This window comes from Nicotiana tabacum, chromosome 13 (assembly GCF_000715075.1).
Source record: "Nicotiana tabacum cultivar K326 chromosome 13, ASM71507v2, whole genome shotgun sequence".
In the NCBI taxonomy this organism is placed as follows: domain Eukaryota; kingdom Viridiplantae; phylum Streptophyta; class Magnoliopsida; order Solanales; family Solanaceae; genus Nicotiana; species Nicotiana tabacum.
In genome coordinates, this window is record NC_134092.1 from 126,273,284 (window position 1) to 126,324,509 (window position 51,226).

Here is a 51,226-nt window from a genome sequence, read left to right on the forward strand (position 1 = left end):
TTTTTCTCACCTCGAGATGGTGTCGACTTCATATCACAAATATCAGTATGAATTAAGTCTAAAGGATTTGAATTCCTTTCAATAGACTTATAAGGATGTTTTACAAACTTAGACTCAACACATATTTGACATTTTGATTTATTACACTTGAATTTGGGCAATACTTCTAAATTAATTAACTTCCGCAAGGTTTTGTAATTGACATGTCCTAAACGAATATGTCATAAATCATTTGACTCCGATAAATAAGAAGAAGCTGAAATTTTATTCATACTGTCAACAACCATTATATTTAGTTTGAAGAGGCCCTATGTGAGGTAGCCCCTTTCAACATACATTTCATTCTTGCTTACAACAACTTTATCAGAAACAAATATACATTTGAATCCATTCTTAACAAGTAAAGAAGTAGAAACTAAATTCTTCCTAATAGTAGGAACATGAAGAATGTTGTTGAGCGTTAACACCTTGCCGGAAGTCATCTTCAGGAATATCTTCCCATAACCTTCAATCTTGGATGTTGCAGTATTTCCCATGGAAAGCTCTTCTTCGAGACCAGCAGTGGAGTAAGTCGCAGATGCTTCCTTGACAGCACAAACATGTGGAGTGGCTCTAGAGTCAATCCACCACTCCTTCGGATTTCCAACTAGGTTGCATTCTGAAAGCATTGCACACAGATCATCAATGTCATCATTCTTCTCCACTATGTTGGCATGTCCCTACTTCTTGTACTTTTTCGGAAAATGACAATCAGGGGCTTTGTGATCGTTTTTTTCACAATTGTAGCAGCTGTCCTTGAATTTCTTTTTGTTCTGCTCCTTTGTCTGTCCAAAAGACCTCTTTCTCTTCTTACTTTTTGGAGCAGTCTCCTCAACGATATTAGCTCCCATGATCGTTGAATTTCCACGAGACTTCTTCTCGACTGTTTTGTTGTCTTCCTCAATCTTGAGACGAATCACAAGATCTTCCAACTTCATTTCTTTGCGCTTGTGATTAAGATAGTTCTTGAAATCTCTCCACGAAGGAGGCAATTTTTCAATCATTGCAGCCACTTGAAATGCTTCATTCATGACCATACCTTCAGCAATAAGGTCATGAAAAATAAGTTGAAACTCCTGAACTTGGGTTCCAACAGTTTTGCTGTCTATCATTTTACAGTCTAGAAACTTGGCAACCACGAACTTTTTCAAGCATGCATCTTCAGTCTTGTACTTCTTCTCAAGTGCGTTCCATAATTCTTTCGAAGTATTCATCGCACTGTACACATTGTACAAGTCATCCTCTAAAGCGCTTAATATATAGCCTTTGCAAAGAAAATCTGCCTGCTTCCACGCCTAAACAATCATGAATTTTTCATTGTCCGACATGTCCGCAGCAGGCATTGGAGGTTCTTCACTAGTGAATTTCTGCATACCAAGTGTGGTAAGCTAGAAGAACACCCTTTGCTACCATCCTTTGAAGTTGGCTCCGGAAAATTTCTCCGATTTCTCTGCCGGTAGAACAGCAGTCCGGCTTGACGAAGCTATTGTCGTTGCCGCAACAGTCGCAGAAGAATTCCCGTAATCAATTGCCATTTCTCACTGTAAACAACAGAAGATTTCAATTAATGGCAAAATCAGAACAATAAACAATACTATTATTAACAACAAACAATATGTATAATAAATAAAACCGAAGTTTTTTTATACTGTTTCACAGAAAACGATGAAGTTTTTATGTTCTTCAAATCGTTTTTTGAATTTCAATACTCTAATGAAGTTTTTATATCTTTAAATCAGGATAGTAAAATTCAGAAGGAGTAGAAAACCACACAGTTTTTAATCTCCACAAACAAAATACATAATATAATAAAATAATTTCCTTAAGATTGTTATAAATCTGTATTGCTGTAATAAACAATTAAGCCATTAAACTTTCTGAAATATATAAACAAAACAGAAAGTTAGTAATACTTGTTTAACGAAATAAATTCTGGAAAAATAGTATAGGAATAAATCGAGCCCACTGAATACACAGTGTGTCCTTAAGGAAATTATTCCCCTCAAGTACCCGAGGTGCTGGAATATATCCTCCCAGGATAGAATGATTTAACTCACCAGAGTGTTGGTACCAAAAACGCTGGTGAACAACGAGTCACTCGAAGGTTGTAAAACACACTGAAATTTTTATGCAGAAGAAGAAGAAGAAGATCAGAAAATTTTGTAAGAAAAGATTGTGGGATTCAAAGTATATTTATAGAGTTGCTGGCATTGTTTCTGAAAAGGTTTGCAAACTTTCAGAAAAAGCCATGGCTGTTGGAACAGGTTGTTTGAAATATTGCGGAAAAATAGATTTAAAATAATCCGGGAAAAGAAAACGGTCCTGATTGAAAACGGGTTATTCCGGATTGAATTTTTCGTTAATTATTTAATTAATTAATTAAATAATTGGAAGGAATTTTGTCCAAAAAGATTAATCAATCAATCGATCTTTGACCAAATCCAAATCCAAATCCAAAGCTGAGCCGAGCGAGCGACGATGACGACGGCGCGAGGCTTGCCTTCTTCTTAGCTCTTTAAGGGCGCGAGGCTTGCCTTCTTCTTAACTCTTTAAGAGCTAGAAGAAGAGAAATTATATATATATACCCATCAAAAGCCTTTTCTTCCTCCAATATGGGACAATGTCCCTTTGCCAAGGAGGGAAACTCAAATATTTTATTTTTTCCTCCATTTCTCATTCACCCTCTTTAAGCTACACAAGCTTAAAATCCAAGAAATGGCGTGGTATAGCCACTTTTTTTAGTATTTTTAATGTTGAACAAAATAACTAATACTTTATAAAAATTTATACAAAAAATTATTTTTATCCTTTCTTCATGAGTGATGTGTAAATATTAAGGACATGGTGTCCTTAATTTCACGAGTGTTGTGTAAATATTAAGGACAAACCATGTCTTAATATTTTACACATCACTCATGAAGTTGAGAACACCATGTCCTTGATATTTTACACATCACTCATGAAGTTAAGGATACCATGTCCTTAATATTTACACAATACTCATAAAGTTAAGGACACTATATCCTTAACATTTATAATGCACACATGAAGTTAAGCACACCATGTCCTTAACATTTATACTGCACATATGAAGTTAAGGACATGATGTCCTAAAATTTAACAACAGAAGGTGCAAATACAAGTTAAGGACATTATGTCCTTAACATTTACATTGCACACATGAAGTTAAGGACACTATGTCCTTAACATTTACGCTGCACATATGAAGTTAATGACATGATGTCCTAAAAGTTAACAATAGAAGTTGCCAATACAAGTTAAGGATATTATGTCATTAACATTTACATTGCACACATGAAGTTAAGGACACCACGTTCTTAACATTTACACTGCACATATGAAGTTAAAGACATGATGTCCTAAAGTTTAAATAGCAGAAGGTGCAAACACATGACACTTTGCCCTTAATATTTATATTACACCCATGAAGTTAAAGACACTATGTCCTTAATATTTATACATCACCCATGGACACCACGTCCTTAACATTTACACTGCACATATGAAGTTAATGACATAATGTCCTAAAACTTAACAGCAGAAGGTGCAAATACATGACACTTTGTCCTTAATATTTACACAACACTCATGAAGTTAAGGACACTATGTCTTTAATATTTACACAGCATCCATGTCTAGCACAGAGGTATTTTTGTCCGAACGGGTAAAAATTTATTAAGCACTGGCTAAAGAGTAAATACATTTAAAACAGTGACTAAAAAGTAAAGACATCTCTAATTATTTGTGCACTTCCCCAAGCCCAATCCATTTCAAGTTAATCCAACACATTCCCAGAACGGTCCATTACATTTAGCCAAGGTTAAAAAGCACGACCCAGTCTCTTTTAGTGGCTATGCACTCTATTCTCGGGAATATACTTGCTCCCTACTCCAGTGCACTATAAATTGATTTGCGCGAAGACTGGACTCTCTCCGAATTCTCTATATAAATTTCTATTACTGAAAGACGTGTTCGATTTGATATACTAAACTACTCCTATTTGCTGAAAAATCATTCACACGTGACTGCGGATTTTGTTTATTTCTTCTAGAACGTTCGAACACGAATTTGTCGATCACCAGTCTCAGGTCAGAGCTAATTCAATTGCTTCATTTTATATTTTCGGTTGATTTATATTTTAATTTCAGCTTTCATTTTTCACAGTTTGTTATCATTTTGGAATGCATACATTGAGCAATTTATTGTATTTACGTAGCTTGAAGCAATGCAAAATGAATTTGATTTTTATGAGGTTTTTGTTTGCTTGTTTGAGCGTATATTTGTGGATGATGAGCTAATAGATACGTTAGGTTTGATTTTGTGGAAAACTGTGTAACGAGCTGGTTGTAGAAACTGAATTTTGAGGATAATGAGGAAGGACTATGATAATGGAATTTGTAGATTGGGACAGAGGCGGATCAGTATATGAACTTAGTATATGAACTTTAAGGTTTCACCTTCCGGATGCTGCCATAAATCTACCCCAACTCATTTGATTTACTGGTTCAAATTTAATTATTTGTACTTATGTAGTGAATAATATACGGAGTTTGAGCCAAATCTCCTGGGTTCAGACGAACCTGTAACTAACAAACACCTGTTATCTGTCTCTGGATTGGGATGTGTACTATAGACATCGTGAAGTTATTTAGACCTGTGGAAGAAGGAAGAGTGTCAATATGCATACATTTATGCATGATGGACAAGTGGCTACGTCAGGTGTGATTTTGTGGAAAATTGTGTAATGAGGTAGTTGTAGATACTTTATTTTGGGGATAATGAGGAAGGATGGTAATGGAAATGTTTTGCTAGTACTATTTTTTGTAGATTGGATGAGTATTATAAGCATTGGGAAGGTCTTTGGAGCTGCGGAAGAAGAACGAGTGGATACCCAAGGGGGTGGCCTAGTGGTCAGTGAAGTGTGAGAAGAACCATGAGGTCTCAGGGTCAAATCTCGGTGGAGACAAAAAATACTGTAGGTAATTTCTTCTCATCTACCCAATCTTGGTAAGCAGAGTTACATAGTACTTGTGGGTGTGGGACTCATAAGAGGTAGCGGGAATATGGTGGAATAGTTGAGGGGTAACGCAAGCTGGCCCGAACACCTATGTCATCAAAAAAGAAAAAAAAAGGGAAGGAAGATTGTGGATATGTGATTCAACGAGCAGTAGGGGATTAGGCATTTTAGTTTGCTGCTTGGATTGACTTTCTTTTTGTGGGAGGCAAAGAGTTTATTGCAACAGAATGCACTCATTGTCATTTATCCACATAAAAAATGAATGTAATTGTTCTTTATCATTTGAAGTTAGAGCATTCATGTGTCTGCTCCAGTTTTATTGTTTTGCATTCAGTTATGTAAAGATTTTACAACTGAAAGTTGAAATTGGGAAGAGAAAGTGAAGTTTTGGGGTGAATTGAATGGCCGCATGACTTTGCAATACAGATACATGACAGTTACTAATAACTGTAGCAAATTGGTGTATATTGACACTGACTCCGCATTCAATTCCATTAACTATGAAACCTTTTTTTTGGCTGGAAACAACTTCTTGCAGAAATGCAGGGTAAGGCTGCATACAATAGACCCTTGTGGTCCGGTCCTTCCCCGGACCCACGTATAGCGGGAGCTTAGTGCACTGGGCTGCCCTTTGAGGAGGTGGTTGTAATGAGGAAAGAAGATAATAAAATTGAACTAATTCACTTGCTTTTTAATTAGTTGTTCCAAAAAAAAATCTGTTAAGTAAAATGTTAATATAATCCCATATGTTTAGTGAATTATGGTTTTTTTAGTACAATAATCTGTTCTATTAAACAGGCTGGCTTTAGGCGAGGAATTTCTGAAATATGTTACATTAGCTGTATGCAAAGAAGAACTTTTTGCTAATGGCTTCAAGAGCAATATTGAGAAGGAAGAGGAACCTCTTTGATTCTACTGTGAGACCTCATACTTTCATTAGAGGTTTTTTGAGCTATGAGAACTGTGGTTCATCTAAGGCTTCTAATTCTTGGGACTGGTGCTCTACAGTAACTCATCAACCTCAAAATGCAGATAACAAAAAGGAAAGAAATTCAAATCCATTAACCGAAAATGAGTTACTAAAAGTATGGGGAAAACGTGTCCTATCCAACTCATCTGAAATTCCAGCCTTGGGTCTGAGAGTAGGAAGATATGGGCCTCTTTCTCCGTTGGGGACCAGGTGGATAACAGACCAACAACGATATTCGACAGCTGCAGCAGGTCAACCTGATTTCGGTAAAGGAAATGATAAGGATGAAGAACCAACTGTTAGACAGAAGAAAGAAGCTTCACCAGAAGAATGTGATGAAGCAGTTGAAGATTTAACTATGGCCAAAGCCAAAGCAAAAGCAAAACAGCTGCAAGATTCACAGATTGGTATTCAACCTATACTTAGGAAAATTTGGGCTATGCTATTAGGGATTGGTCCTGCTTTGAGAGCTGTTGCTTCAATGAGCAGGTTGAAAATGTATTTTATTCCTATATAACAGATAGATAATGTTCTATACCTATGTATTAAGTCACTTTTTCCACTTATTCCAGGGAAGATTGGGCAAAAAAGATGCGACATTGGAAGGATGAATTTAAGTCAACAATGCAACACTATTGGTTGGGCACCAAACTGCTTTGGGCTGATGTTAGGATATGTTCAAGGCTCTTGTTGAAGACAGCCAATGGGAAGAGTCTTTCCCGGAGGGAAAGGCAACAACTAACACGGACAACAGCTGATATTTTTAGGCTGGTTCCTGTTGCAGTGTTTATTATTGTTCCATTTATGGAGTTCTTGTTGCCAGTATTCCTGGCAGTGTTTCCCAACATGCTGCCATCAACCTTCCAAGATAAGATGAAAGAAGAGGCAAGATTTGTGCCAATTGTTCCAGCGGCTAGTTTCTTTTGTGCTAAAACTTGATTGCTGCTCATTCTCTTTCTCTATCTCTGACGCCAAATTTTGTGACAAATTCCACGTGTTTGCAAAATTATAAGCAAAATAAAATTTCAATCAAGATAGTAAACTATGAAATAATTTTTTCTTTGAAACAGGAAACTAATGATTTGCTTTCTTTCCTATTCCCTTCAGAGAAAAATACCCTCTGTTATGGCCTGACTTTCCCTTTGATTAGTCATCTGAGGACATGATTAGCGTTTCCTTTTAATGATAAGCTCCTTTAGTCACTTAATTTGAAGGATATCTTGGGGGCAATGATACGCTTAAAAAAAAAAAACTTTTACCCAGCTACCCCTTGCTTCCCCCTTTTAAGTAGTGTAGATGCTCCATGATGTCTGAGCTCTTGGTCTCTGTGGCAGCTTAAGGATTGAAAGGCATGGAATACTTTACTTCATGAGTTAGCATGTGCTGTTTGTCAAGATTGCTATCCTTGGCAAATTCAATTATAAGAGTTAATAAGCTTTTTATAATCCAAATCTCCTGGAGGTAAGTTAGTTCTCAAGGTAATATGAGTCCTTGGATATAGTAGTGGAAGAAAAAGCTTTGTGGTAAAACCGTGAGGAGAAAGCATTATATCCTGTTTGGCTCTTCAACATATCAGTGGATTGGGGTAGGGGGCAAAGCTTTTCATTTGGTTATTCTAGCACTTTAATATGGATCCTTCCGTGCTTGATATAGTCAAATCCGCTGCAGGTTGTATTATACATTAGACTGTCATATATGCTCTTTGTTATACCTTTAGGGTCTGATCTCTTTTTCTCCAAGGAAGTGCTTGGAAAAGACTAAATTCTGTTTCAATTATGATATTATCTTTCGACTGTTGTAGAGATTGTCTTGACTTCACAAGTCAATTAATTTAAGTTACTGCCCTTCCCCCTCCCCCCCCCCCAAAAAAAAAAAAAAAGAAAAAGAAAAAAAGAAGAACATTCAGTTCTATTCACAAGATTTTATAACCTTATGCAAATATCCTAAGTTTATCCTCCTAGTGGAAGCACCAGCAATACACATTGGTGGGCCTGGTAATTGTTGCCCTGTTGTATTATTCGCCTCGCAAGGAAGAATATGAGCATTTCCTTGAAAGCTGAGGAACATCCACTACGATGCCATGATTGCAACTTCTATTTAGTTAGCTTCTGTTTGATAGGCTTGCATATACTTATGTCTGCTCATGGAAGTGTGTAACAGGGACGACCCAGTTAATAGGTGGTTGGACAATATTTGGTTGAAGTTGAAAAAAAAATGTGCCACGTTGAAGTTAAAAAATGAGTATTGGAAGTTGTTTAGTGTCTACTAACAATTGGTGTCTCTGGTTGGTCAGATGTGATTTTGTAGGCTTTTTATTTCCATTAAACTCTGAGTATGCACATCCTTATAGTGTTTCAATTGCTCAAATTCAGGAGGCTCTGAAAAGGAAGCTGAATGCTAGGATTGAATATGCGAAGTTTCTACAAGAAACAGTTAAAGAGATGGCAAAGGAAGTTAAAAACTCACGAAGCGGAGAACTAAAGAATACAGCAGAGGATCTTGATGAATTTATGAATAAGGTAAATATTTATTTGTCACTTCTTTTTTGGGTTTCCTTTCATTTGTATTTTCTTCATTTGCCAAATCTTGAATTATTAAGCCAAAGCTTTTATTTGCTCTTCCCCCCTCCTTTCTCTATCTAACTACTGTAGATGTTTATATGACAATTGATTAGGTCAGAAGGGGTGCTAGTGTATCTAATGAAGAAATTTTAGGATTTGCCAAGCTGTTTAATGATGAGCTCACTTTGGATAATATCAGCAGGTTTCTGCCTAATTACACTTTCTTGGTCTAATTCTGACTAAATGAAAATTTCTTGCATATATTGCTGATGGTTAAAATATTGAAGTGCAATTGATATTCGTCAAATGCAGACCGAGGTTGGTGAATATGTGCAAATATATGGGTATCAACCCCTTTGGAACTGATGCATATTTGCGATTCATGCTTCGAAAGAGGCTTCAAAAGTAAGTCTCGTTATTTTTCATTTTGAGTTAACTTGTGTCTAATAGTTTATATATCCTTTTCTCTCCAATTATGCTCTTTTTTCCTTCTTCAACAAATATTTAGTCCGCTGATCTCTATTATCCTTTTTAATTTTGAATAAGTCGACCCTAAATAGTTCATCTATGTTTTCTTCCTAAAATTGTTCTTTAGAATTAACTGGTTTTCACTATTATGGTTCTTCATTTTGAGTTGACTTGTGTCTAATAGTTTATATATCCTTTTCTATCCAAATTATGTTTTTTTTCCTTCCACAAATATTTAATCAGTTGAGCTCTATTTTCCTTCCAAATTTTGAATAACTCGAGCCTAAATGGTTAATTTCTCTTTTCCTCCTTCGGTTGTGCCTTTTTTCTCTTTAAAATAAACTGGTCTTCATTATTATGATTGGTTTGTTTAAGAACTGATTTTCATTCCTATGGTCATATCACATAAGGTAGCTTTTGATATGTTTAAAAGTTCTGTTCAGAGATTATAGCCCCTATCATTTCCAGCTACAACAACCTCGTGCCAAACTAGATAATCAGGTGGTCCTGTTTGTTTGACTTTTTCTTGGGGAATTGCTGGGTTGGTTGGTAACAGGGAATCAGTAAAAAAGGTATAACGACTGACAGAAGTCTAGAAAATGGAGGCCATAGTGAGAACAGTCGGGACAAATCTATTGAGAGCATGCAAGACCTGTGATGTGCAGGCAATTTGTATCCTCTCACAATAAAAGCCTATCTTTCTGTTTCTTTGTTCGTGGTAGATTTCCTCTAGATCTTGGTGGTTACATCTTCATTTTGGAGATGAGTGAATGCTTTTGTGATGCATGTGTTGTAGAAGCAAATTTTTTCCTTCATTTAGCAAAACTTTGCTGCTTTTGGCAGGATCAAGAATGATGACAAGATGATTAAAGCAGAGGGCGTAGAGTCCCTTTCGGAGGATGAGCTCCGTCAAGCCTGTCGAGAACGAGGTTTACTTGGATTACTTTCAGTAGAAGAAATGCGGCAGCAGGTATGCTTTGATCGTTTGTTAGTCTTGTTTAAATTGTTGACTCGAGCAAATTAACTATTTTTGTCTCAAAATTTGTTGTCTTTACGCCTTATCTTGTTCTCAATGGTTTACACTTTATTTCTGCATCTTTTGGTTCTATATTTTTGTTAGTCTGGTGTATCCTGCAGAAACTTCTGGATATAGTCATAGTAGTTAGATTTTGTAGTCAATATAGTCATTTGAAACAACTTAATGGGAAACCCGATATGCTCTCTATCGCTTTTGGAGTCCTCTTTGGCTTTGGAAATTTTCAGTTGAAAAGTATTTATCCAGAGAATTGTGCGTTATTTTGAGTGGTCTATACGACTCTATCCCTAATTTTCTTTTTGATATAGGTAAATACTTTATTGAAATGTTGGGCAAGTAAAACCTCATTACAAGATGTATACAAAAAGTAAAGAAACCTATGTCAAAACCTGGTTCTCAACAAAGATCCTCTTGTCATCAATACTGACTAGAGTACGACATGTGCTCCAGAACTTCACAGAAAAACAAAATGTTTCACCCAATTCTTCTTCTGCTCTTGAGCTTCCACCTAGTAGGCACTAGACACAATAGCATGTCTTTAGCTGTCCTAGCATCATTCACTGAATTCCAAATATGTTCCACTCTGAACTCCATATCCTCTGTGCAGTTTGACAGTGACACAACGAATGGTTGACCTCCTCCTCCACTGTCTGATACGCATGAAACACCAACTGATACATATTATCTTTCTTTTAGTCTAGTTCTCTGCTGTAAGAATGGATCCCATGCAGCTATCAAAGCAAAGGGCACTTTTCTTGGTCCTTTTGACCATATTGTCCAGTGGGGGAAATCTTTCTTCTCTCTTAAGACTCCATCTTTGTGCCCTTCCCAAATCCACTTGTTTCTTTCTCTATTTGAAGACGATACTTTTGCTTATATAGTAGTCCAAGCAATTCAGCTCCTTCATCTCCCAATCTTGTAGATCGTTCTGATATTCATGCCCTATAGGATCCCGTCTCCCTGCTCTTTGTGTATCTAGCCAATTGCTGCTATTTGCTGGCTGGATATGCAGTACTTAGTATTCCGCTGAATCTTTTACCAGCCTTAGTTTTGCAGCTAGCTTTGGTTACAATGTTCTCCTTCCTTCCAGCTGCCTGTAATAGCGACTGGATTTTGCATCAATAGGTTCACATAATTTATATTATGGGATCTAAGTTTTTTTAGAAATGTTAACCAGGTTGGTATTTCTGCTACAGTTCTTTTTTATTGTGAAAATATGTCCCTTGTGCCTAACTCAAGACCATATAAGGAGACACAACCTATTCCCTCAACCAATGCGGGATGTTAAAGTGGGTTAAAGTCCCGCACTGGTTGAGGGAATGTGTCATGGCCTCCTTATATGGTCTTGGGCGATCCTCACATCTTGAGCTAGCTTTTGGGATTGTGTTAAGCCCAAGGTCCATTTTCTTATTATGGTATAGAGCCAGGCTCATCCCAATTCTTTGTTTATATGATGTTGGACCCCATATTATATTGTTCACGCTCCAGTTGTTGGGTCTGGACGTGTGGGGGCGTAAGAGTGGGTTAGAGTCCCAAATTGGTTGAGGGAAGTTTAGGGCAATTCTCCCCTCGTGAGCTAGCTTTTGGGATTGAGTTAGACTCAAAGATTTACTTTGATAAAGTCAGTGTTGTAAATAACGCTCGCCTCAACGCTAATAGCGTGAGGCGATGCTATGCGAGCCTCCAGCGCTATTTGCCTCTGTTGCGTGGCGATTTCAAAAAGGCGAGCGCCTCTGCCTGTGTAGCGAGAGGCGTCCTGTAGCGTCGTTTTTTGAAAAAAAAGAAAAGAAAAAGGCGGCAGACCAGCGATTAAAAGAAAAAATTTAGGGCTTCATCGATTTCTTCTTCTTTCTCCTTCAAGTCCCAGTCACATCAGCGATTCTTTTTTCTTCTTCAAGCTTCTTTATCAGGTATGCTTCTCTTCATCTCTTTTCTTCTTTCTTCTCCTTCTTCTTCTTCTTCTTCGAGTTTCTGCCCTTTTATTTCTTTCTTCTTCTTTCTTCTTTCTCCTCTCTTTCTTTATTCCTTTTTCTTCTTCTTCTCTTCTTTTTCTTTCTTTCTTTCTTTCATTCTTCCTTCCTTCCTTCCTTCCTTTTTTTTTTTTTTTTTTGGCTCTGTTTTTCAATTCCTTCACAGGCAGAGGCAGCGAGCTTTTTCAAACCTGAGTTTTTAATTGATATATTTATTAATATATTATTGCTATATATATATATATATATGCAAATTTAATATTTTATTTTTTTTTATATAAATTGTCGCTTCACATCAAAAAGGCGAGCGCTTCACTTCTCGCCTCTCGCCTCAGTGAAGCGGGCCCTTATCGCTATTTGTCGTCTCACGCTATTCAAAACACTGGATAAAGTAATAATTTTTATTGATGTTTGGGCAAAAAAGAACCTTTATACTAGAAATATACCAAAAAGTAGAAGACCTACAAAAATGTATGGTTTTCTACTAACATCACTCAATCTTTTTTTTTTGATTAAGTAAGTAATCATCATTAATAAAAGGCATCCAGAAGATGCAGAATACAAGGCAGCCAAAAAATTAGCTCCAGAACTATGTCTATGTTAGAATTAAGGAGGTAACAGAATCTAAAAAATTATCAACATTGTTTACGGGAGAATGAAAATGCCAGCGAAACAATCTAACTAAGCATCTGGCGTTAAGAGTGTAAGGTGGAGTTGAGATCCCATCAAAGCATCTGCTATTCCTTTCAGTCCAAACACTGCAAAAGATTACGGCTGGGATCATCCTCCAGATCCTTTTGATGGTTTTATCAACTCTCCAAAAATGCCAACTAATAAATGCTTCCTTAATGTTCTGAGGCATAGCCCAATGTAAACCTAATAGAAAGGAAGAAGTTCCAGAGATCAGCTGTGAGAGGGCAGTGTAGAAATAGGTGGCGGACATCCTCTTAACTTTGGTGGCACAAATAACATCTGTTCACTAAGGTTATACCTGTTTTGTTGAGGTTGTCTTGTGTTAAGCATGCTCTATTAAGTGCTATCCAAGAAAAGCATTAGACTTTCAGAGGTAGTCTAATCTTCCACACATGCTTCCATGGTCAATCCTCCAAGATGCCATTTTGAGAGCACAGAGGATAGTAACCAGCTTTGACTGTGTACCTCCCTTCTTTAGAGGTTCCCTACATGATTCTGTGAGGTAGATGTGGACTAAAGTTCTAGTCTTCCAAGGCTGCAAGGAGAGTGAGTAGGTAATTGATTTCCCAATCTTGAAGATCCCTTATGAATGTGGGGTTCCAGCTGTTGTTTTCTCTGTATTGGGCAATAAAAGCATCCTTGTTACATGCAAGTTGATATAACCCTGGGTAGGATTCCTGTAGGGTTGTGCTGCCAATCCATTTGTCTTTCCAGAATTTGATATGTTGACCATTGCCAACTCTGAAGGATGTGTTCTGGAAAAATTCGTTCTTGTGACTGCTGATGTGTTTCCAAACTCCAACCCCATGTGGCCTTGATCACCAAATTTAGCATCTATAATTGTCTTCCAATAACCTGCCTCTTGTTGCCCATACCTCCAAAGCCATTTCATTAACATGCTTTTGCTGGTATTCTTCAAATTCTTGATACCCAAAAACCCGCTTGGATTTTTGGCTGAGTGACTTTGGACCATTTCACCAGTGAGAACTTTTGAGTTGTGCTGTTTCCATCCCATAGAAATCTTCTTCTCAATTTATCCATCTGCTTCAGAATTGAGCTTGACATGGGGTATAATGGTATACAGTACGTTGGAATACTATCAAGAACACTGTTGATCAGTGTGAGTCTGCCGCCCAATGAAAGATATTGCATTTGCCATGTTGCTAACCTCTTTTCCATTTTCTCAATGATGCCACCCAAAATACCTACTGACTTAAATTTAGCTCCTAGGGGCAGCCCTAGATAGGTGGTAGGTAGAGAGCCTATTTTGCAACATAGTAAGTCTGCCAACTCCTCTAGATTAGGGACTTCATTGACAGGATAAATGATGTTCTTCAGCATGTTAATGTGCAAACCAGAAAGAGACTCAAAAATCAGTAGAGTGAGGTTTAGATATGACACTTGAGAACTCTCAGCCCTACAGAATATTAGGGTGTCATCAGCATACAACAAATGGGTAATAGTGACTGCATTGTCAGGGTTCCTTCCTACTTGGAATCCTTGTATCCATTGCACTACTTTGGCTTTCTCCAGCATTTGAGTGAGTCCTTCCATTGCTAGTATAAAGAGGAAACTCCCCTGCCTTAGGCCTTTTTCGAGGGAGAAGAAACCTACAGGACTTCTGTTAACCAGCACCGAGTATTTAACTGTGGATATGTTGTAAAAAATCCATCTTAGCCACCTGTCTCCAAATCCCATCTCCTTCAGAATGTTGATGAGGAATGACCAATTTAATTGGTCAAAAGCCTTTTCAATATCCAACTTGCACAATATCCCAGCTTCTCCACTTTTGAGTTTTCAATCCAAAACTTCATTGGTGTTACTCTATCTTTCAAGAAAGCACTTTGTTGACCTGAAACAAGTTTGCCAATCATCTTTAGTCTTTCAGCCATAATTTTAGCAGTTATCTTGTACAATCTGCCTATTAGACTAATAGGTCTGAAATCCCTTTACTCTATTGCTCCTTTCTTCTTAGGTATAAGTGTAATGAATGTGGCATTGCAAGATTTTACCATATGACTGTGCTGATGATAGTAAATAAGAGTATTCAAAATATCTGCCTTGATGACATCCCAACACTTTTGAAAGAAAGCCATAGTATACCCGTCAGGACCTGATGCTTTATCAGGGGCACATGCTTTCAGAGCTGCCAGAACCTCTAATTCATCAAATGGTGCTTCTAAACCTTCACTCTCCTTAGTGGTTAAAGAAGACAACCCTCCAAAGTTAGTTGTACGTCTCCAAGGTTCCAACACATGGTATAGTTTCTGATAATAATCCAAAATTTCTTCATTGATGCGTATCTTGTCTTCAATTATGGCTTCACCCACTTTGAGTTTGTCAATATGATTGTTTCTTCTCTTAGAGTTTGCCATTCTTTGAAAATGCTTGGTGCTCTTGTTTCCCTCCTTCAGTCATAAACACCTAGATTTTTGTCTCCATGATGTTTCCTTTGCAATTGCAATCTATTGGAGTTCTAGTCGCAGGTTGAAAGCTTTTAATTTCCCTCTGTTCTGCTATTTGCTCCAGCATTCCCAGTTCTTCAAGAGCTCTGTCTCTTTTAGTTTCGATCTTGCCATAAATCTCCCTGTTCCATTTTGTAATGTCCTGCTTGAGGCTCCTTAATTTCTGAGATAGTATGAAGTCAGGAGAGCCTCTAATTGTGTAGGACTGCCACCAACCTTTTACTAAGTCCAAGAAACCTTCAGTTTGAAGCCACATATTCTCAAATTTGAAATAAGATGGTGAGTTTTCCAGTCTCCACTACCCAGCATGATTGGTTTATGGTCAAAAATAACTCTAGGCATTACAGTCTGCTTTACAACTTTGAAGGTGTCACTCCATTCAGTAGAAATCAGGAATCTGTCAATTCTTGAAGCCTGAAGGTGATCCTCCCCTCTTGACCAAGTGTATTCTGCTCCTTGTAATGATATATCAATCAGGCTTAAGTCTAGAATTGTGTCAGAGAAGCCCTTCATTGCTTTGGACCTCCTTGTGCAGTTAAGTCTTTCACTTTCAAACCTACATATGTTGAAATCGCCACCAATTACCCATTGATCAGACCAAAGCCCTCTGATTGATGCTAGTTCATACCACATTTTAGTTCTTTCTGGGTTTGTGTGAGGTCCATAGACTCCTGTGAACACCCAGTTGAAGCCTTTTGCTAAGCTCTCGAATCTGCAAGATAATGTGAATGTTCCAGATTGGGAATCAACATAGTGTCAGAATCTCCTGTCCCACATAATCAGAATCCCCCCTTTGGTGTCACATGCAGGAAGATCAATCCATGACACTCATCTGCTTCCCTATATTTCCCATATCAATGAAGTGCTCCAGTTTTCAATTTTAGTCTCCTGTAAACAGAGAATGTCCAGCCCCCACTTGTTAATGAGAGATTTTAGCGTACTTCTCTTATTCCTTTTGTTTAAACCCTGTACATTCCAACTTAAATTTTTTTATCTTCATCTAGAGTGAGTTTTTTGAGACCTGCCCCTAACCTTCTTGCCACTACCCTCCTGTAAACCCCACTCCAATTTTTTGAGTTGTTCCCCTTTTGGACTTTCCTTTCCTAGACTCCATCTCAGTTTGTGCATGTTGCTGCAATTGAGTTCTTCTTCTCTCTTCCATTCTTAAAATAATGCATATAATTTCATGTTCAAAGCCTGCAGCATTAACCCCAAAAGCTTTACAAGCTTTTAACATTGCCATCTTTGTCCACCTTGATGCCTCATATACCGTTGGTGTGTCCACCACTTGCATGCAAAGATCTCCTCTCTCATGCCAAGTCAAAGGGAGAAAGTCATTGAGTGACTGCGAAGAGAATTCTGATTCTGGCTCACTAACCTTTGGTGAATTTGCAGATAATAATTGTGGCAGTAGAGGAGGAGGATTAAAATGAATCAAAGGCTCAGCTTCATCATCGGCATCGAATTGAGTGTGTGAAGTTTCCCCTGTGGTGTTGGTTGCCATGAGTTTGGAGGCTTGAATTTCGAGAGAGAGGGGATCGTAGTCGGAAGATGCCTGTGAAGGAGACGGCTTAAAAATGCATGGGTCATTAATTGGCCCGACTGCTCTCCAAAGCAGATTTGATTTGGGCCTTTTGTGGTTTACCCTGTGCTTTGGGCCTGTTGAATAATAGCCAGAATTGATGCGTATATTTAAATTCCCTTTGTTTGACCTACCTTTAGTAGTAGCTTTGACGGGTCAGTTTCCCCCATTTAGAATGACCTGGTTTTTTGAAATAAAATTTCTCTCCTTCGCGTGATCCCCTATTGATAGACGGATGGATGCGAACTCATAGAGAGGCACATTGTTCGAGGTTTCCACCAACTGCTTCGCTGCTGTATTTGGTACGAGGTTATGACCAATGGGTCTTGGAGGTGCCCGGTCCTCCTGCAGAATCTGGATATCAAAGCCTAAGTCCCCCACTTTGAGGTTCAAGTTCGCCGGAATATTCCCATCTGAGTTCTTGATGCAAATTCTGGCCCAGAAGAAGTGAGCTATGTTTTTGGTGTCTTCATTTGCATCGATGTAACCTCCACACTAGTCACATACAAATTTGAAGTCTCCGGTGACCAAGCGTGCAGAGGTATCCCAAAAGCTTTAATCCATCGATTCTCCGACTTGCGGCTCGTACCTTCTGTGCCGATGATCGGCGACCACCGCATTAGCGACAGATGTCTGCCTTTCCAAAACCAGTCCCCAGCTTTGATTCTTATCGCCTCTTGTCTAGAAGGGGATTCAAATAAGAAGCGATTGTGATCTATTGGGGTAACTCTGATCCCTGCTGTGATTTTCCATCTTGTAGTGAACCATTTTTGAATGGTTTCTGTATTAGGACTGTGATGGAAGGGGTCATTGAAAACCCCAACTAAGCTCCTAGAAAGTGGGTGTGTATAAGCCATTGTCACTGTGTTAGAGCTTGAACTCAATGGGGCATCCGGCCAACTTCCTATTCTTGCTGCTTCGTGATATGATCTTAACATTGGAGCTGGAGGTCTGATTGGGAATATTTTTTTTGTTTTCTCCCGGAAGCGCAGAATCTTCTCTGCTATTGCGTCCCAACCCTTGTTGTAATCAATCTTTGGAATGATCACCGCCTTCTTTCACCCCCCTTGCCATACCTCAATTCTTACAAATCTGCCATGAATGTTGTAGTTTTGATAGACCCTGTAAATATATTGTTGTTGTGTTCTCCCCCATCTTCTGTGTAGATCACCCGCTCCATTTGCTAGTAAACCGCCTGCCTCTCTCAGTGAAAGAGAACCACCGAGAAAGATCATCCCCAATATTAATGACTTCGAAATATTTGTCCCCTGAAATAAAGAAAGCTTTTGCCCCCATAATAGAAATAATTCCGTCGGAGAAAAGTATTCACCGGAGAAAAAATCAGAGTGAATAATGAGAGGGCACATTTCCCAAGTCAGAGAGAAAAAAAGTCATTTTAACATTTTCAGGTAATCAATGTTTCGTAAAGGACTAACATCACTCAATCTTCTATACATAAAGGAACGTCATGGGCGCACCAAAAGAAAGAGGAATAAGAGAATACTCCTCAATTGTACAAAATTCGTCTCTACACCCTCCAAAGCTCTCTTATTTCTCTCTCAGACGACTGCCGTAAATGTTAGTGGAGCAACTTTCCACGCCCCGTGTCTTCTCTTTCTTCTACCATAATTCCAGCTGAACATTAACTCTTTGCACAATGCCTGGCATCACCCAAAGTATTCCAAACCATCTCAGGAGCAGCCTCGAAGCTACTGGACAGTGTAAGAAAATGTGTTAAGTACATCAAAAATATGGGACACCTGATGGTGTTCGTTATATGCAAGGATCAGTTGCCTTCGAATGGAGTATATGACGGAACAAATAATCTGAGCCGAGAAGAATAATATGTGGGCTTGCTTCTGTTTCACTCTTTTGTATTTTCTAGAAGGAATATTTACAGCAGTCTAAATATCATTAACATGCAACTAGATGTGAAGTAGTTGAAAAAAATGAAAACAATGGCAAAGACTGGCTGGTATTTATTGTAATGTGTTTACACATCAGTTGAAGCACAACGCACTGCACTTACTACTTCTCATTCTCCGGTGCAACAAACTCAAATCCTGCTTGTGTATTTCAATATATTGGCTTCAGTATGAAAGTGCAAAAGACTTATCTTTGATTCTTGGATGCTAATATCTTTGCAGTTGCGAGATTGGCTGGACTTATCGCTCAACCATTCAGTACCATCTTCTTTGTTAATCCTTTCTAGGTAATTCCATTCCCTGTTTTCAGGATCTTGTGATTTAGACTATCAACTGAGCATGTTACCATGTTATTTTATTCTCGTCAGAGCCTTCACAGTATCAGGCAAAGTAAAACCAGAGGAAGCTGTTCAAGCTACACTTTCATCACTGCCAGATGAAGTGGTGGACACTGTTCAAGTTACATCAATGCCATCTGAAGATTCTCTTGCTGAAAGGAAGAGAAAGCTTGAGTTCTTAGAAATGGAAGAAGAGCTCATCAAGGTAAAATCTTGTTTTTGAATTTTACGGGACATGAAACCTCATTATAAATTTAAACTATTGGGAAGAATTCATATTGTTCAAGTTTAGAATACTGTTGTTTCCAGAATTTATTAGCAAGATTTGAAAGACAAATTTTCAGTTTTTATTACTTTACTCCAAACTGAGTGTCCTTGGTTAGTGAGTTAGAGAAAATGTACATTTTTCTGATAAGACAGTTCTATAGTGCTACACGCCACAAAAAAATTACATAGGATTTTCCTAATAAATATTCTCAGTTTAACCTTTTCATTTCCGTTTTGTTAAGAGAGAAGCTAAGCAGTTGGCTCAATGTTTGACATCACTGTTATTTACAATTATGTTATTGGAAACTTAAGATAGACTTGCGACCGAGAGGATAATACAAAATCCTCTTTTTCACTTGCCTTATACACTTGCTAATCCTCCTTGGCCCAATTCATGTCCAATTCTTTCTTCAAGCATATTTTTTGCTTTTTTGGGTGCAAAATTTTAAATGTACATATTACAGTGTCAGCTTTCAAATGTTATAATTATGTGATGTTGATTGAAGATAACTGTTGACCATTTTAAAACTTACCTCTGATTTCGTAGCGTTTGTAGTATAAGTATCTTTGTGGAATGAAAGAACTATGTACATTTGAGGAATAGCCTCTCATTCCTAGTCTCTTTATGGCACACCCATGGAGTTACAGTGCGTATAGAAGATTGCATGGCGTTCATAGAGAATCATATTATGCTGTAATTCTCTACCTTTCAGTATACTGCTTGTATACGTGTGATTTTCCCGTTATTAATGAAATTATTTACCTTATCAAAAATTACTGTGTAGACTACTAATTCTAAAGTCATTTCTTTTAGGAAGAGGAAGAGGAAGAAGAAGAAGAGCAGGCTAAGATGAAAGAAAAGCAGAAGGATGTAGCTTTGGAAGAGATGACTCTTGCAACAGCTAAAGAAGCAGAAGAACTAAAGAAAACCAAAACTTTGGATCAACAAGAGCAGCTTTGTGAGCTTAGTCGTGCATTGGCTGTTTTAGCATCGGCTTCGGTAAGTATTAGTATGGAGTTTTTCTTTGGTAAATTGGATCTTTGCTAATCATGTCCTGCTTTGTTGCTTATTCTTTCAGTCTGTAAGCCTGGAGCGTCATGAGTTTTTGAGACTTGTCAAGAAAGAGGTAATATATCATTGCTTGAGCTATTACCGTTTTGAAATATTGTAACATGCCTGATAAGGAATTTAAGCAAAAGCGAACTGTCTTTCTAGATTTCATGCTAGTTCTAGTTAATTCAGTTCTTTGTTTTCTGTTTGTTGTTTTGTTTAAAGAAACTAAACTGGAGAACCTGCTTTTTGAAGTCAGATTATTTTGTTTATCATTATTTAAATAATATGAATGACCTTCCATTACTTCTCTTTCCGGTTTGAAGGGGTTGCATTGTCTATTAGTTCAAGATTGCTAAAAATTGAACTTTGTATCAATTTCCTTTTGAGAACTTGCATTGTCTATTAGTTCAAGATTGCTAAAAATTGAACTTTGTATCAATTTCCTTTTGAGAACTTTAATCGCAATTAGCTTATTTGTGGCTGTGGTTGTAATGGGAGTCGTATGAGTTTCTCCTGATTTCCAATAGCTTAGTGATTCTGATGAAATTTCTGGAATGTTCATCAATGTGACTTGAATTGTCCCTCGGATATCTGATACCACCATAGTTTGTTATCTATGCTTGTTTCAATAGCTCGTACCTGTTATATGTTTTCCATTAACGATCTTAAGATTATACTGGGCATTTTCTAAAGAGCTCTGGTAATAACACCTTTTAGTCATCGGCATTATGTGAGGCTTAATTAGTAGTACCTTTTAAAGTATTATGCAGCGATATCTGGAGATGGTGCACTCTAAAATTATTGCGTTTTGTTATTTTGATCTTCCAGCATCAGCCATGTTATTTTATGTCTTTATTGGTTTTCCTTCTTTCAATTACTCATTGCACCTTGTTTATGGGTAGCTATCTTTTCTAGGCTTCTAACTGGGGCATGTTCAATCATCAATGTGATAGATTACAAACCTTAAAAGAGCACACTAGGCAGGTTTTGGACAGTAGAATCTAATTGGATATGTGCTCGGGTACCCAACCTGCTTGCTTTGCTGTTCTTTTAGGTCTACTGCAGTATTTAATAAAATTTCTATTATATAAAGACAAATGTGGTACTACCGTAAGGAGGAAGGAGGATGGAGGATGGTTGGGAAACTTTAGAACTTTCAGATGTGACACTTATTCCTTGACTGCTTTCAGTCACCTTGTCCTCTTGCAATCATATTCCTAGTTGTTTTTGTGACTATAAATTCTTTTGACAGCATAGTGCATATGTATGCTAATACAATGGAAACACTACAAATTCAACGTTGAAGCTATTTTTGTTTTGATAATTGCAGATAGAGTTGTACAATAGCATGGTGGATAAAGGGGGCCCTGAAGGTGAAGAAGAAGCCCGAAAGGCATATAAAGCTGCTAGGGAGGAAGACACTGACCACAATAAAGAACGGACTGTGGACGATAAAGTTTCATCAGCACTTATTAACAGGGTAAAGCTGATTATCCTAGGAATATTTAGCTAGGGCTTTAAAATTGCACCAATTCTTGATTTCTTTTTTGCATTGTAGTTGCAAGATTATTCATGAAAACTCACATACCTCCTGTAATTACCACTCAACAGGTTGATGTAATGCTCCAAAAACTTGAAAAGGAAATTGATGATGTAGATGCCAAGATTGGTAATCGTTGGCGGTTACTGGATAGGTATGTATATAGAAGCTAGTTATATGGACTACAAATTGCGCTAGAGGTACTATCTAGAAATTTAAAAAGAGGCAGCAGTTCTACTTTATCAAAAAAAGAAGAGAAAAAAGAGAAGGAAAAAAAGAAGAGAGAGAGTTCTACCTTATCAAAAAAGAAAAGAGGCAGTTCTAAACAATCTGAACAGTTTCTATTTTTCACCGAGTTTAATGAACTACTACTGCCACTGCTCAACGTAAAAGAGATAATTACAAGTTTGAAAGTGAATATTGAGGTTTTATATCCCAATATATACATGTTCTGTCAGCTTGTTCATTTGAAGTAATTTCAGCATTATCACCTGTGAGCTATCAATTTACTGTTTTCATGTACATGTTTTGTATCATGAGGAAAGCTTAGGGTTGGAGGAGTTCTCATTAGCCACTGATAGTGGTTCTGGTAGATAATGTAGTGTATGGAGTGTCTTTCGTTTCAGAAAATCCTAGCATCGGATGCAAATGTCAGATGAGTTAATTTGGTGTATGTCAATGCACCTGTGCGTCCTGTATCTTTGGTTAATGTAGAAATTGGTATCCTTCTCCTTTGTGATCGGGCTAAAACTAAAATCTTTGTATTTCGTAATAGGATTACTTGTTTCTCTAGCTGAACTATCAACCATATAAAAAAGAAAAAGTTTCCTCCATGGAGAAATCTTGTTTATTGTTTCTCCTATATTACTTTCTGCTGCTTTTAGTTTCTACTTGGAAGTTAATTGGCGAATGAAGGTAACTCTTTTGCGTCCTGTGGCAGGGATTATGATGGGAAAGTCACTCCAGAGGAGGTGGCATCTGCTGCTGCATACCTCAAGGATACATTGGCTAAGGAGGGCATTCAGGAGCTCATAGCCAACCTTTCCAAGGACAGAGGTTAGACATGAATAGTTCTTTGATAATTTTTGTTTCCATCTGTCATTAACGTTTTTTTTTTCCAACTTTACAACTGTACCTCCCAATGTCTGATGTATTTTTGTGGACCTAGGGGGAATAAAAAAGATAACCTAGCGTAAGAAATTCAGTAAAATTTGGATTGACATTTTGACGTTGGTGATTGCTTGCTGCTTGATGAAACAAAAGAGATATCTTGTTGCTGTACTTATCAAAGAAAAAAATAGTAATAATAATAATAAGGAAAAAAACAAAAGAGATAACTTGTTGCAGTGAGTGTAGTTTAATAGGGTTTCCAGAGTATTTTTTTTAGATGCAACTATATTTGAGATTGAGAATGCATTTAAGGACGATGATAAAATGGCAGGCAACTATTATAGGTTACAGTGGAAAAGTAAGAATGATGTTTATACTTTATAATCTGACGTCAAATTATTGTCCCCCTTTTGTCCAAGAAGGATGGTATGGCTTGCTCAGTTTGTCAAACTAGTTAATTTTTGGGTTGGCTGTGGCATTGGTCATTCATACTGCGGAAGGGAAAATTTTGTGTAAAAACTATACAGAAGTGCATAATCATGTAGTTCAAAATCAAATTTTATTTAGAGGACAAGTTTTTTGACTCTTCAAAATAGTAACTGCATCCCATAAAATGGGATAGAAGGAGTATTAACTAGTGTCGATTTATCCCCCACCCAAAAAAAAAAAACCAATGTTGTCACATTATAGAGCCCATCAATAGCAGTTAGTAAATTTAACTCTAGATTCTCTTCTCTATTCATCAGTAGTTAGTAATGGTTAACTGGGATCTCTGACTATTATAAAACCTCTATGATAATGATTTGCGGTGGAACAATCCATATTGTGTAACCTGCCCAATGTTCGAGCTTGGATGGGTTGGGTTATTTATAAAATAGTTGATGGATCATACTGGGTTGAACCCAAAAAGGACCATGGAAATTTTGGGTAATCGATTCAAACAATGTAACCTGACGGGTTAAAATCCAAGTCATACCCGGCGTAATTTTTTGGATTATGTACATAATTTTATTAATGTAGGAGAAACTCCGTATACAAGCTGTATGCCAAAGTTATATAACTTTACCCTTTTACTTCTTTCTCTTTTGCTTCCTTTCTCCAAAACTAAGTTGAATTTGCTTCTCTTTTTGGCTCCCGCCAAAGGCAAATCCTCTACAGGATTGGCAACTCAAAAACGAAATATTTTTCTCTGGTCCTATGATCCACTGAAGAGTCACTTGTAAAAGGCTGGTGTGCTTATTCTTTTGTTATTAAAAAAATATTTCTCGCAGATAAGTTATATACAATACTTTTCATTAGTAATCTGCTTTTACTGTTATATAGTGCTTGTTTTTTCTTCAAGTCTACATATTTTTTTTAGCAAACACTAAACAGTCCAATCTTTCAGCTTTTCTCTTAATCCCTCCCATATTAATTTGATATGGAAAGAGTCGATGGTAGAATCTTTTATTATGAAAAATCAAATATTCGCAAGTATTTTCATCACAAAGAGATTGATGTAACACTAGTAATTTATAGTCTATTTCTTTTTATATGCTTCAACTTGTTGTCTATACATGTTTGGAAATATATGTTTAAAAAACTGAACGTTTGAAAATTTATTTCAACAAGATAAACATTATTATTGTACAGATCACAAATAAAACGGGCACATCAATTGGAAATAGATTGGAGAATGATTCACTCAATCAGTTAACTAAATCATTTCAAACATTTCACAAAATCATTGCTAGCTTTCACATTCTCTTTTCAAAAAGAAAAACAAAAAAGGAGGGGAAGTTGGGTCATGTTGAGAAAGTTCTGCTTCAACCCATTATTAAGCCATCTTGACTCAACCCATATAAACCCAAATAACCGTTGGCTTGGTAGGTTTATGACCCGTTTTGACCAACGCAAGTTTAAGTCAACCCGCACATTTGATTCCTCCAATCAAAGATATTGAACAATAAATGGTCATGAATTAAAGCCGCAAGAGAAGGAGGTTCCAGGAGTCGGGATGTTCTATCAATTTTAAAGGTAGAAGTTGACTTTAAATAGCAGTTCAATTGAAGGAAGGGTATTCTCCACTTAGTCTCAAACTTTAAGTTTAGTTTCTTGGCTTGGATGGAGTAACACGATTTTTTTTTGTTCTGTGACTTCCAATTATACATGACCAAGCTTCAACTATATCTGGAGATTTAAAGTTAATTTGACTTGCCTATTATAGTGGTAATAGTAGAACAAATTTAAGTGATTGATTGTTGAATGAGATCTGGTAAGCATCACGCCAAGGCTTGGTTTGAATTTTATAGTGAAATGTTTAAAAATGTTGCTGTGTTATTTTAGAAATGTCAAATGTTTCAGAATAGAAGATGTTGCACATAAATTGGGACAGAGAGCGCTATATTATTTGTCTATGATCGATATCCTTAATAATCATAAATTGGGACAGAGAGCGCTATATTATTTGTCTATGATCGATATCCTTAATAATATCATTTTTTCCCTCTTTTGTATTAACTATTAGTTGGTATATATTGTAACAGAAGGGAAAATCCTCGTCCAAGATCTGGTGAAGTTAGCCAGTGAAATAGAAGATGCTGAAGAGGAAACAACCGAAGAGGAAAAGGCTCAAAAGTAAGACCAATACAACAGTAATTTTGATCCATTTTAGTGCTATTCATTTAGTCTCCAACCTTTCACTTTATACTAATGTGGGTGCTTGTAGTTGAATTTGGGTGATTGATAATGCAGTTCAGATCCAATTCACAAAAACTAAAATGTGTATGGATATGACTGTGTCAACACTCCCCCCCCCCCCTCTTACACCCCCCCCCCCCCCCAAAAGCTGTTATAGCTTTTGTGTGTCTACGGTGGAAAATATAGCGGTATGATTTATTAGCGGAGTACTTTGAAAATTGGGGGAAATCGTCTTAGCTAAACCTATAGAATTCAAGTTTTTTTTCTTTTTCATTTTCCTTGCAATTTATAATGCATTAAGGGGACAAAGACCAGAAACTCTTCGCTGAATGTGGCTCATAACCGGTACCGGTGCAGTGAGGTATTCCAGTTGAGATTCCCGAACTTTGATGATTATCTCGTCGTATCTAAACCAGTGAGACATCAAAGTTTGACGCATACATTCTTTTCTAGCCGGAGATAGAGGAAAATAGAAAGATATGGACTTTCAATCAAGATTTTCCTTGCAAGCCGATTCCCCAGCTCTTGAATAAGTGATGCAAATCTCTATTAAAATTGATACGAAAAGTCATTTTTACCCTTTCTTCATGAGTGGTGCGTAAATATTAAGGACATGGTGTCCTTAATTTCATAATTGTTGTGTAAATATTAATGACAAACTATGTCTTTAATATTTACACATCACTCATGAAGGTAAGGACATCATGTCCTTAATATTTACACATCACTCATGAAGTTAAGGACACCATGTCCTTAATATTTACACAATACTCATAAAGTTAAGGACACTATTTCCTTAATATTTACAATGTACACATGAAGTTAAGGACACCATGTCTTTAACATTAATACTGCACATATGAAGTTAAGGACATGATGTCCTAAAGTTTAACAATAGAAGGTGCAAATACAAGTTAAGGATATTATGTCCTTAACATTTACATTGCACACATGAAGTTAAGGACACCATGTCCTTAACATTTACACTGCACATATGAAGTTAAGGACATGATGTCCTAAAGTTTAACAATAGAAATTGCAAATACAAGTTAAGGACACTATGTCCTTAACGTTTACATTGCATACATGAAGTTAAGGACACCATGTTCTTAACATTTACACTGCACATATGAAGTTAAGGATACCATGTTCTTAACATTTACACTGCACATATGAAGTTAAGGACATGATGTCCTAAAGTTTAACAGCAGAAGTTGCAAATACATGACACTTTGTCCTTAATATTTACACAACACTCATGAAATTAAGGACACCATGTCCTTAATATTTACACAGCAACCATGTCTAGCACATGGGTATTTTTGTTCGGACGGGTAAAAATATATTTAGTACTGGCTAGAGAGTAAATATATTTAAAATAGTGGCTAAAAAATAAAGACAATCTCTAATTAGTGTCTATCTGTGCACTTCCCCAAGCCTGTGACGTTATTGATCTTTATGACAAAATCTGGCTCAGATCTTGCTGGACATTTCAGTTATAACAAGTCGCTGGCTCAGATCTTTATGACAAAATCTGGTTTTGATTTTTTTGATGAGATAAGGAGATTTGTTTGTACATTAGTTAACCAACTTGTTTTCCTCGTAAAAAATATTTTTTCTTTCAATTGAAATGTCTTATCTTTTTAATCCATACCACAAACGTAAAATTTACTCTCCTCTAAGTGAAAAACTTTACGAATAGTTATTATACTACAAGTACGTGTATTATAGAATCCAAACGTATACACATAATATAAATTTTTGTGTTGAATCAAGCTACGATCATTTTGGGATAGGCAGCACAATACTTTACCCTACCCTCATAAGGTTTCTTATATTTTGCAACTCTTCTCTTAATATCTCCAATCAATTCAACTCAAGACAATTTGATGCTCCAAACTGTATTTAATAATTCCGCCATTGTTCGTATGGCCCTCAGCTTTTGTAAAAATTGGAAGGTTTCCACTTTAGTCCATAAATTAGAGGGAGGTTATCAATATATTTTTATCAGATAAGTCTTGGTCACAGAGCTGTTCGATATCTATATTGTTTGTAGGTTGAAAAAAGTCAAGGCGTCTGCAAATTAACATGCAATAATTTCAAGTATGAGTACATATAAGTAACTGTATATTCAGTACAACTAATGAACCTTATCTCTAATAATGAGCTAGTTCAATCAATTTTGGACAGGTCAAAACAAGTCAAATCAACAAATGGATCGTGATCCAACTTGGCCATTTTGCTTAGCTCAAGGTGAGTCACAATCAAATTTGGACGGGTCAAAACAATTCAAATCAACAAATGGATAACGACCCAACTTGTTCATTTTGTTTAGCTCAACCTGGGTCAAATTAGTGTTTTAAAAGGCGTTTTCGGGGCGAGCCCTAGGGCGAGGCGCACCAAAAATGCCCCGAGGCGATGGTGTGGGGCGAAAGTTTTAAGAGGCGTACGCCCGGACGTTTGAGGTGTGTTTTTTAGTGAGACGTAAGCCCCAGAGACTTTTTCAAATTAAAACAAAATTTGTTGAATAAGTCCTTCATATAATACCCAAATTTTCAAAAGTCAGCTTGGTAATTACTCAAAAGTTTTAAAAAGGAACTGAAATGTATTAAATTTAAAAGTCAAGACATTTTTTATTGATTGAATTCCTAATTCATGGTCTTTCCCAATTATTTATCTTGTAAGCTAGTTTGCTAATATCTCTCAAAAGCAACGAATATTTAATTTTTTTTACAAATTAAATACAAAGAGAACTCTATTATCCTTTATAGTAGCAGGTTCAAAGTTCAAATTGTAGGTTAGTCATCCTTTTTGTTCCTCCATGTAGAAAATTTTATTCTTTTCGACTCAAGTTATTTATGCTTGTAAGTAGCGTATAATAGATTGTTTTAACTAATTTTTGTGGGGATGGAGCACATCTATCTCTCTCTCTCTCTCTCTCTCTCTCTCTCTATATATATATATATATATATATATATATATATATATATATATATATATATATATATATATATATATTATCAAACACGAGGGGACTACGGGAAAAGGAAAGGAGGTGCATGGATTAAGCGAAATTGAGACAAACAAAAAAATAAAAAGGGTTTAAAATGTAATTACAGCATTAGCTTCCGCCATCTTTGTTTCAATAAATCAAAAACCTTACCGCTGCTATGGCCACAACAGCACAAAGAAACCTCTCAATTTTCTACACTAGAAGACACTTCACCGTCGTCGGAGCCAAAGTCGCCGGAACGAGGTCTCCGGCAGCATCGAAGATTGGAAACTTACTCGTCGTCGCTTCAATTACAAAAGCTTTGACAGCACCAGGAGGAACACGTAACCTAGAAAAATACAACGATTCAATTCCCCTATCAGAAACCCTAGTCCTCCAAATCCTCCGCCGCAACAATTTAGATGCCGCCACTAAACTCGACTTCTTCAAATGGTGCTCTCTCAGGCCCAATTTCAAACACTCCACCGAAACTTACTCTCAAATGTTCAGATCCATTTGCTATTATTATTTTCACAATCACCGGGAAGATATTTTCGTTCTACTCAACTCCATGAAGCATGATGGAGTGTCGCTTAATTCGGCCACATTTAAGTTGTTGCTCGACTCGTTTACTCGAGCTGGTAATTTCAATTCTGCGCTTGAGCTTTTGGAATTCATGGAGAGTAATCTGAAAAATTCTAATAATAATTGTTTAAGTCCTGATGTGTATAATTCTGTACTTATTGCACTTGTAAAAAAAAATCAAGTTAATTTAGCTTTGTCAATTTTCCTTAAATTGTTGGAAACTTATGATGGGAATGGTAATAGCATTGGGATTAGCGATGCTGTTGCATGTAATGTGTTTCTTGTTGGTCTTAAGAGGGCTAATATGAGGGATGAATTTAAACAAGTTTTTGATAAGCTTAGAGGAAAGAAGAATATTTTTCCGTTGGATAGATGGGGATATAATATATGCATTCACGCATTCGGGTGTTGGGGGGATTTGTCTAGTTGCTTGAGTCTTTTTAAAGAAATGAAGGAAAGGGGAAGTTGGTTTAGTCCCGACTTGTGCACTTATAATAGCTTGATTCATGTGCTTTGCTTGCTCGGGAAGGTTAAGGATGCTCTTGTTGTGTGGGAGGAATTGAAGGGATCTTCGGGTTTGGAACCTGATGTTTATACTTATCGAATTGTTATACAAGGTTGCTCTAAGGCTTACCTGATAAATGATGCGATAAAAGTGTTCAGTGAGATGCAGTATAACGGTATACGTCCGGATACTATTGTTTATAACTCCCTCTTAGATGGATTGCTCAAGGCGAGAAAATTGACAGATGCGTGCAATTTGTTTCAGAAAATGATTGAAGATGATGGTGTTCGAGCCAGTTGTTGGACCTATAATATTCTTATTGATGGCTTGTTTAAGAATGGGAGGGCTTTGGCTGCTTATACCCTATTCTGTGATTTGAAGAAGAAAAGTAATAATTTTGTGGATGGGGTTACTTATAGCATTGTCATTTTGCATCTTTGTCAGGAAGGTAGGCTTGATGAAGCACTGAAGTTGGTGGAAGAGATGGAAGCTAGAGGGTTTACTGTTGATTTGGTTACCATTACTTCTCTTTTGATTGCAATTTACCGGGAGGGGCATTGGGACTATACAGAGAGGCTTGTGAAACACGTTAGGGAGAACAATTTAGTTCCAATTATTCTCAGGTGGAAAGACAGTATGGAAGCTACAATGAAAGCTCCACAGAGCAGAGAAAAGGATTTTACACCCATTTTTCCATCAAATGGGAACTTTGGTGATATTCTAAGCCTAGAAGATTTAACAGTCCCTGCGACTGATACTGCCCTTGGGGCAGAGGATGAGAGGGATCCGTGGTCATCATCACCATATATGGACATGCTGGCTAGTAAAGCGAGCTCCCAAAGTCATGCTACAAGAACATTCTCTCTTACCAGAGCAAAACGAGTAGACACTAAAGGTGCAGATTCTTTTGATATTGGCATGGTGAATACCTTCTTATCAATATTTTTGGCCAAAGGAAAATTGAGCATGGCCTGTAAGTTATTTGAAATTTTCACCGGCATGGGTGCTGACCCTGTTAGTTATACTTACAACTCTATGATGGGTTCATTTGTCAAGAAGGGATATTTCGACCAGGCCTTGGGTGTTTTACAGGAAATGGGCGAGAAGGTTTGCCCTGCTGATGTAGCAACTTACAATGTGATAATCCAGGGGTTGGGAAAGATGGGAAGGGCTGATCTTGCTGGTGCAGTGCTCGACAAGCTGATGAAACAGGGGGGTTACCTTGACATTGTAATGTATAACACCTTGATAAATGCGCTCGGGAAGGCTGGAAGAATTGAGGAAGTAAACAAGCTTTTCCGGCAGATGAAAGATAGTGGAATCAATCCAGATGTTGTCACTTACAATACACTAATTGAAGTTCATGCCAAGGCAGGTCAGCTTAAGCAAGCTTACAAGTTTTTAAGGATGATGTTGGAAGCAGGGTGTGCCCCCAATCACGTCACTGACACAACTTTGGACTTTCTGGAGAAGGAGATTGAAAAACTGAGATACCAGAAGGCGTCCATTAAACGCCCCAATGTTGATAACTCGTTATGAGAAGAACTTTCAGGTTTAGAGGAGTGAGTTCAGGTATGATGTTCTTCCATAAACTAGTGAATTCAGCATTTGCATAGCATGCAACATTGTTTAAACAGTTGTTCTTCTGGTCTAAAGTGGGAAATTGTTTTTTTTAAAGTAATGGTGGGCAATTCATATGGCTGGTATTCAGAATAGAGTTGGTTGTTTTTCATGAATGCAAAAGCAGGTAAATTTTCTACAAACAGCAATCCAGGAACTACTTTGATTTTCTTTTAATGCATAGTCTGAAGATTTGAAGTTTGAATCGCTGTTTGGCAATGATCTTGTTTTATGTTTTATCTATGGCTTCCCTAAGCAAACATGTTTCTGATACATCTGGCCTTTTCCGAAGAAATTGAGTATTTGTATGCTCATTGGTAACGCATTCTGACTTTTTAACACTTGAGTTTATATTTTGAAGTTGAATTCGAATTATGTTGGTGGTCAGATTTGATTACCTTATTTGGCATAGGGCTGAAGTTTATATCTACTTAGAGGATAGATAATTCATTTGGTTAAATAATTCGTTATAACCAGTGTTCTGATTTTTTGAGAATGCAATGTGATTGGTTAGAGCTCAAAATCTGGATTTGGCTAGGGCTTTTCCGATCCACTTAGTCTATCCTACCCGTCATGCAGAGTTCAGATCAACTGAGAAATTTATGAAGACCGGAAGCTATAGCATACAGAACTATAAGAACTATAATCACAAGATTAGGAAAATAAAAATGAAAAATCAGTTTCCATACAAATACCCTTTATTGATAGATTCTTAAAAATCACATCTTCTATTATTGTTCTCTTTTAGTGACCTTGAAGGGCGCCAAATACAGCACTAGAGTTTTCAAGAGAGATGATTCTCGTTTTGCTTGGTTTGTTACATGACTTGCATAACTTGTTAACTCGGACAATATATGCCTGACATTGTCCTCATTCTGCATTTCCAAATTATGCTCTTACGTTCTCCAGGCTCCATGTCTTAAGTTTTTCATTTGAACAAATTCTTATATTTTAGGAGGCTCGGGAAGAAGTTGAATTCATAGAAATTGAATTGAGTGCCTAGAATTCATAGCAAAAGTGAGTGCAAAGGGTTGTCAAAACTCATAAATTATAGAAACAAAGAAGCAGAAGAAAACCATCTGACAGGAACTTGATGATGGCACAGAACTGAGCTCTCACAATGGCTATTTCTCATCTTAGTGGATTGCTTTGAAATGCTCCTCCTGGCCAATGAGCTGCTGACTGGCGAAATTGGAGATGTCAGGGGGAGAATAAGTTTGAAGATAAGAGAAAGCTAGAAGTTAATAGAACATATCACTGAAGCATGCATCTATTGGCAGCAAAGACATGTGGATTAACACCTCATATATTGTATTCTCCGATTCGTCTTCCTGAGCCGAAGGTCTATGGGAAACAGCCTTTCTACCCTCGGGGTAAGGGTAAGGTCTGCATACACACTATTCTCCCCAAATCCCACTAGTGTGATTTCACTTGGTTGTTGTTATTGTATATTTTATTTTCATACGAAGAATAAGAAGGTCAATACACCCCTCAATGAAGTGGGATGAAAATCATTGGAGACCAGGGTTCAATTCCCACCAAAGTCGCAAAAACCCTAAGTGTTCACTTCCTATTTGCCTGAGCCTCTTGGTGAACAGAGTTATATGGGATCTATGCTAGTGGGACTTTTGGAGATAACACTCTCTTACACTTCAGAAGTGTGTACGGCTCTTGTCGTAGAGATACGGAACTCAATGAAGAGGTGAATTGGAAGAAGGTTGAAGCAACCCAACGCAGACGCGCATCAGAATGCGAGGAAGTACAAAATATGGAGATATTAGCTAACTGAACACTGCCTGATATTAACTAGGTTGAATATCTTAATTTGATACACCATACAAAACATATGTATTTGAGTTGCTTTCTATTCTTTACCTAACTTTGGATTATATTTGTTCATTCTTTTCGAACATTTCCTTTTTGTATTTCTAGTTCTTGAACATTTCCTTTAGTACTCAAAATTTCATCAACATTCAACAGGCTCTCGAATTTGTTAATATTATTACTATTAATGTTTAATGTATATATTTTCCAAAAATATTTTCCCCTCATCAACCAAAAATCCAAATTCCAGAAAAATATTTATCTATTTTAAGGAAAAATGTTTTTCACAGAAAATGAGTTCCCTGATACCAATCACACTCTTAAACTAGACTGCTTTGACATTTTTGTTTGGAGCCTGGAGGTTTTAATGAAAAACACTCCGTCAATTTCACTGATTCTAGAAGGTTTTTAATGCGTTTCGCTTAATTATTTTCCGGGGAATTCTTAATTGGCTATTTCCGTAAGGTAGGGCTGTGCATAATTCGGTAAATTTACTGTACCGAAACCGAAAATTTTGGTATTTGGTATTCGTATGGTATTTGATAAGTTTTTTAAAAAAATGGTATTAGGCATGGTATTTGGTATTTTAAAATGAAATACCGAAATATCGATACAGTACCGAAATATATATTATATACTCAATACACATATTATTAATTATAACATAAATATAAAAAATCTAAAATTTTACTTTCCTTTATTCTCTAAGTTTATCAATTAACTCTAATCAAGTAACAAGAAATTTCTAATGATCAAATTTATTCCTTTATGTATATTTTTTTCTCTGGGTTGATATTTGCAGATTTTGGACAAAATTTTTGTCAACAAACGATTTTTATTTTTGTACTTTTGAGTACTTTAATTAAGAATATTACAGTCTATGACTTTATGCACTAGGTAGTATTCAAATCGAATAAATCGAAGTTACCGAAAGAAGAAAAATCGAACTATACTGAATTTAATTAGGTACAATATTGGTATAATATTTTAAGAAACGGAATACTAAAAATACCGAACCGAAATATCTAAATACCGTATCGTACCGACCAACGAATACCCTGACATAACGAGATTGTTCCGCCTAAAAACAGTATAGAATCAAAAAGTCAAAGTTACAAAAGAATCATAGTACTCTTCTTAAAATTCTCTACCAATTAAACCTCTTTGATTATTATTTTTTTTGTGTGTGAAATTAAAGTGAATTGGCAATGGTGGAAGAACTAGGCCAGTCCTGCGGATTGAAAGATTATTCCAAATCCTACTAAAAAGTTATTATTCTCTCTTTCCTACTTTATGTGATACGATACTATCTAATTTTGGATGTAAATTAGGACAAAGAATCTTCAATTTTTTAAAAATAATATTTATATTTATAAAAAGTACATAAGCTACTATAAATCATAATAATTTAAAAAATTTAAAAGACATGATAAAATCGCAGTCAAACAAAAATGAAAAATTTTCAGAAATCACTATGTTTTAGTGATTATTAGCTTGCCATAGCTACTATTTACTAAATTACTTCCTATAGCTATGTTTTAACTTGTTATAGAGTGTATTCGATATATTTAAGCTAATGTATTCATGAATACAATAGGAAAAGTCGGCGAAAAAAAGGGAATTATAGCTAACGTATAGACTGTATTCATATGTATTCGCGAGTTGTATTCGTGAATACAAAACGAAATTTGCGAAAAAAAAAGGGATTCAGCTGTTTAAAAATGGTAAGTGAATCAATTAACGCGATAGACTCCTAATATAACTCAACAAACTCACTTATGATACACAAAATTTGTATTTTCAGTTATTGAAAAGATTATCAACCGAAAAACACTCCAAAAACAGAGCAATCTTCAGAGATTCAATCCATCTTTCTTTTTTTAGTGGTATCTTTACTAATAGATTTATATATTAAAATTATATAATTACATTGAATACAGTTAAATACATAAAAATACATTGCATACACGAAGTATAGCAGGTCATCTAAAGTGCAAAAACATATGAATACATATTCAAGATACATTTGAATACATATAAACATCTGAATACATAAATTATATTAATTAAAAAAATATATGAATACATTCTACAATACATTGAATACATACTGTTAAATATATACTGCTGGACAAACAGTAAAACAAAGTGGAGCTTTGAAATTATATAATTACATTGAATACAGTTAAATACAGTGAATATATTAAAAAAGTAGAAAAAAACTAAAGACAGTGAATACAATAAAATACATGGAATACAGCGAGATACATTGAAATACAATGAAAAAAAGGATAACAGACTCTTCAAATTCCTCAGCCCCAAACTCCGTCCCCAGTCCACCGATATCCAGGCCGCCACCATGTGGGGCGTCGCCGCTGGTACCGGCGCCCTCTAAGTCGTCCAGGTAGTGAATCTCTCATTTTTGCTTTGAAAATTTTGAGATCTGCACTTGTATTTCTCCATATCTTTGTTTCTCCTTTATCCTTTTTTTTTTTCAGATCTTTGTTTCTACTTACCATAACTCTTTGGAGCAAAAAAAGTTGAATGCAGCACAACAAGGAAGGGGGGAAGCGGTCGCCGGCACAGCCCCTGCTAGGGTTTCTAAAGCAGGGGAGAAAAAAATCGGGGGAAAAAGAGAAGAAAGAGGAAAGAGAAAGGAAGAGAGAAGTTTACTTCATATACGGTAATTTTGTGAGAGAAAAAAAATATGAGAGAAAAATAATACACAGCGTATTTAATGGCTTAAAGGTAGAAAGTGACCATAAATAGATATTTTGCTATAAAAATTAAAAGATAGCTATAGGAGATAATTTTTTTAAAGGGTATTTATTTATAATAAATAAGGTATCAACCTTTGCTATAGGAGGTAAAATTTCCAACAAAAATTCATTTGACTCTATGCATCACATAAAGTGAGACTGAGAAATTATTATATTGATATAAAACGGATTAATATGACTAACAACAGGACCTCAACATATGGTTCAATTGACAGTTTCAGGCTTTAAAAGTCTTCCATTTTTCTTCTTTACTTGTCCTTGGGCACGCGCATTGCACGCCTATTCCATATAATTAGTAAAAAATTATATCGTCTTGTACATGAATAGTAAAACGCTTTGAATCATAATTGTATTTATAAGAAAAAGATTGCGCTTAGAAATCATTTATAATAATAATCTAAATATTTAAGCTAAGAAAAACAAAAGGAGAAGATAAAATATTAGCTCAAAAAAATTATTTGACTTTTTAAGAATTGTAAATGTTAGCTCAAAAAAATTACTATAAGCTGAAGTTAAAGAGCTTAACTTTGTAAAGTGAAGAATTTAGATACATGGACCTTACTAAATTCTTTGATAATTCCCAAGTCAAGTTTAATGTTACAAAACTAACTTTTGTTATTAATATTGAAGGTATTATTAAAATAACTTTTAAGGGCATAAAAGTCCAATAATAGTATAGGGTTATTTTAGTCTTTCACATTCAACTTTTGATCTTCATGCTTATAATATAGTATGATATGATATGATATGATGATTAATATTCAGGACAAGATAATAGTATTTAATATTGCAATATTAGAACCTTATTATTTGCATGTTAATTTACAAGTTACCATAATTAAGCTGGTCAAAAAATTTAGCTAGCGTTTGGCCATAGATTCCTAAATTTATTCTGAAAAATCTAATTTGGGTGAAGTTTGGTTTGAGGATGAAAATATGTTTGGACATCTGTTTTGGGTGAATTTTGATTTGGAAAAACATGAAACATGACTTATACCCATAAGTTTTAAAAACTATCACAAATATCCAACAGTACCATTATCAATAACATTCATTATATTATCGCAAACCATAGTCATGAACATAAATAAATTTGATACAAAATTATCGTTTTTATAATGAACTACATAATACACTATCAGATGACCGTGAAGACGAAACAACATCATTATAAAATAATAAATGGTGGGCTTTTTTATAAAATATAAAAGTTTGGGACAATTTTTAAAAAATATAATAGTGATATTTTGGTCCAAAACCAGCTATGATTTGGGATTTGGTCAAAATGTAGATAAAATCTATGGCCAAACATATATTTACCAAATAAAAACTAAATTTATTTTGACAAAATGTATGGCAAAGGTCTTTTAGAAAATCAAGCTGGGTGCAGGATCGCCGGCCAACCCCAATGGCAGGATCTGTGAAAGGATATACAATTCAAACGCAAAGCCTCTTCAAAAGTCACTGTTCTATTTACGATGTTTTTCATTATTTCAGCGTCAACTTTAAATAGAAAATTTGAAATTGAGAAATTAATTTTCGGAGTATTTCAAATGAAATACATGATTTTCCACCACAAGAAATTTATATCCAAATGCAATCAATATACTTAAAAATACTCTTTTCCAATTTAATTTCAAAAGAAAATGCAATTTTTTTAATTTTATCAACAATTTGCTTGTCTCATTCCCATTATCCCTGTTTCTACCACTGTAGGTTTACATTTTTAATCCCAACCTCGAATATAGAATTCAAAAGAATCAAGTTATCGCATTCTCTAGATAATTCAAATTGAAGCAATACTCTTATCTATTCTCTTTAAACGACTGTACATGAGCAAACGCTGCAAACCTAAAGAGAAACTTTGTCATTACCATTAATGTATATTTAGGTTCGTTTTGGTTTGGAGACAAGTTAGGCTGAAATTAGTTATACTAGTATTATTTCTTATTAACTGTTTAGTATGTTATTAATTCTAGGATTGTTTTATCCTATGATAATTTATCCTAGAATTATTACTCTAGATCGTGGCAAGTATAAGTTATTTTAATATTATTTTTAAAATTAGAATAACTTATCGCATGATTAGTAACCAAACACAGAATAAAACGATACTAAATTTTTATCCCGATGATTATTTTTGCTTATCTATCATACCAAACAGCCTCTTAGTGTTTATTATGGATAGGGATTAAATAGAATTAGACATAATAAAATAGGAATTTAAATATTTAGTACTTATTTTTTCAATTTCAAACCAAATATTATCCAAAAGAAGATAGAATGCTAAGGCAACGCCATGCAATGTTTTCGCAGGGAAAAACAACGCAATGACTTGGCCAACACGTTAGCCAAGTGGGGCCTACTCCTCAACCCCTCGATTTTTTTGGTGGGCCCACTCTTATTCTTCTTCTGACTACTCTTCACCAACGCCGCCGTTTCTCCACCGTTACTCGCCGGAATCACCGGCGGCGGAACACAACGGCGGCTCTGTCTTTTCTTGATTGCACTTAACTCCATTTCGGGATTGAACTTTACAGGCCCGAACATGAACATTCTTCTCCGAGATTTTTCTGACATGGAGGTTAGTGCAGTAATATTCACCTTCTGCACATTTTGTGAACTGTAAAACCGGGCCGAGTTGGCCCGTTTCTGGTTCATCGCCGTCGTAACGGGCCGATGAAATGAATTGGAACGAAATAATGGAGACAAATAAGTCTCATTCAATTGCTCTTCTAATTGCCTTTTGTCATTATTTTCATGGCTAATTTTTTTACCGCAGAAAATGATATCTGAAAATGTATAATTTTCAGAATCAGATTCAGTGAAAAATTCAAAAAAAATCTTGAGGAGAAGAGGAATTTTTGGGGCTCTCGTTTCCATCCTTCATTTGTAGGTCAGATAAAGAAATTGTTTCTAAATCTTCTTCTACTCTTCGTTTTTCAGCTTTGATATCCATAATCAAGAAGCTTTCAAGTTAAATACGATGTAAAAACAATTTTTGGTACAATAGAACGTAAAATATATATATATATATATATATATATACTTATATACTGTACTATGTTGTGAAGATGTGAAGATTTATGGGAAAATATATGTACAATCACAAAAGTGATGTCCTTTCATTTTTCTTATTGTTATTTTTATTTTTATGTTTATTTTATCCTTCCCTTGTTGATGTTACTTAATTAGATGGAACGGCTTCTAGATAGATAGGACTAGAATTGAAGAAATTAAGGGGTTGATTACATGGAGAATTAGAATTTTCATTGATATCAAAATATAAAAAATTAAACCCAAAAAAAAGTAAAAGGAAGTCAATATTTAGTATAAATACATAAAAAGGAATTTTTATCTAACTACTTAGTATAATTTTTCGGTAAACGGCTCTGCCACTAATCACATGCTAGTTATACAAAAATTATGAAATATTTTATACTTTATCCCGCATAAAATAATACATATATTCTAATTTCTAGCTTAACTTATTATGCTTAAAAAAAAAATTATACGACCAACCAAACACACTAGTATAAGTTAAGCAATAATTATTTATGATACTTATACGAGATTTTATGTTAGAAATTATTTTTTCAATATCACCAATCCAAGGAGGTTGGAAAATTGTAAAGAAAATAAGGTTACTAGAAGAAGACCGGAGGAGGTCAAATAGTAATGTGAAAGAAGGTGGGAATTGGGAGAGGAAGGTAAGAAGTGCTAAAACGTTATCTAGAAAAAGATATGATAGTATTAATTTCTAACGTCTAGAAGATAATGTGATATTATCTCGGAACAAGCCAAAGACATTGATCCATTTAATGTGTGGAAATGACATCAATTAACTAATTTACAATATATTTAAAGATTAGTCAATTCGCTCAAAGTTTAGAATATGACGTACTGAAATTTAAACGTCAAAGTTCAAACTTCAGGATATCGTGTTCGTTCGAAAATTATATCCAAAATTTAAATCTTATGTCTTGAATTTTAAATTAGTACTTAGTTCAGAAAAGGATACTTAGTCCTGAGTTTTAAATTAGCAGCTCAAAAATTTAGGACACTAAGTCCTGAATACCAAATTAGCAGCTCAAAAATTCACTATATAAAAATTTAAAATACTTAGTCTCGAAGTTTGAGTGAATAGTCTAATTTTTAAATACATTTTAAATTACATATATATTTTAAAAGGCTTAAAAGTGTCTAATGGTATACTTCGTCCATATAAAGTTGATGAAGCAGTTTTAATGGCAAGGTTAATTACGACTGTCTGAATTAACATATCTTGATTAATAAAAGTGTTAAACGGAGAGATATGACAAGGCCGTGGTTAACATGGAAAAAAATGAAACAAAATGATAAATAGTGGAATTCTCCAGATTATTAACAAAGGAGACAACTGCACAAAAATGGTAGAATTACAAACTACTCTCTTCGGCCCCAAAGATTAGTCAGTCTGACAAACTAAATTTGTTTTAGAAATTATTTTGATGTTTAAGCAAAACATCAAAATACAAGAGCGTCCGGAAAGCTAGAAATAACTTATTTTATTATTTTATGCGGGACAAATGAAATAAGAGTACAAATATTATCAATATATGGATTAAATTAACTAAAATGACAATAACGCCCCCATCATCTTCAAAACCAATTTATTTAGGGGTCGTTTGGTAGGATGCATTAGCTTTGTGTATTAGTAATACTTTGTTTGGTACACTTTTTGAACCTATGCATTAGTTATGCAAGCATTAGTTATACACCCTATTTGGTATTATCCTATGCATAACTAATGCATAAGAAACCATGGTATTAACAATGCAATAGGTTTTAATGCATGCATTAACTTAGTTAAAGACTAAAATGTACTTCGAAATTTATACTTGATTAAAATATGCTATTATATAATGCAAGTTTGAAATAATCCAAGAAAGTGAGAAATAAAATTATATCCCTAGTAAATAAATAAAGACTTAGCATATTTTCTATTTTATAAATAAATATTAAGTTCTATACTACAATATAGGTAGACAAATCAAATAATTTGTTTAAACCCTTTTCATATACAAACATTCCTCAACATATGTTTCTTTAAAAAAGATGTTGTGTGGACTGGTTATGAGAGTATTTTTGTAAACAAACAATTCTTTTAGAAATTGTGCAGTATTTTAGTACATCAAACCAAACAATGGATAAGAAATATGTCAGCATAACTAATACCAACATAACTAATACCAACATAACTAATGCAAGCATAACTAATATCAGCATTACTAATGCACCCTATTCAGCATTATTCTTATACACTCTACCAAACGACCCCTTAATACAACAAACCAAACATCCAACCACAAATAAGCCCTCCATTACTAATTTATGCATTACATTCCTTTCATTGCTTAATTTATCGTTGCATTACTTGTTTTGACATTATGCAATCTATGCATAACTAATCCGTGCCTAGTTTGCATGTGAACCAAACGGCCCCTAACTTCACATTAGTTTATTTGCACTTAAAGTGGATATTGGGGGAATTAGAAGTCGAAACAAGCATGAAGAGTATTGAAAGCATATGTTTGAGTTGCAGGAAAAGGTCCCAGGAGATTAAAGAGAAAAAAGTTAGATATCAAATTGCAATCAGTAACACTAGAAACAGCCCAAAGCTGCTGATACCATTTGCAAGCCAGTGAAAGCGTCAACTCTATTTGTTGCGTTTCTTAGCCTGCTTGCCCTGGCCCTTCTTAGGTGGTCCCTTTCCACGACGTTTCAGCATTTCAAGCTTGCTCAGTCGCTCTTGCTCTTGCCGTGCCATCACAAGAGGATCATCTTTCATTATATCGTGCGGGTACCATTGTGACACCTTTTCACCAATGAGCTTCTTGCGTAAAACCTTGTGAGATGATCTCTGCCCAGTTGGATTAAGCACATGACCAAATATCCTGGCCCTTGCCTCAGCCACCCCTTCAATGGCTGTAGCAGCTAGCACATTCTTCAGTCTGCCAAAGTTCATTTCTTGGTTCTGAAAGCAGTTCCAGACCCGGATTCACTGCACAAAGAAGAAGCAGTCTCAACAATGGTTCAGTGAGAATTCTAATGCAATTGCAAATACATCAGACTCCGTGTTCTTAGAAGCACAGCAAAGAGACAAGATCCCTAACGTTTGAAGTGAAAATCGAGAAATGAAGCACATAATAAACTGAAAATTAAGGAACCACGAAACATATACTATGAATTTAGCACTATAATAATCAAAATGCAACTAAAATAACTAATCTCATTATCTAATACTATATAATAAAGCCGAATTTTAATCTACTCAAAATAGAGACTCAATGAACCAACTAAACCTCCTTTGGATCGCTTAGCACATCGTTGCAAATAAAATAACTAATCTAATACTATATAATAAAGCCGAATTTCAATCAACTCCTCAAAATAGAGACTCAATGAACCAACTAATCCTCGTTTGGATCGCTAAGCACATCGTTGTTTGAAGTTCACACTTCTTTGAAGCACATGGCTTCATCCAAGAAGCACTACCCCCCGCTTCACATCGATATCTTTAAAGCAATGAAGAGATGACTTTTAATAACACTGATCAGGATCAACAAAAACCGGACTCCACCACCTGGAAAGGTCATTCAAATGGCCTCTTGTCGGTGAAATCTTGCTACAACACACTGTCACCTCAGAATAACAGTGGAGCTTGGCCACGGAAGAACATATGGCATAAAAATGCACCTCTGAAAACCTCGTGTTTCTCTTGGTTAGTGGGGCAAGGGAGGCCTGCCTCATCCAAAACAACCTTCAGCTAAGAGGCTTTCAGATTTGTAGCAGATGTCCTCTCAGTGAAAATCATTATAAAAAGAGATGCATATCACATATTTCTTCATTGCAAGATCACATATCACTCTGTAAAATTTATTTTTTGCTTTACTTGGCATCTTCTGGACAATGACAAACTCCATCAGAGAGCTCTTCACATGCTGGAACATGGACAGACTCAACAAATAAGTGTTACACAATTTGGAATACAGCTCCCCATGTTATTCGGTGGACTGTTTGGACAGAAACGAATAGCAGAATCTTTGAAGGCAACAAGAGAAACATTCTTAACCTTAAGTCTAGAACTTTTCCATAACCTGTTTTTCGGATCAAAATGTTCTTATGTACAGGACGTAGATGCCTTGTTAGAAGTAATCTAGGATCTGCACAACTTTGAACTATATGTTATTGCGCTATCTTAGTGTTGTTTACTCTCTAATAAAATTTCTTATTACTTGAAAAAAAAAATGAGTACATTACTTTAACAACTTTCATAAGAACTTCTACCTCATCCTTAAAACCCCTGATCACCAAAGGTGAGTTTTCTCTCCCTCTTTTTCTTTGGTACAGCTTTATAAAATGCTTAGCATCCATTGAAATGGATCAACAATAATAATTTCCACGAGGCCTTCTAGCTTCTTTTTCAAACTCAAGGGTGATGATATTGTCAACCCTAACAAGTATGAACACCGTTGTCACCTTTGCCGCAGAATTTTTCCTACCAATGCGCCTCCGCTACTGCATGTTTCAATTCATCTTTGAATCCATTTTCTCTACGTTCGCCCAGGGAAGAAAAGAGTTTAACGAACCAATTAGCTAGTACAGTTTTCCAGCTAACAATGATATCACAACATGATCATACTATTACTTTAGGCAGAGTTTGAGAATAACTTAAAATGACAGCAATTGCAATGAAACGTTGGTATTCTCGATGAGATGGTCTAAAAATAAGTATGCTACATGAAGCGCAATTGAAACTGAGTGTGGCCTAGTAATATGAAGGTACATCTTTTTCTTGGTCACATGAGATGTCATAATCACGGGCGGATTTTGTCCTTGCCAAAAACAATCATGGGTGGACTTTGTTTCGGACAATATTGATACTATGATATGTGTAGATTAAAAAGATGTGTATGTATAAACCATACTTATTCTGAACAGCCAAAATTTAAGAGTCGCCTCAGGTTACAACAACAACATACCCAGTGTAATCCCACCTAGTGGGGTCTGAGGAGGGTAGTGTGTACGCAGACCTTACCCCTATCCGTCTCAGGTTATAATTAATAAACCATAGGATTTTCCCCACCCTGTAAATTATAAGCGTAGGATTGAAAGATGGTGTTCTTAATCCCAAACAGAAGGGGGAAAAAAAGATTGAAAAAGGACGATGAAGAAAAAACATGGCTGCCGCCCCTATGTTTAAATTATGAAGGGCTCACTGTTATGCTAGTAGCAAATTAGAAGAGGGCGACCAGAATACGAGGTTCTTACCCTCATGTTTAGAGTGCGACGGACTCAAACAACATTTCAGGCTCGTTGCAGCGATAAGTTTCATAACTTATACAAATTCTATGTTCTTCGAAAAAAAATGTTAAATACAAACAATTGCAGATGTCAATAAGCAGTCCCAAGGGAAATATGAAAAATGAACTGAAACCAAAACAGCTGAAAAATTAAGACTTTAGAGTCTAAATATTAGCTAACAATTTATTTTAATGCAGAGAACTATAATGATAGAAAAATCTGAACATTCAGAACAAACACACACACACACACACACACACACACACACACACACACAAAAAAAAAAAAAACAGATAGAAAACAAACGGAAAAAAATTGGTACTGTCCGACCTAAATCATTTGCAGAAACAAATAATTAACATGCTGGCAGCAATACAGGTTGAAAAATGACTATTTTCTGATACCGTCCAAATTCAATTTTGCGTGAGGAAAAATGGAAATGGCAGGAAAAAGTAATTACACGGCTTCAAAACTAATAAATTGCCAGTAGGTAGAATCAAATGCACCATAAACTCAAATCCATAAGCACGCAGGCATACAACGCCATAACACCACCGGCAACCCCCCCCCCCCCCACACACACACACACAGAGGTGGAAAGGAACTGACCGGAGAAGCCGCCGACGGTGTTGGATGACGGAAGAGCGGCGACTGGGGTGAGCCTTGAGGGTTTCGTTCCAGCGGGTAGCGATGGGTTTGACGTTTGAGGGTTTATTGATCTGGAGTTTTTTCCCCAATTCTCTTTATTACTGCGTAATTTGTGTCAAAAATTCATAAACACTGAAGAAATTTTGTAGCAACTATGGGCCTTAACTTTTTAAAAAATAATTATTTATTTGAAGTTTATTTTCTTAATCTTTTTTAAATGAAAATTATTAATAATTTTCTTATAATGAATTTTTTAATTTATAATATAGCTTAGGTAAGATTTTATCGGTTTTAATTTTGAAAATTTTCTTTCCGCAACATAAGTTATTAACATTATTCTATAAGCAATATGGGCATTTGAAAAATAATTAAATCTTTTTATTTGATTGAATATATCAGTTAAACTGTTATCTTCTAATTGTACTATTTTAACACTTTTAATTCAGAGAATAAATTTAAATCAACAATATCAAACTGATTATTATACTTTAAGGAACATTCAAGATTAAGACAATATTTTTTTCAAATTTCCATCATCTAGCGATCTCTGTTTTTTTACTCTAAATAGAAAATCAAAAATAATTTCATATGCTTCGAATTCTTTAAATATATTTTGAAGTTGTAAAATAACCTCCTCTACTATGTATAAAAAAGTAATCAACTCTAAAATACTCTTCAAGAGATTGTGAGATTTCGTTATCAACATTCTCATTAAATTATTTTTTCTATATATCACACGTTTCTTATAAAATTAGGCTTCGATATTCATTTTAAATACAATTTTCTTGGCAGAAATCATAGCAATTGCAAACTCTTATTTTCTATATATGCTAAAGAAAGAAAAAGAAATCAAACATTTTTACTTCACTTTGACTTTTTAAAAACTTATATGTAGCCTATCACATGTTACAAATATGGAGCCTAAATCAATTGCTTTACTTGCTTTAAGGAAGGGGCGTCGCCCGTTAGGTGATTGCAAATAGCTAGTAAGCTTGAAGTGTCCTAAAACTTTACAAAATATTATAAACAAAAAAGATTTTTTTATAAAGAAAAGGACGAACAACGAATATAAAATGAAGAGAAAGTTAGGAAATTTGTTTTGAGAGAAGTATTTTGTGAATAAACAAATATTATTAAGGATAAACTAATAAAAACCTTGGTCAAACTAAAAGTGCTTATAGGTTGAAAATTATAAGTTAGAGGTGACCAACTTACGATTTATGACTAATTTTAGCTTATAAGTACATTAGATGTTTACCAAACGCGTAGATAAGCAAAAAATGTACCTATAAGCCAGTTTGATCAGTTTTTAAGTTTAGCCAAACACTATCTAAGTTGTAGTATTATAAAAATGTAATTCATTAATAGTATTCCTGAAACGTAGCCGCATTTCTATTAATTATACATCATTTGGAACAAAAACATAAATGATGTAATAAATGTTCAATTATCATTTAGAAAATGCACTAATTAATCTTCATACTCACTCAATTTCAACTCTGTGACGTTGTTTCTTTAATAGTCTGATTAAAAAAGAATTTGTATAGATGCATAAATATTGTGGTATATTTTTAAGGCACAAATTTTAAAAGTTTTATAACCCTGCGTATATGATATGTTAAAGTCATAAGTTTCAAAAGTGTATATTTTTTCTTAAACTTTGTATCAATTCAAAATATATCACGTAAATAAAACGAAATGAGTATGCTTTAGGCTGTTTGCAAAATTCACAAAATACGTAATATAAATGGTCAATAATCATCTTTCTACTTTTGACAAACAAAGGTACCTCAAACAGTAACAGAGCTAGAAAACTTGCATATAGCGTTTAAAATTTAACATATATTCATAAAAAGTAATTTTCGACTTATATAAATAGTATAATTTTCTATATACTCAGTATAATTTTTTGAACAAGGATGTTCAACTGAACACTCTTCATTTTATATAGTGATGACACTAACCTCAAAATATAAATTTTTTTAAAAAATCATTCATATATTTACCCATGTTATAAATAGTATTTTATTTATGATGAATGTCTATATTTTAAAGAGATTTTAGGGTTTTTTACTTAGTGGCTAAATCATTTTTTCCCTATAAATAGAGGGTTTTATCACATTGTAATCCATCCCAAATCAATAAGAATTCTCTCTATCTACTTTTCTCTCTAATGCTCTTCTTCATCTTCTTTTATTGTTTTATAACACGTTATCAGCACGAGACTCTAACCAATTAAGTAAAAGCTTTGGGATTGAGCATAATGATTGTCAATTGTTCCATGAACTTCCTTCGTGATTAAATTCTGGATTTAAAGTAAGTATTTTACTTTATTTTTCTCTTTTGAATTTTTGAAATTCTATAATTTGATTTTAAATACAAGCAAAGGTAATAAATTTTGATTATAACTCTAATAGAGTTTGTAAGATATTATAACCACCAAAAGTGGTAAAAATTTTATGTCTTGCCATGATCAAATTCATGTATGATTGTGTGCTTAAGAAGTGGAAACTCGTCCCATTGAATTTGCTTCATTCTCATTCCCTTAAGAGAATGTGATAGCAGTATGTGATAAGTGTGAAAGAAGACAAAATTATTACCATGAATATATCAATGGATGTGGATGTGGCAATAGACGAAATTATAATCGTCATCATTGTGGTAATGAGAACAATAAGTATTCTCAAAATAATCCTTCACTATGTGAAAGTAACATTTGTCATCGATTTGTCATGAGATTTTGTAAAGCACGTATAAATGATTATAGTACATTCATGATGTGAATGTGACAACATGTGATTTATGAATACATATTCATTCTTGGGAAAAATATGAGTGTGCTAGTGGTATATACCACACTCGCCTCTAAAAGAAGGTTTGATAAGAAATAAGAAAATAATGTCATTATTATGGCATAAATGGTCATTGATCACGTACTTATTGTACGCCAAAATATTTTTGCAATGTGATTATTACAAGACAACGGTAATGCAAGAAACAAATCTTGCATATAATTTTGACCATAACCACAATGGTATAACTTTCTCTTTAAAAGAGATATTCACCATATGGATGTTGATAAATATGTGGTAGTACAAAATTAATTGAGAGTTCTAAAAGAGCCAATTATTACTATTTTGGAGGAACAAAATTGATTATCAATAAGACATTATGTTGTAGTAAGTCTCAAAGAAACTTATTGAGTTTCTAAAATATTCGCAAAAGCGATTGGTTATATTGAGATTATAAATAAAGGAAAATTTTAATATCTTATATTACTACAACTTGTAGCGGGTGATATGTATGTAAAAAGCTACTCGCTTTATTCTTCAATTTGTACTATACAAACAAAAGAATGCCACAATAAAGTAGAAGTTTGTTGATATAAAAACTCATATCATAATAAACTTGGAGTTTATTCATAATTGCGCGTGTCATGATGTAAACCTGAAGTTTCCTAATACAGACAATTTTATCAAGCATGGCCTATTGAACAATCTTGATTTAGATGCACAAAATAAATGAGAATTAACATGGATAAGTGTTGAAGAAGATTCTTTATGAATTCTCTTACGTTGCTTGTTCTCACGATTATTATACCAACTAAAATTGGGATTGAATCCCTTGAACTATGAAATTTATCAAAGGTGAATATGGGTCCATTCACCTGTAATGTAAACCTTATAAAGATGCATCTATGAGTTGGTTACATGTGCGATTATTATTAAACCGCAACCTGGTGTTTGTGAGGTAACTTGCTCAATAATTTAATATAGAGCATAATTTTCATATTTTCTATTCAAGACAGTCCATCTTGATAAGTCGGTTTACATCACAGTTGGTTTAGTAAAATGATTTATTGAGTGTCTTCACCTAATAGTTAAACTATTGCTTATGAGAACAAAGTTATCTATATTAGTTTGATATATATTATACACGAAAGTATATTACATTCTCCCCTCACAAGTGGTTCAGGGTCAGGAACCAAATAATTTCATCTTATTATTATTGACGTGCGGTGTATATTTTGATTAACACCATAATGCACAAAGATGAGTTCCCAAAGTTAAGGAAGCAAGTTAGTTTTTCTAACATGAGTGGGGGACAGGATAAACAGTTAAGAAAATGTCACGTAGAATGAATTATCATTTCTATATCTAGATCCTCGAATAAGATAATATGAACTTGAAGTTCATAAAAGATAATTTATCTGCAATATATTGGCAAGACGCATTTGCTGACCCAAAGAAAGTAACTAAATTCTCACTGAAAATGCTCCTATTAAGTCCTAGAAGAACAAAGTCTATGGTGCGCTTAAAGCATATAGACAAATCGGTTTCAAATAAACTTCTTGATGAAGAATACGAGCAAATGATCAGAATGATCATAAAAGAGGCAAGTGATCTAGAAGATCACATGACATAAAACTTCATAAAATATCATGAGAGATTCAGGTACCTGAATATATAAATGAAGAGATCTCTATGTTATGTCTTTATGAAAAATAAGGAGGTTGGAACCGATATAAAATATTTGTCGACGACATCTATAATAACGCTAAATATATATGAGGATCTTAAGTCTGGAGAAACAATTCAAGTGGAATTTGGTTTCATATGAAAGACATGTAGTTTTGGATATATAGTTCAAACACTCGAAAATATAAAGTCAATAGGTGTGTGCAATAACTTTCATGTATTTTATATGTCGGCATGACATGAAAACGTGATATAAATCTAAAGTCTATTTATATGGCTTATTTGACTATACTTATATGATAATCTCTGAAGGATTTCAATTGCTTGAAGCATATATAATTCTTGATCTTGAAGTACCACATCATCAGTACAATTTATGCACAAATGTATCTTGCTATAACTATAAGTATGATAATGTGATAGCGATAATTTTTTACCTCTATGGAGATATTTAAAAGGCCATTCCACGACAGTTTATGAAGACATTATATATCTATTAAGGATGATGTTCATTCAAGTTAATATGACTGATTTGTGTATCAAATCTCTACCAACGATATTTTGAAGATGGTGCACAAGATTGGAATGCGAAGGCTCAAGGATGTGAATTGATGCTCTCATTAGGGGGAATTAATACGCGTTGTACTCTTTTTTCCTTACAAGATTTTGTCCCACTGAGTTTTTCTTGCAAGGTTTTTAACGAGGCAACCAAAATGCGTATTTCTAAACATGTGTACTCTTTTTTCTTTTCTGTAATTTTTTTCCCACTGGGTTTATTTTAGTTAAGATTTAACGAGACACATTATCTATTGAACAATAGTATTTTATTTATGGTGAATGTCTATATTTTAGAGAGATTTTATAGTTTTTTACTTGGTGGCTAAGTCACCTTTTCCCTATAAATATATGGTTTTATTCCATTGTAATTTATCCCAAATCAATAAGAATTCTCTCTATGTACTTTTCTCTGTAATGCTCTTCTTCATCTTCTTTTATTGTTTTATAACAACCCATTATATTTAGCTGATTTATGTTGATCTCATTGTTAGCATTAGCAATGTACTTTGGCATAATACTTGAGATTGTTGCCGTGCAAGTAAATCTTAAGCAAATGTCATAAATGAAATTTAATTATAAGTTGCATTTTAGAAGTGGGGTTTATAAATTGTATTTTAAAATGCAATTTAAGTAAATGAAACATCTCCGGATCGTATGTTATCTGGAATAACTCAGGACACACGTAAATCGCAATTCACATATGAGTTTGCATATTGTTTTGAAATTCTCACAAATGTTGCCGTAAGTGAAATTTCTCAACCAAAATTGCGCACTTTGAATAGAAATTATAAATTCCATCTATGTGACTCCTCAATTGTCCATTAAAAAAAATAGATGACATGGATCGATTTATATTTGATCCTTTTTAATATACTTGTTATTTAATCTGTTTTTAATAGATCGGTTATTTAATTTATTTTATTGAGCAGGTTGGACGAATATATAAAATATTTATCCATTTTGTCAACACTAATTGACAATTGAAACGTAATATTATTTTTAATTTATTTTAAATATGCTCACTTTACACTAAATAAAATTGAATTTACAGTTATTATGTTGAGTCCTCAACCTTTTAAATATGCAAACTTCTCTTGATTATTTTCTCTCAAATCCCCCCTTCATGAAAAATTATAGCTTTAGCACACACAATGA

General features: G+C 35.0%; 3 protein-coding genes across 5 annotated transcripts; 2 read left to right on the forward strand and 1 right to left on the reverse strand.

Annotated features, from left to right (window-relative positions):
- The first annotated feature begins 3,908 nt into the window (after positions 1-3,908).
- On the forward strand, positions 3,909-25,810 carry LOC107823016 (uncharacterized). Of its 2 annotated transcripts, XM_075228490.1 has the most exons (16): positions 3,914-4,148; positions 4,873-5,039; positions 5,876-6,536; positions 6,620-6,932; positions 8,420-8,566; positions 8,722-8,810; positions 8,921-9,013; positions 9,920-10,046; positions 18,970-19,034; positions 19,116-19,290; positions 20,167-20,352; positions 20,432-20,479; positions 21,737-21,886; positions 22,018-22,100; positions 22,887-23,002; positions 25,582-25,810. In XM_075228490.1, exons 3-16 carry the CDS (start codon positions 5,944-5,946, stop codon positions 25,674-25,676), a joined length of 2,280 nt encoding a protein of 759 aa, XP_075084591.1. In that variant the 5' UTR covers positions 3,914-4,148; positions 4,873-5,039; positions 5,876-5,943; the 3' UTR covers positions 25,677-25,810. The 2 variants fall into 2 exon arrangements, with proteins under 2 accessions (XP_075084590.1, XP_075084591.1); XM_075228489.1 differs by lacking the exon at positions 4,873-5,039 and having other exon boundaries at positions 3,909-4,148.
- Positions 25,811-28,862: 3,052 nt separating this feature from the next.
- LOC107823019 (pentatricopeptide repeat-containing protein At4g01570) lies at positions 28,863-33,349 on the forward strand. 2 transcript variants are annotated; one of them, XR_001656526.2, is made up of 3 exons: positions 28,863-31,389; positions 31,496-31,564; positions 32,393-33,349. XR_001656526.2 is itself a non-coding variant. In XM_016649601.2 (2 exons), exon 1 carries the CDS (start codon positions 28,906-28,908, stop codon positions 31,354-31,356), a length of 2,451 nt encoding a protein of 816 aa, XP_016505087.2. In that variant the 5' UTR covers positions 28,863-28,905; the 3' UTR covers positions 31,357-31,389; positions 32,393-33,349. The 2 variants fall into 2 exon arrangements, 1 of the variants encoding a protein (XP_016505087.2); XM_016649601.2 differs by lacking the exon at positions 31,496-31,564.
- An 8,230-nt stretch (positions 33,350-41,579) lies between these two features.
- Positions 41,580-45,137, reverse strand: LOC107823020 (small ribosomal subunit protein mS33). Its single transcript, XM_075228485.1, has 2 exons — positions 44,997-45,137; positions 41,580-42,084 (listed from the first exon to the last, which is right to left on the reverse strand). Exon 2 carries the CDS (start codon positions 42,046-42,048, stop codon positions 41,740-41,742), a length of 309 nt encoding a protein of 102 aa, XP_075084586.1. The 5' UTR covers positions 42,049-42,084; positions 44,997-45,137; the 3' UTR covers positions 41,580-41,739.
- Positions 45,138-51,226: the final 6,089 nt, after the last annotated feature.

Bases quoted from the DNA above. Each gene is read 5' to 3' on its own strand.
- LOC107823016 (XM_075228489.1), top strand. From the start codon at position 5,944: ATGGCTTCAAGAGCAATATTGAGAAGGAAGAGGAACCTCTTTGATTCT. The intron at 6,933-8,419 runs GCAAGATTTGTG...GCTCAAATTCAG, and splicing joins AAGATAAGATGAAAGAAGAG to GAGGCTCTGAAAAGGAAGCT. The intron at 8,567-8,721 runs GTAAATATTTAT...ACAATTGATTAG, and splicing joins TTGATGAATTTATGAATAAG to GTCAGAAGGGGTGCTAGTGT.
- LOC107823019 (XM_016649601.2), top strand. From the start codon at position 28,906: ATGGCCACAACAGCACAAAGAAACCTCTCAATTTTCTACACTAGAAGA.
- LOC107823020 (XM_075228485.1), bottom strand. From the start codon at position 42,048: ATGAACTTTGGCAGACTGAAGAATGTGCTAGCTGCTACAGCCATTGAA.